The sequence below is a fragment of the Miniopterus natalensis genome, chromosome 7 (assembly GCF_054644295.1).
Source record: "Miniopterus natalensis isolate mMinNat1 chromosome 7, mMinNat1.hap1, whole genome shotgun sequence".
NCBI classification, from domain to species: Eukaryota; Metazoa; Chordata; class Mammalia; order Chiroptera; family Miniopteridae; genus Miniopterus; species Miniopterus natalensis.
Window position 1 is genome coordinate 71,842,209 of NC_142087.1, and position 71,895 is coordinate 71,914,103.

The 71,895-nt window shown below is 43.5% G+C and overlaps 2 protein-coding genes across 3 annotated transcripts in view; both read left to right on the forward strand.

Moving 5' to 3' along the window:
• The first annotated feature begins 4,413 nt into the window (after positions 1-4,413).
• Positions 4,414-25,749, forward strand: SERPINB5 (serpin family B member 5). The gene is made up of 7 exons (XM_016223551.2): positions 4,414-4,556; positions 11,633-11,807; positions 14,383-14,520; positions 16,787-16,904; positions 19,394-19,536; positions 21,504-21,671; positions 24,017-25,749. Exons 2-7 carry the CDS (start codon positions 11,640-11,642, stop codon positions 24,407-24,409), a joined length of 1,128 nt encoding a protein of 375 aa, XP_016079037.1. The 5' UTR covers positions 4,414-4,556; positions 11,633-11,639; the 3' UTR covers positions 24,410-25,749.
• A 35,366-nt stretch (positions 25,750-61,115) lies between these two features.
• The window catches only part of SERPINB12 (serpin family B member 12), an 11,232-nt gene continuing 452 nt past the window's right edge, over positions 61,116-71,895 (forward strand). The window contains exons 1-7 of one of the 2 annotated variants that reach the window (XM_016223505.2): positions 61,116-61,283; positions 63,586-63,720; positions 64,391-64,531; positions 66,044-66,161; positions 69,401-69,543; positions 70,521-70,688; positions 71,656-71,895. The exon at positions 71,656-71,895 is cut by the window's right edge and continues 452 nt beyond it. In XM_016223505.2, the coding sequence (XP_016078991.2) occupies positions 61,116-61,283; positions 63,586-63,720; positions 64,391-64,531; positions 66,044-66,161; positions 69,401-69,543; positions 70,521-70,688; positions 71,656-71,895 (1,113 nt within the window). The remainder of the gene's footprint in view (positions 61,284-63,585; positions 63,721-64,390; positions 64,532-66,043; positions 66,162-69,400; positions 69,544-70,520; positions 70,689-71,655) is intronic. The other variant, XM_016223506.2, reaches the window with a different exon arrangement.

The window sequence follows — 71,895 nt, forward strand, 5'->3', positions numbered from 1 at the left end:
GCATCTTTCTTCCTTAGAAGTGGACACCAGTTGCTTTCATAACAATCATTGCTTGCACCTGCCGTGGCTACAGATCCTGCTTCTGCCACTGGGTACCTTACCTGTTCATGTGTCCTCTTACAGACTTCAGACATGTTTATTTAATGTCTAGTGTGCAAAGCACTGCGTGAGCTCCGCGAGGAGGGTGGGGATGCACAGATAATAAAACGCGGCTCCTGCTCTCCCTGTGGCTTAGGGCCTAGGAGGGACCAGGCGCAGACGGACATGGCAGTGGGTGTGATGATGGGAGCAAGTGCAGATGGGGCTCAGTGAGGAAATGTCGGTCTCACGTGTCTACTTGGGGAGGACTTGGAGCTACAACGAGCAAACCCCAAAGTGCTCCATGTCCGGGGAAAATGAAAGCTCTGGGTAGAAAGCACCCTTTAGATCCCATCTCAGGAGGCAGAGGCCAGAATTCAGAGCTCTCTCCTGGAGAGCCTGGCATGCTGCCTCACATCATAGTGAGCTTGGTCCAGACATTGCTGCTTCTCCTCCCAAATACCTTGGGAGCTTTTGAAAATGTCCTCCCCTCCCAAGTGAAGCCAGTTGACTTCATGCATCTGAGATGTGTACATTCCTACCGTCTCTCTCATAGGTCCTGTCAACAGGTAGAACTGCTGCTTATGAGAGGAAGGAGTCCTTCTGATATTCCACCTGGTAATTCCACCATCCGCGTTACATGGGTACGTTTACTCTCGGATTAAACACAACAGCACGGCCTTTAATACGGAGCACAGGGTACTTGTTATGAGCACTGCCTGGATTTAGACATGGAACCTGCTTTCCCCATTATCGACCTGGGAGAAGTTACCCACTAGCCCTGTGCCTCTGTGGTTATTTCCTTTTTATGTATAAAATGGAATACAAATAGAATGTATGTAAAATGGTTATTGCAAATCAGGTAGTAAAAGGTCTTACATCACTTTTAAAGATGTGCACACAAGGCGCTGGAGGCTCCACTTCCCCTGTTTGGAAACAAGGGGTTTGGACTTGGTGACGGCCAGGTTTCCTTCAGTGCTGAGTGTGGGCTCCTCCTTGACCCGCTGTGGTTGCATGACCGAGCCAGGCGGAGATCAAGGCCTCTGCTGAGTCAGCATGTGGGCGGGTGGTGAGGAGGTGGGGAGGAGGGAGAAAGGGTCCGGCCCGTTCCCGCCTGTACCTCCCTCCTGGGGCGGGGATCCTCCTGGAAGGGCTCCAGCCCACCAGCCAGCACCGCCTCCAGCTCCTGTTCTCCTCGGCTCGTTTCGGGAGGGGTTGGGGCTGGTTGCTGTCTCTGGTGTGACCCCAGCTTCTGCTGGGCTACTTTGAGCTCCTAGACCTCATGGAAGGACGCTCTGGAATTTCTACTTCTAAAGAGACATAACTTTTTTCTTAGAAGTAATTTAATAGCCCTTTATTAGCTACTAAAATAGCAGGTATCTGCTGAACACCACAGGTAGTAATTGACTGCAACTGGAGATTTTTTATGTAAAGGCTCAATTGTAGCAGATGGCTTTTTGAAAGTAATTTGTCAAGAAACAGAACTTTCTAATCATAAGAAATAATATATGGTGACTGTAGAAAATCTGAAGTACACAAGGCACTACAGAAAATAAAATAAAATCACTTTTAATTTCACCAGCCAGAAGTAACCATTGTTAAAATTATTTTATGCGTTTTCCTTAAGTCTTCTAAGTATACAAACACACATGCAATTTTTTAATGCAAAATCAAGAAACCCTTACGTGCAGTACAGCAAGAAACAGAAGTCTCCAAATATATATATATATACATTTATATATTCTTAACCTGCTGGGACACAACTAATCTTGTGAGCATTGCTCTTTCCTTATTGTTTGTTTAGTTGTCTTGTTTTTTATTCTCCCCTTAAGTTTGTTTGTTAGTAGAAAATTACATGTAAGTTATTTTCCATAACAGGTTATCATTTACTATAAAATTTCTTCTAGACAGAATGTTGGGCTTCGTAAACACTAAAAGTTGGTGAGACCAGGAGCATGATGGCATGTTAGGCCGCTGGATTCTTGAAATGGATGTAGTTAGGGTGAAGGGTTATAAATCTGAGGTTTTGAAAACATTGAAGTTAAGGGAAAGTGGCCTTATCTTTCCTGACTCAGTTTCTCCACCTGTGAGAAGGCGATACTAGCTCTCAGCGACCAGATGGGAGCCTCTATTGTATGATTTCTGTGAATTGCTGGACATGTGCAAGGGTCTCGTTATGCGTGGCTGTGTGGGGAGGTGCTCACACTTATCAGTTGGATAAAACACTGGGTTATTTGTAGGTACCTGGGGAGGGTGCTCAAGAATTTGGGGCTGAAATTTATCTTCTTGGAGAAAGAGAGCGAGAGAGTGAGAGAGGATCGGGACGATTCTGAGCGTGCTGTGACAAAGCTCCTCTGAGTCGTGCCTGGGAGGGGCTGGGTGTGTCAAGCCATTCCTCACCCCAATGCTGAATAATTAAGTCACAAGGTTTGCAACGTTTCAACCTATGGGTAAGAAAAAGCCCCAATAGAGCAGTCTCCTAGGTTATTAAATATTTAGGTAGATGATTACTTTTGTTGAACTAGAGGAAATTATTGTTTGATAAATTTGTATGACAAATGAATGGCTAATTCATTCTTTAAGCTATATGTCTTCCCTTCAAAAAAAAATCATCTGCTCTTTTTAATATACATTTAGTAACATGGGTTTTGTGGCAAATAAAAAAGAAGAAAATTACGGATTATTTTTGGAGTTGGAGAGCAAATGCTTCTTCCTACCAACAGATATATATCATTCCCTACTAAATATTTTTAAAGAAATTTATTTCCAACAGTCGGAGTTATGTTTGGGCTTCCTTGGGCATTGCTGACTTCCTGTTGCTGGAGGTGTTTCTGTCCGGGTGAGACAAGCACTGGACAGGAGTGTGACAGAGGGAACTCAGCCATCAAAGGGGAAAATGGACAAAGCTCTCTGAAATAAGTGCAATTCTCTTAAAATCTTTGGCTCACAATAGCAAGCAGGCAGCAGGTGTTCAATAAGTGATTTAGTGACTTAGACGTGAATATCCTGCACCAGCCTTTTGGCTGTTTTGACATTTCCTGAGGCTGTGCCTATCCGAGGCATAGTCAGCATGGCAGTAATCACCCCATTCTCAGGGAACAGAGGCTACATGTCGGGCACTTACATGGACTGTCTCTTCATGCATATGTGTGTTTCATTTTACACACGAGCAAACTGAGGCTTGAAGGGATAAACACTTTGTCTAAGGATTATCAAGCGATGAGTGATAGAGTCGGTTTCCAGGTCTGTGATTTGTCCCCTAAACCCATGTTCCACACTATAGCTGGATGGTGCAGTTTTTGAGAGGAATCCTGCCCACATCACCCTCTTATGACCTTCTTGCCTCCACTTGCTCCACTGATGCCTGAAATTCTACTTTTGGAGTTTAACTCATTTGGTTTATGACTTTGGTCCTGGTTGATAATAAAATACCCAGGGCCTGGGTGGGGAGGGGGAGGGGAAAGCTGCTAGTCAGTCTTAGTTTAGCAAAATGAGTTGCCGTCATTCCTTTAGTCGACAAGCATTTATTTACTGCACACTATCAAGCCCATACCAAGTGCTGGTGTTTCAAAAACGAGTGAGGCTTGGCCTCTGCCTTTAAGATTCTTGTAGTCGGATAGAGGAGATTGTACAATAAGTAGATTGTCATGAAACAATGTGGTAAATGAACAATATTAGGTGAGCACAGCAGAGAGGGAACTGGCCCGGTTTGAGGTCCTTTCCTGAGCAGACTGGGTAGGATTGAAGAAGGAGGTGCCACCGAGCCATGGAGCTTCAGGAAGTCAGGACAACTGGCATCTGAGCAAAGAGCCGGCTCCCCAGGGAGGTTTCAGGGCAGAGCTGTGTAAACCAAATCACCATATTTTATTGGTAACCCCATCAACCAATTTCTCTTATCATTTTGATATTACATATTTTGCTACGTATGATTCAGTTAACTGACATGTTCTCTTTCTTTTGCGACCCCTTTTTTGTTTAATAGGGAGCTAACAGAACGAGCCACCGAAGTTCACGTGGGGAGGGCGGAGGGCGGGGTGCTCTTTGTGGCATGACCATATTTGGGGCATATGAATTATTTGCGGCCATCACATATGCCTTCGGTTTCATAGACTATCGCCTTCTGCGCCCGCGTGGGTTGCTCGGGTTGCCCTATGTGTGTGTGTGTATTAAGCTCAAGGCAGGCTGATTGCAGCCGCTTCCTGCCCGAGCCTGTCCGAGGCCTCTGGAAGCTTGCGGGCAGCCGCAGCTCCAGCCCGAATCATTCCTTCAATCGTGGAGAAGCTGCCAGGAGACATGAGTAAGAGCTGAGCGTGCAGAGTGGGCGGGCTGAGTGCGGCTGGGCGAGGCCGCGGAGGGGCCGGGCCAGGGCCAGGTGAGCAGGGCGGCCCGCTGGCCGGAGTTACTTCTACAGCGAGGTCTTCTGAGCCTCGCTTTCCTTTCCCCTTGCCGAGCGTTCCCCAGGCTAACTGTACCTCCAGGTAAGCAAAGGGGGGGGGGCAGGGCTGGGGAGCTCCATTTTCAGGGCAATTCTTAAAACAAAAGAGGTGCCTGAGCTGATTCGAGATGGTGAACAAAGTTGATATAATGGATTATTTTCAAGGATAGGCTGTGGGCTTCGGGACGGTTGCCCATCACCTCCCACATGGGCAGCATTTCTGGCTCTCGGTCCTTTGGGAACCAGGAGGCCATGTAGGGAGAGAAATCACAGCCACACAAGGTAAGACTATGAAGAAATAACACGCCTGGGAGGCTGTGGTGGTGGTGGTGGGGGGCACAGCAGTGATTGACGGAGGAGAAAGGATTTCTGAGCACACTTTTAGCCCAGTCTTGGAATTAAGAATGCACTTTGCAATGCTTATTTCAGAAAGGGCCTGGTACTCAAGACCTGGAGAAAGTGGAAATGCATTTGAGTGTCTGGGTCACCTTCTTGGCTGGCTTTGTGTGGTTGAGATTCAGACTTCAAAACTGTTCTTCTTTTTGGCATTTTTAAGCAGCTAGTCAGTGTTGATTTACTTGAAACTGCATTCTTCTAGGCAGAAAGTATTCCCTCTCCCTCTTTCTGGGTTCCAGGATACTTAAAACAGGTTACAGGTTTCAAATAGGTGTTCTTGGGCAACTTTTCAAACAGATTGGCTCATGGTTTCTTTTTTATAGTTGCTACTGTTTTTATGGTTTCATTTAAGTGTGTCGTACTGAAGATCTGCTTAACATGCCAGGCTGTTCTGTAGACTCGATTCAGAGCCGAGGCGTGTTAGATGTATTTCATCTCAGCCCTCATTCTGTAGATGAAGAGCAGTGGCTCACAGGGGTGCCGAAGTGGTGTTCTAAGTGCCACAGCTTCTAAGTGGCAAGATCAGTAGAATTTGCACCTTCCAGCTCACAGCTTGTGGACGTTTCCGTGACACCACCATGGGTCACCCCCTTGGTGACCCCCTACAGCCTTAACAGCCTTGTCACCCCCTACATCACTCAAAAGGTTTTGAATAGAATTAGGTGGGCCTCAAGCCTCAGTCCCCACCAGTAGGTGCAAGGATTGGCTAGGCTGCTTGATGGGTGGAGAGAGGGACGCCCGCCTGAAGAAAGGATTCTCCGCAGAAAATGACTCAGCAGGTCCTCATCGCTGCTTCCCAACGCTTTGAATTCTGCCACTTCAATCCCTCGGAGTTGTCGGCTGACTTTGAGGGTTGCAACCTCAGCGGTTTTGGTCACACTGGCGTGCCCATTCTGGCTCTAGCTTGCTGTTGGGCAGCGGGGGGATGGCTCAGGGGTCAAGGTCAGGCTCTGAACAAACAGGAGCAGGTAGGATGTCTCAGGATATTGGAGCAAACAGAGGCTCTCTTGCCATCGAAAATTAGGCACTGGCCTTATTACTGATAGCAGCGTTGTCCTTTGCTGCTAACAGACGTCTCCTCGTGTATGTTTACTCCTTGCGTCTCTTCATTTAATCCTGACATTCTTTCATACTGTACAAGCCGCCAGCTTTCTTATTTTCCTAATGTGTCTGTTTGTTCCCCTCTTGAAGTTAGACGATGGACAGCAGAGGCTGTATTTTCAAGCGTTCTGTTAATTATTCTAATAAGTGAGGCTTCGCAAGGCCATTGCCTAAGGACTGACTACACCAAATACTCAAGATTTTTTCTCCCAGTTTTCTTCATCTGTCGTAGGAGGCAAGTTAGGATGAATGATAACCACAATCCTGACTCTGAACAGGATTTTAAGGAATGAGAAAACTGCACCTGGCCCTGCGTGTGCGTGCATGTACCCGTGTATGGGAGAGCGTGGTGGATGGCCTGGAGGTCGGCCGAACAGATATTGTTCAAAACACAACATGACTGAGAATGAAAGGGGCATGTCAGGACAGCAAACACCCACCAGGACTGTCCCAGGCAAAGCGGGACACGTGGTCAACCTGCCCCTAGGGTGTTATCTCACCCAAATGGTCTACAGACAACACACTTCAGGGCCGTTGGCTTAGATGCATTAAAGACTTTGGAAAGCTTTACGCAGGGACCAGTGGCCAGGGGCAGCTGCAAGTCCAGAGAAGCGAGCACATGGTGCTGCTCACGCCCCGCCATTCATTTGGGCCTGCTCGCAGCCTCTGAGGCACGCCTGGTCTTTTTGGTCCACGTTGTTTGCATAGCTAACTCCTACTTGTCTTTAGGACTCACCTTTAGTGAGACTTACCTAGATGTCACTGTCTCTGAGGAGACCTCGCTGAGATTTCTACTATAAGTGAGCTCTCTCTCCAAAGGGTCCTCATGGCAACTTGTGCCCCCCGTGAAAATGCCCACGGCCCATTACCCTCATTGTGCCCCTAGGCCGGCAGCTCCTTGGAGGCGGGGCTCATGCTGGGTTCACCTTTGATTCCTTGACACTTAGCTCAGTGCCTGACACGCATTCGGTACTCAGTTTCTGCTTCTGAAATGCAAGCAATATAGCTTTAATAATTGGCAACCTAAACGGCAGAAAGAGAACAAGAGGTTCTTCAAGGGGGAAAATTAGAAAAAAGTTTGTGTCGATTAAAAAAACATGCAAAGTATCTTGATATCTCTAGAGAGGTATATTCAGGACACATAGGAGTTTGGGGACTCTAAAGACTTGACAGAGAAAAAATGTCAGCAAAGACACAGTTGCCGAGGACGGGGGTGAGGTGTGGTTGGACACCGCAGGCTGGGCGCCGGGACAGGTGAAGCCGGGGCCGGTTTTACAGCTGGCTCCCGGCGTGGGTGGCCCAGAGAATGACGCCATCTCTGTCTGCTTCACTTTCCTCCTCTGTAAAAATGAAGACATGGAGCCAGACTGTATCCACGCCAAGATCTTGGCCCACTTGAAAGGTTTATGATTTTAGGACATATTGCAAAAAAACAGGCAACTTCGTGATAAATTCTTACAGCTCTTCGTTGTTCATTTGTTGCATCTGCATTACTACTTAAATTCCCATCTCACTCTTCGCTGGTTAAAAGAAGTGCCTTTTAAACTTCTAAGTGACAGAAACATGCAGTGTTGTCTACATTGGAGCTGTAAACAAAATTCTCTTTATTTGTTATCATTGTTTGAAGGTTTTCATGAAGATCAAAGAAGCTATCTTTGTAACAAAGTGCTGATGAAATGAAGAGAATCTATGGTGGTTTTAGCACTCTGAACAGAAGTCATTAGACATGTAAACTTACTCTGCGGGTTTTGCTCATCTCTACCCCTGTACCCATAATTTTTATGGCATTTGTTACTGAAATGGTCCATGTAGAAACCTGATGTTTTTTCCTGTATGTGTTGCTCACATTGTTAAGATCTGTTTAAATGCTTTGACTACCTTACAGCATAGGGAGGTGGCCACTGACTGTGGCCCAAGTCATCCCTTTAACTACCTACCCTAGCCTAGATCAGCTCTGCAATGTTTTGGGGTCACTTGGGACCAATGACTGGACAACTGATCAGATTTATCAGGCAATATCTGATTGATGACTTAGCTGGAGATTGTTTGCTCCTACAGCAATTTCCACATCCAGACCCTTTCTGATACCTTTGCCAAGCATCAAACTATGCAGTTGTTGCTGGGATCTCAGCTATTAAGAGCTGCATGACCTTCCTCAATCTGAAGGAGAATTTTCTGAGAAAGGAGATAGTCAGTATATGGATGGGAGGCAGGCCTGTTGGACTCATGCACTGAGGACTCTTGTGCAAAGGAAGGGGCTCTGGGAGGAGGGTCTGCACCCATGGGAAAGCCCCAGATATCAGGTGTGTGCCGATTGGCATTCTCCAACAGGGGCCTGGTCTAAGCCTTGAACTGCAACACAGTGTTAACTATGTTGTGTAATTAACTGTACTATAAGCCACCAGGAGCTTGTACTCAGAGCTACTTAGACTCAGAGTATCTCCGAATGTTATAATGAATGATAGGATAATGCTTCGGTGGAAAAAAATGCTAACAGGAACATTTCCTTACCTTTGACACACTTTGAGGGGTTTGCTGTCAAAGTCCCTCAGCAGATTACTCTGAGGTCTTAAGCACAGGTTTTCTACACAAAGGAAGGCAAACTTTACAAGTAAAGTTATGGATTTATGGATTATGCAAAATTATTCGAATTGCCCTTCTTGGAGGGTAGTAAATGCATTCTGGGAAGAACTCCTTGTGTTTGTTCAAGCACAGTTGTCATGTTTTCATATTATTATTAATGTGATTAGGCCTCAAGTTCTTGAAGCTTTGAGAAGTTTGCAGGGATCTAGGCTGAGACTTCTCTATTTGGTGAAAAAACAGCTCATTCAGGCTTCTCAACTTGGTGGAGAAATTGAATTTTTGTTGTAGACAGACTCAGCATTATCAGTGTTAAATCTGCTGTTGGAGAAAGGGCTCCCCAAATCTTTTGTGAACTTTCTTTTTATTTCCTTGTGGTGGACACACTGGTCCAAACACTCTGCATGCTCCCATTTTGGTCTCACCTAGTGTTGGTCCCTGCAACTGGGGGTGTGCAGTCATCCCTTGGCCCCTGATCCCTCCCCAGAAGAGAGAATAAGCTTGTGGCCTTAAAAGAGTGTGGGATGCCCTCCCTGCTTTCAGATTACCTTGGAACAGGTTTGTGATGAGAACACTGACCTGAGTTCACTGAGCTGAGTTTGTCAGGGACATAAAGTGAAGAAGGAAGAAGTCATTGGAGGTGACCAGTGAGCATGAACAGGTCGAGAAAACATTTTTGTTAATAAACTTGCTTTTTCAGACTCTAGTATATAATCTTATGAGTCCATCCTACACACAAGTCATATGTCCCTTAAGAGAAAGAATTCTGAAGAAATATTTGAAGACGAGGGGCCCAGTCCTTGATCTTAATCTCATGTCTTTACATCTTGAACTTCTGTTCACGTGTAAGGTGCAAAATTGAGATCCTATCCATGCATTTGATTCTATTGCATCCTTGGGTCCTACTGAAGGAAGCCCTCTGTCCTGAGTGGTGTGGCTTTGTCTGATGCCAGGCAGCATGTTCCACCTGACGACCTTCAGTGTCATGCTCCCTCTCCAATGTCATGTTCACTCTCTGGTCTGTGCACATGACTGCGCAGTGTCTGGCTGCTTTGGGGGAAAGCCGCAAGCCTTCATCTATGCACTAGTCACTCAGGGGTGCTAATGTCAATCTATGTTCCTCAGAAACGTGCTGTCTTGGGGTCAGGCAGAGCCTGGTGAGTCCGTGTAGCTCAGCTCTGCTTCTAGAAAGAGCTGTGCCCTGACTGCTCGGTTTATCCCAGCACCTTCAGACTTGATCAGTACCTACAGCACTAGATAAGTAGAACTTCCACTAGAAAAGCAGTTCTCAAACTTGTAAACCTCAGGACCCTTTTACACTCTTCAAATTATGGAGGATCTATTTTTTCTTTCTTTCTTTTTTTTTTTAAATGTCAGTAATATCTATCAGTATTTACCAAATTAGAAATTAAAACTGGAAAAAAATGTGAAATATTTATTTACTAATTTGTTAAAATGATAATGTTACCATTACATATTAGTAAATATTTATTTACTGGTTCATTACAATAATAATGTCATCGTTACATATAAATACAGATAACATTTTTATGAAAAAATAACTGTTTTCTAAAGTAAAAAGGTGTAGAGACAAGAGTAGCACTTTTTCATTTCTGCACATCTCTTTAACGTTTGGCTTAACAGAAGACACGTTGTATGGCCTCTGGGAAACTCCTCGGTATATCTGTGAGAGATTGAGAGTGAAAAGGCAAATAGTGTGTAAGTATTATTATGAAAATAGTTTTGACCTCATGGATCCACTGAAAGTGTCGCAAGGGGGTCAAGGGCCACCACTTAGAGGCCCTCAGACTTATAATAAGAGAGTTCAGACAAGACCAAAGCCACTCACCGCTCTTTCCACTTAACCGGGTTCCTTTACCTGAAGCTACTCTCTCTTTTAACTCCACAGTACTTGTTACACTGAGCATATGGCATTGGACAGCTGTGCATTTTACTAATATTTTATGTATCTGCCCAAGATATTGCAAACTTGGAGAAGTAGGGACTCGGTGCATTCTTATAATACTATGCACAGGGTCTTCCCAAGTGCATTAACATCAAAAAACAATAACAGCTTCTGTGTATTTAAGTATTGCTATGTGCTGGGTGCCCTACGAAGGCATTACTGACTGTCCTGGCCTCCTAGGGCTGCCCTAACAAAGTAACACAAACCGGGCCACTTAAACAATAGAAATGGGCTCTCCCGCAGCCCTGGAGGCCAGAAGTCTGAAATCGAGGTCCCGCAGGGCCATGCTCCCCCTGCAAGCCCCAGAGGAGACTTGGTTCCTTGCTTCTCTCTTAGCTCCGACATCACCAATGATCCTTGGTGTTCCTTGGCTTGTAGAAGCATCACTCCAATCTCTCGCTGTGTGTCTTCCTGTCATCTTCCCTCTGGTCATGTCTGTCTCTGTCTGTCCTCCTGTTCTTTTTGATGAGGACACCAGACATATTGGGTTAGGGCCACCCTGCTGACCTCAACTTGATTAAATCTACAAAGACTCTATTTTCAAATAAGGGCACATTCACTAGTAGCCAGGGGTGGGACTTCAATATCTTTTTAGGGGACATAAGTTCAACCCATAACACTACTAATTATTAAACTGAAGCACGTAAGATTGCTGTGATTTGACTATTTTTTGATGCACAAAAACTTCAATTTTATATGCTTTAACCTAAATCCTAATGGAAAGAGTGTGGATAAATGAAGCCAACTGATTCTGATCAGTATTGTCAACTGTTCTGACCACTTGCTGAGGAAGAGGTGTGATCACCAGGCTCCTGACAATGGCCACTGTGGCCGAGTAGGCCTGAATCTGAAGATTTTGGGCAGAGTGGCTCGCACAGAGGACCTCCCATGCTGGACCATTCAGACCTTAGGGCATTTGCTTGGAAATTTCTTCCCCACTGGCTTTTTAAATCTCATTTAATGCAAAGTCCCTTCCTCTCTTCTACCCAAGACCATTATTTTGTTTAGGTGGAATTATTGCTGGGTTGGCAGAATGCAGGTAAGAAGACTTTAAAGACCCTTATTCTTTGTTCTAGGCCCACAATGGACGCCCTGCAACTGGCAAACTCAGCTTTTGCAGTTGACCTGTTCAAAAAACTGTGTGAGAAGGAGCCTGCCGGCAATGTGCTCTTCTCTCCAATCTGTCTCTCCACCTCCTTGTCACTTGTTCAAGTAGGAGCCAAAGGTGACACAGCCAATGAAATTGGACAGGTAAGCCCTACACCTTGTTTCTGCTTTGAGTTGCAATAGAGTTATTGGAACCCGTGGGCAGTGCCTACAGAAGAAAGAATGGGGCTCTGTGGTCAGAGCTGCTCAGGATTGAGAGTTGTGACACTTCTAACACTTTCTCAATCTATTTTTAAATGAAAGAAAGGTCATTTACCTGTCTTGCACCCCAGACACCATGTGTGATGGAGAATCTGGGGATCTGCTATTGATCACAGGTTTACCACTAATGAATAACCTTTGGCAAGTCACCTGACATCTTTCTATGTGTTATACTGTAAGAATCAATCAAGGTGGTATCTATGAAATGTTCCACTGCAAATACCCTGACCAGAAAGAATATAAATCTATATTCCTGTCTTATGCACAGAATTTATTATAGCATCAGCTTTATTAATTTTTTTAAAAAAATATATCTTTATTGATTTCAGAGAGAGGAAGAGAGAGGGAGAGAAAGATAGAAACATCAATGATGTGAGCGTCGTCATTGATCGGCTGCCTCCTGCACCCCCCCCCCCGCCACTGGGGATCGAGCCCGCAACCCAGGCATGTGCCCTAACCGGGAATCGAACCGAGATCTCTTGGATCCTAGGTCGATGCTCAACTGCTGAGCCACACCCGGCCAGGTAGCTTTATTAATTTTTATTGAGGTATAATGGATATTCAACAGTATATTAGTTTCAGGTATGCACGTTATGATTTGATGTTTGTATATATTGCAAAGTGACCACCACAATAAGTCTAGTTAACATCCACTATCATACATAGTTATATAGGTTTTTTTTTCTTGTGATGAGAAATTTTAAGATCTACTCTCTTAACTTTCAAATATGCAGTGCAGTATCAACTATAGTAACCATGCCTTATTTTACACATTACATCCCCATGCCTTATTTTATAACTGGGAGTTTATACCTTTTACCCCCTTTACCCCGTTTCTCCCACCTCTGCCCCCCATTTATTTTAGATAGTATGTAAACTCCAATCCATCATTATTCTTATGTTGATCTTCCTAGGTTCAACAGAATCCTTCTTTCCATGAGCTCATAGCACTTAAAAGGGGAACATCTTGAATCTATAACTCCCCAGGTAGTATGACCCAGGAAGTGTTCTTTGGGTCTTGATAAATGAAGAATTTACACTTGAAATTGAGTGCACTTGAAAAAGAGCCTTTAGTTGTGGGAAGAGGAGCTGAATCTTCTCGCCTGCCTTGCTCACTCAACTGCCCCCTTAATCCCTACCTCATCTCCGATTCCTCATTTCTCATCTCCCACTAGAGGAGGGACAGAAGAGATGACTTCCTGGGAGAGGGTTTGTTCCTTAATAATAATAATAATAATAATAATAATAATAATAGTCATGTACAGGCAGTTGTTTCCCCAGCAGTAGTTACCTAGTTTTTAAATCTCTGGTCTTCTTACCTGTCACCAGGCAGGAGAGTTATGCACGGCCTTGGACTAGCCAGTGTGACCCTGCAATACTGAGGCCCTGTGACTCATTGGCGCCACGTGCCCATTTAGTGATGTTACCTGAGGTGTGGCCTCCAGGCACAGTCATCAGGAGTTAGGAGTGAGGAGGGAATCACCTTAGGTTGCCACCAGGTTTTGAGGCACCATGAGGCACGGGAGGGCTGGGCTATTGATGGGAACAAAAGAAAAGTTAGGAACAAACTCAAAGGATTAAGCACTCCAGAAGCGACATCTTAGCTTTAAACGGCTTAGAATGGTACTACAAGAATAATTATTAGCATTTTTGAATCCATATGATATTTCAGGTGTTTTACAAATAAAATCTGTAATCTTCATAACAACTCAGAACAGTGGGTATCCAGTGCAGTTTACAGAAGGAAGAGCGAAGCTCTGCAGAGTTGGGCTAGATTCTATTTTACTAGATACAGACGGGCAAAGGCCAGGCCGTCTGATTCTCGCGCACCCAGGGCAGCCCACCATTGATGGTAGCGGCCCACCATAGATGACACACCAGCCCATTTAGCACTTGTCAGAGGAACTAAAGGGACCAGCTGGACCTTGGCTAGAGATGCCTCTACCCTGGAATCTGATACCTGCCTGCTGACTCTCTTTTGCTACTAACCTCTCTCTTCTTGTGTCTGAATGGGATGGAGCCTGTAACCCAGCTTCACTCCTTTCCAAGTTAGGAAAGCCTCTGTGTGAGCATTGAGGGCATCCTGTTGAAGAAAGGGCAGAATGTCCCTATAGTTAAATCCAGAGAAGAGTATCTTTATGGCAGCGTTTCTCAATGGGGACAATTTTACCCACTCGCCACTCCCCGGGGACATTTGGCAGTGTCCAGAGACATTTTTGGTTGTCACAAATGGTACCTAGTAAGTCAGAGATGCTGCTAAGCATCCTACAGTACCCAGGACACTGCCTCCACCCCCCACCCTCCCCAGCAACAGCAAGCCTTGCTTGCTGAGAAGCCTTGCTTCGCCGGCCGGTGGAGCAGGGAGCTACAGCATCCTCCCGGAGGGGGCAGTCCCCGTGCCCACTGCAGCGGGAGGGCACAATGCTTCATGGGTCACGACTTCTTTCTCTCTTCACAGGTCCTTCATTTTGAAAATGTCAAAGATGTGCCCTTTGGGTTTCAAACAGTGACGTCGGACGTAAACAAACTTAGCTCCTTCTACTCGCTGAAACTAATCAAACGGCTCTATGTGGACAAATCTTTGAATCCATCTACAGTAAGTGGGCCAGTGCCCTTAGCAAGATTTAGCTTTCCTCCAGGTCGGCACCGTCGCATGGTCAGGCTCATAGTTTTGTCTTGTTTTTTCTTTTCCTGGTAAAACTCACCTCTAGGATGCTCATTTATGATTTGAAGCTAATTACAGATAAATCAGTCCTAGCGGAAGGGTGAATGTAGCAGGATTCAGTTGCAGTCACATCTTCTGGCTCCACATATGGAGCAGCTCTCAGGCCTCCCTGTTCCCTCCTGAACACTCGTACATTGTCCCCCCCCCTTAGCTTCCTCTCTCAGAGAGACGGAGAAAGGGGCCGTCAGAAATGCACCTCCACAGATGCAAGGTGGCCTGGGATTCCCACCTTTCTCCTTAAACAGCAGGGCACCCTACCTGGGGCAACTTTTTGGGTTCTCCACCTCATTGTTTGTGAATACATTTTCCTGGTTTTCTCAAAAGCAATAGGAAAAAATAATAGTAACCGTATGAATCAATAGTTTTCATCAGTCACAAATTGTTTTTGTTTTACTAGGCTGGCTGATCATGAGGGTGCCTAAACTGGTAGTTCTGGGTGTTTAGTTTCAGCCATTTCTTGATGGAATCATAAAGAACACGATGGAACCCTTAACTTTGATCCTAGAGTATAACATAATATTTTTTAAAAATATGTTTTTTATTGACTTTAGAAAGAGAGGAAGGAAGAGGGAGAGAGAGACAGAAACATCGATGAGAAACATTGGTCGGCTGCCTCCTGCACGCCCCCTACTGGGGATCGAGCCAACAGCCCCGGGCGTGTACCCTGAGCAGGAATGGGACCTACGACCTCTGGGGAAAATTTCCAACCAACTGAGCCACACTGACTGGGTTAACATAATATTTTAAAAATCTGTATTTGAAACACATAGCCAATATCCTAGACTACAAAGAAGTTCGTTCTCTATGTTAGTAATACAGAGTTGATTCAATTTTTGCTTGGATGGTCAGAATTTTAAGCTTTCCAAATCTAAAAGGTAGACTACCGATTAAATATTTTACCCCAGCTTTATTACTTGCTGCAGTAGCTGTTTGTTTTTCTGGTTGAGATTTCTTGAGAACGTTGGTCACTCACATTGCTGTGAGTTTATTCTTGTTGTTTGAAGACGCATATACACAGCCATTTTTCTTCCAACAATCACTCAAGGAATTGAAATAAAATATTGAGTTGTGACCTAAGTAGAGAAAAAATTTAAAAGCTCCTCAGGTGGTCCTTAAGGAGATGCTTAATCCATTTTGTTGCTGGCAGTAAAGATGGTGGAGGCCATTCATCTTGCTGAGGCTCCAATGTTCTTAGGTGGTCCCCGCTTTCTCAGTGAAGGGTGACACTTAGTCCCAAAGTTGGGTTACAATGAACAGAATCAAATTGGCTAAGGCCATAGCTGCTCTGAAGAAACTGAAGGAGCCCTGTGTTAGGACATTTAATCAGCTATGTTTAATTTGGTTGAACTTCTATTCGACATTTGAAATTATTTCAACCAAACTAGGAATTGCAAGGAATTTTATTTTAAGACTGTTTTCCATGCTCCTGTTGGTTGTATGGCACCTGCAAATGTACTGGGCTTAGTACACACAGGTGTGGTATGAGGAGGGCCGCCTGCAGAACTACCTGACTGTTAAAATGCAAGTTCCTGGCTTCAGATCACTTGAATCAAAATCGATAGGGATGAGATTTAGGGTTTTGCATTTCAACAAGTATTAGGATCACTGCTATGTTCTCTATAGCACTGCTTCAGACTTAATGTGCATCTTGATAAGATGCATGTTCTGGTTCGGTAGGTGTGGCGGCTCTGAGATTCTGCACTGCCAGCAAGATTCCAGATGATGAGGCTTTTGGTCCTTGGACCACACTTTGAGTAGCGAGAGTCTACAGAATATTTATTTCAGTGAGAATAAGAGTTTTCTGCTCATAAAGTTCTCTTTTCTGTACATTTCTTCTATTCTAAGACACATATATGTATATACATTTTAATGTTTCTGAAATCACATTTGATGAATGCATTTAATAATTGATATTGTTTTAGAATTAAAGGAATGAAACATTCAGTACAAAGATAATTCATTGATTTCTCCATGAAGTTTCAATTTCTCCATGAGGTTTACTGAATAGTTCTGATTTTGAAAGTGTGTTCATAGCAATAGACACTTAGAAGTCCTTTTGTTAGCACTGTGTAGCAACGTGGTGGTTTGACTACAGACTGGGTGTACTTTGTGATTTCATGAGTGGGCTCCTTTTCAGGAGTTCATCGGCTCTACGAAGAGACCCTATGCAAAGGAGATGGAAACTGTTGACTTCAAAGATAAATTGGAAGAAACGAAAGGTCAGATCAACAACTCAATTAAGGATCTCACAGACGGCAAGTATCTCTCCTTATCCTGTGCCCATCCTTCTTCTCATGAGTCTTTCTGCCAAGCCAAAAATTGAACACCTGGAGGAGTCCTGAGATGTTTTCAGTACAGAAACTAAATTCTTGCCCATCGAACCATTTCAACAACTTAGATTTCTGGGCCTTTCCGCCATCATATCGTTTGACAGAAATTCCCGGTGTTCCAGTTTTACTTAGTCTACTTGCCTTGCTCTCCACCTAGCTGTCCTGCATCCTCCGGGAACCTCAGCCCTGCCTCTAACAAGTCTCGCTTTGGGCAAGCCCTGAGTCCGGTTTTTCCAATCTGGACACGAAGGGCTTGGATTGTAACTTGATGATTCCTGAGGACACTTTTAGCTCAAACATCTACAAGTTTATTAAGGAGAAAGGGATAGTCTTAGGTAATCAAATATTTGTATAGAAAAAAAATAAAACAAAACAAATCATAGTGGATGGAAACGTGTCCTCAGTCTCACAACTCCTAGAACCAATCAGTCCTCTAATAGTCCCCGGGTCTCCTCTCCAGCATCTACCTGGTCCTGCTCCAGGCTCAGTGCTTCCCTCAGGCCTCTCCTTTCCCTGAATCTTCCCTCCATTAAAATTCTGTGAGTCTTCCTTGGTAGAAAAGAATTGGAAGTAAGATGATTTTTGAGTGCAGATCAGGGTACATGTCTCCGTTCCCAGGAACATATTTATATTTACATAGGGAGGAACCTATTAGACACAGCGCTTTACTGTGAAGGCGTGAATGGTAGTGATAGATTTTTCAGGCACCAGTGTAGTCTGGTGAGGGACACGCTTCTGGGGCAGGGACACACACTTCTTGTATGAATGGCCAGAGCTGCCCTGGCACTAGGAGGACTCAGGAATGATAGAGTCCACACCATAATTGCAGAGTGAGAACATGGAAAAAACATGCCTTGGAGTCTTCAAGACCTTAGATTCAAATTTAGACTGCCACCTATAAACTGAAGTGTTTGGATATAGAACCTCAGTTTACTGAACTGTAAAATGGGAAATATGTTATCTAATCTAATCTTAACATGTTGTTGTGAGGATGAACTTGAATAATGTGTGCTAACTGATAATGTGTGACAGCCAAGATAAAGATGGTAACCAGAGACATGCGTGCACACACGCAAATGTATGCACACATAATATATTTGTTATTGGAGTGAAGTCCCTGTGCCTTCATATGTAGAGAAAAAACTGGTATAACATCAGGTTAAACACAGTTATCAGCAATATGCAGCTCCTGTTTAAGTTGCTGTGTAACAGTTTTGCTTTTAGAATTTTTAAATAATAGTATTTTCCCTTTAAGGGCCTTTGTTTTAAAATCTTCATGAATTTAAGGTTTTTCCTGAGGGATCTAGTTCAGTGAAAAGACCTCTGAGTTTGGAATCAGGAGCTCGAGGTTTCAGCTGAAGCACTGCCACTCCCCCGCTCCCCTCTTCTCTGCCTTCGGGTTTCCTCACTGACGCTGTTACATGTTCACGTGTCCAACGTGTCTCAGCACTGGCAGCACAGTGACACGATTAGCAGGTCCCAGAGCAAAATGCAACTGTAGGGCCCTTTATTTAAATGTGTATTACTTTTAAGATGGTGACAGCTGAGCATTAAACCTGTGAAGGGTCCTTCACACATAGGTCACAGGCCCCTGAAGTGGGCCCTGAGATTAGGTAAATGAAAATCCTTTGCAAAAAACATCAGTGCTATTCAAATACGAGGACTTGATTTTATTAGGGGGCTATCATGGCTGAACTGTTGCGCTGTTGGGGGTTTAAGCTCTGTGATAAGTACAATTGTGATGGAGCCAGCTGACCTTGGTGCGAACCAGCTGCCACTTGGGGAGGGGGTGGAGAGCCAAAGGTGAGGAGGAGAGCGCTGTCCTCGGTCAGACCTGCTTTCCAACTGAGTGAACTGGAAAGCTGCCCGGCCTCTCGGAGCCTCAGTCTCCTCCACTATAAAATGGGGACAAGGATCTTTGCCTTATGGGATCACAGTGAGAGACGCGAGCTGATCCAGGTGAAAATGCCAAGCATGTTCATGCATTTTCACTCCCGAGCACAGGCCTCGGGTCCTGATCCCACCTTCGCTCCAGTGTCATCTTGGGCGCGTGCATTACACCCCGCCTCGGCCTCATCTGTAAAAGGGGAGAGATGCACGATGCCCAGAAGGTGGCTGGCTCAGGGTGAGCCTCTGGTAGCTTGTGTCTTCTCCTCTCCTTTCCTTCCCCTCCGTCCCCCCTCCTCCTTCTCCCTGGGTGTCTTTTAAGTCCAGCTGTAAGCTTGTCTTTTAAGGCAAGATGTAAGGCGGAAAGAAGGCCTGCTGAAATGAGGGGGTCTGGCGCTCAGACCCTCCCTGGTGCAGGGCGTGGCTCTAGCAAGTGTCACACCCGCAGTGAGTGGACCATCCTGTGCGTGGCAGGTGTGGTTGAGAATAACCCCGTGTGATCTGTGCTTTCTTAAAATCGTTTGCAGGCCACTTTGAGAACATTTTATCCAACAACCATGTAAATGACCAGACCAAAATCCTTGTGGTTAATGCTGCCTACTTCATTGGAAAGTGGATGAAGAAATTTCCTGAGTCAGAAACCAAAGAATGCCCTTTCCGGGTCAACAAGGTATGTGGGGCAGCGGGTCGGAGGGTCCCAGCTATAGATCCGAAAATGACAGCAACAGACGGGCGCGTGGGAGTTCACCCAGTGAGGGGAATGAAGGCCGGGGCGGTGTGCCTTCCCTGGGAGGGAAGAACCACGACCCAGAGCCTCTCACTCTTCCCAGAAGGTTCTCAGGGCCTGAGCTGAGCGAGGGCTCGTAGAGCTTGCAGCCCAGTGGGTAAAACTGGAAAACGGCAACAAATCTTCAGGACCGTTAGCAAGAAAGACAAAGAAACAAACCAAATCCTAACCTCAGAGGCCTTTGAATCATCCTGAAGCCTGGGCCCTTTGAGAGTCTTGGTCCAAGTTAATACCCTCCTCTGGTCTGGTCCCCATCTGTTCATAGTGAAGTAAACAGTTCGGATATTTAAGCGTGTACGGTGAGTTGGGGCCCATGTTGGCTGTGAGGGAAAAGCCCCGCTTACTCCCTGGCGCTCTGGGCATCGTCACACGGATGAAAGAGAGACCTGTTTGCAGGGAAGCGTCACACGGGTGAAAGAGAAAACTGTTTGCAGGGAAGCGTTACACAGATGAAAGAGAAACCTGTTTGCAGGGAAGCGTCACACGGGTGAAAGAGAAACCTGTTTGCAGGGAAGCCTCCTTAATGCCCCTGAGTCACTACCGGGGCCGTATGCATGTGAAAAAAATTCTCATGGATAGGCGAAGAGCCTCTTCTAGAAAGGAATCCAGAGACCCGAGACTGGAAAATCGGCCCATGTCATTAGTCTATGACGATGATGCGATTTGTCTCGTTGGACGGGATCTGACTTGCGCTCAGGATGCAGACCGAGTCCCATGCCCCAGGTAGCACAATCCCCGAAGGGAGCGCATTTACCCGGTAGCTCCCTTGACTTTGTTCTAGCTTTCAAGTTTCTCCCAGCACTGTGGGTACCTAGCATTCATCACTTTTGTTTTTGCCAAATATTATAATGGCACCTTCTTAACGCTACCACCCAGGAAGAAAAGGCCTTCCAGATAACGATTTATACCTGGGTTAGCTGGACTGGGGTTTGGTACTTTTTCTTTGTACCCACAGAATTTTGTTTTCATTACCAACAAGTGCACTTTTCATAGTGAAATCTAATTATTTATACTTAGCTAGATCCATCCTGAGTGCATGGGTTTTGTAAAGGCAGGAATAATGCCTGATTCATCTTGGTTTCTATAACTCCTGGCCCAGCCCCTGGTACATTAGCAGGTGCTCAGCAAATGTTTGTTGAATGAATGACTCATTCCTAAGGGTCAGTTTCAATAAACAGCCAAAGGCAGAGCAAGCCTGACTGGCCTTTGGGACCACCACGGGTCTTTATACAAGATCCATTGGGCACTTCCACTGGGAGAGGACAATCATGGCAGAGAGGGCTGCTTACCTCTTCAAAATATCCGAGCGCCCAAGGGAGGGAGCCCAGCCCTTCCTCCACTTCCTCTACAATGCAGGGTCATTACTTTTCCTCTGTTTCCCTTGACTGGCTTTTGTCAGCCCCTGAATTTTTTGAGTGATTTCACTCATGTTCAGTGGTGTCTCCTTTAAGGGCTAGACTAAATTGATGAAGTTATATTATTAAAAGTTTAGTATAGTGCCTATTCTGACAAAGGTGGACACACACACACAGACACACACACACAAATTTATGCATTTCTAACCTAATAAAAAGGCCTACTTTTAATTTCCCCCTCTTACAAAGAAAGAAAACAAATATTTGAGGTGTTTCATGTAATTATAACAAGAACAGTCAATGTATATGTGTGTGCGTGCATATGTGTGCACATGTGTGTGCATGTGTGTATATGTGTGTGTGCATGTGTGTATATGTGTGTGTACATATAAAAGTATAAGCCATCGTGTTTTATGGGGGAAAAGAAAATGTATATGTATATATGTTCTTGCTTGAATTACAAAGCAAGCAGCCAGAGTTGTTTTCCTGTTGCAGACAGACACCAAGCCAGTGCAAATGATGAACCTGGAGGCCACGTTCTGCATGGGCAACATCGACAGTGTGAACTGTAAGGTCATAGAGCTCCCCTTTCAAAACAAGCACCTCAGCATGCTCATCCTGCTACCCAAGGACGTGGAGGACGAGTCCACGGGCCTGGAGAAGGTGAGGAGGGGCTGTGGGCTGCACCAGCGAGCCCCCTACGTGGCATGGACTGCCCTGGGCGGGGCCGGGGAGGGGCCGCAGCCCTGCCTCACGCCCCCCTTGCTCTGTCACCTCCAAGGGTTTGTTCCTCCTTAATGTTCAAAACAGCCAACATTTACCTGGCACTTACAATGCGCCCAGAACTATAAATTCTCTAGGTGCACCATCTCATTAACTCTCACAACAGGCCTAGGAGTTAGAAATGATCACCACAGTCGTTCACCAGCCAGGGAACTGAGGCACAGAAGGGGGGTAGGTAACTGCTCCAGGGTCACATAACTCGTCGGTGGTGTGTAGAATCGAATTTGAGCCCGGGAAGTTGGAATCCGTGTTCTTAACTCTAGACTAGAGTTTCTTATCATTAGCATCTTGCATCAACTCAGAGCATTGGTTAAACAACTGTTGAGCCAGTACTGATATGCGATGATCACTCAAGTCCACAGTTTACACTGCGGTTCACTCTGTGTCGTGCATTCTACGAGTTTTGAAAAGTTCTTTCCATGCACACACATATAGATGAATTTTATTATGCTTCGTAGTTCATACAGGTTATCAGAGGCGCAAGACTGAAACACAGCAGAGGTTTTATTTACTTGTGAAGGACATAGCTTCCTCTCCGCTGGCCAGCCTGGTCCTGCGGCCACTGTCCTCCCTCACCCTCCGGCCTCCCTGCTTCCCTCCCCCGGGCCTCGGCCTGGCCAGGGAGAAGGAGGGTGTCCTTGAGGAACCCAGGGGTCACCCGCTGCATTGCCAGTCACCGCTCAGTGACTCCTCACTCTCTAGGGTTGAGGCAACTTGGCCACAGCTCACCTGCTCCTTCGGCTCTCACTGTGCCTGCTCTGCCATTTGTCCACTGAATTCTCAGTCCGCTCCACTCTTTCACTCACTGTCTTTCTTTTTCACCCTACTTCATGCCTTCATCTCATTTTCTCCATTGGCGAATATTTAGCACTTTACTTACTTAAAACATCCTAATTTTTTTTTTTCCGTATTAAAGTACAGAACGAAAGGAGCAAGTTTAGATTTGCTCGGTGAAGAATTTTATGATGAAACCATTTTATGCTTTATTTCATATCTCTCATTAAAAATGTTCTAACAAAATATTTTGTTGAACCCAATATTTCCAAAACACTATCATTTCAACATGCAATCGATGTAAAAATTATAAACGAGATATTTTACATCCTTTGTCTGTAGTAAGTCCTGGGAATCTGCTGTGTATTTCACAAGGTAGAGCATTTCTCAGTCCTCACGTTCAAGTTTCAGGTGTCCATAGCCATGTAGTGGACATTGTATTGGACGGTACAGGCATAGAGGTTTCCTGTTGGGATGAATGAGTGTTTAGGTTCTATGCAGGTTTAAGAATATAACCTGCTATTTTTTCCAGATTTATTGAAGTATAATTAAATAAAATTGTAAGATACTTAAAGTGTACAATAGGATGATTTGATAAATGTGTATAAATTATAAAAGGGTTCCTCCCATCCAGTTTATTAACACACCTATCACCTCATATACTTATCTTTTTATCTCTCTCTTTTTTTTTTTAAAAACCAACCAACTGAAATGGATGCATTCATTGCCTATACCCGTAAAGAATGACCACAGACAGTTCAGATCCTCATTCTTAAAAGAGCTCACTTTAGCTTCAATTTGAGTTATTCAATTTTTTTTTTTTTAATATATCTTTATTGATTTCAGAGAGAGGAAAGGAGGGGGAGAGAGAGAGATAGAAGCATCAATGATGAGAGAGTCATTGATCAGCTGCCTAGCCCGCAACCTGGGCAAGTGCCCTGACTGGGAATTGAACCCCAATCGCCTGGATCCTAGGTCGATGCTCAACCGCTGAGCCATGCCCGGCCGAGCTGAGTTATGAAGTCTGATGTCATGCCCAGTACATGGAAATTCTGGATTTCCTAGTAGAGAAATCAAAATAAGCATTGGAGAAATATTATGTATGAAAACCCTTCTAATTTTGTATTTATTTCACTATTATTTATGCAACGCCATAATCCACGCATTTGTTTCTATAAAGCTCCTCTGTAGCTTAAAAGAGCTGCCCCCATAAATTTCAGTGCGAAGGGGCCGCAGTTGTAGCGGAGGGTGGAGACCAATGCTAGGCGGGGGGTCTTTTGAAAGAGAAACTGGTCACATACCAAAACTGCAGGGCTGATTTTATTTTTGATGGTCCTTGGGTACTGCTTCGACACTGGGCTCATGTGACACGTGTTTCTCATCATCAGGGCGTTTTGCCATCAGAAATTAAAAAATATATATATCATTTCCTCTCCTTTTTGTTCCTTCAGGTTGAAAAACAGCTCAGCTCAGAGACGCTGCTGCAGTGGACCAATCCCAGCACCATGGCCAATGCCAAAGTCAAACTCTCCATTCCAAAATTTAAGGTGGAAAATACGATTGATCCCAAGGCTAGTCTGGAAAACCTAGGGCTGAAAAGTACCTTTGACGAGAATACATCTGATTTCTCTGGAATGTCAGAGGCCAAGGGAGTGGCGCTCTCAAACGTCATTCACAAAGTGTGCTTAGAAATCAGCGAAGACGGTGGGGATTCCATAGAGGTGCCGGGCTCGCGAATCCTGCAACACAAAGATGAATTCAGGGCCGACCACCCGTTTATTTACATCGTCAGGCACAACAAAACTCGAAACATCATTTTCTTTGGCAAGTTCTGTTCTCCTTAAGTGGCAGAGCCCAGGTTAAGTCCCACCTGACTTTTCTGTACACTGCATCCAGAGAGTCCCTTTCTAAATACGATGCATTAATGCTGCTGGATGAGGAATGCCCTGGTGCTGGCCATATGTAGCCCTCACACTAATAGACCCTTTCTCCCAGTCTTTTCTTTTATGCCCCCTTCCCACCCATCAGAGACAATGCTTTGAATGAAAAGGAAATATATATTCATTATTTGTCATATTATATAGGGTTATGGGCAGAAATGCAATTTTTCACAAAGAAAATTCTTATGAGGAGGATCTGTAGGATTTTATTCCTGGAGCTTTGCCTTTCTTCATTGGGATACAGAATGTTCCAGACTTTCTCACATCCCCGAAAGACTAAAGGAACTGTGGTTCATGGGATATGCCAAACTTTCCTGGCTCCAGGGAACTTGAGCACATGTTCAGGTTACTATAGATCCACAGCTCCTTATGCTAAACCCCACGGGACAAATGTTTTCTTCAAACTCTGATTTTTTTGGGCTTTTAGGAAGATAATATGTTGCACAAACTGTATGTTATGGAAGTCCGTTGAAAGAGTCTGAAACAACACCCTCTATATAAATCGATACCTTGATATTTCTGCCATAAAAATGTAGAATATTGACACAAAGTGGATAAAGACTCTACGCGGCCCATCAGTGACAGGCTTTGCTGACAAGTGGCATATGCCACCACCTCGTGAACAAGCCTCGTTTTCAGAACTTTTTGAGATTTTTGGAATGTTGACTAAGAAATTGCAGGCCTACGGTAGCTGACTTGCAGCCCGTCAAGGGGAAGCTAAGATCTCATGAACAATTCATGTTCACCTTTGATAGGATGACCACCTGGTCATTGGGCTGGGGACAGACCACTGGCTGGGGCTTCTAAGTGACTCAACAAGGTTTTGGATGTTTGGCAACCAGGGTCTTAAAAAACACAGGAACCTTCATGGTAGCCAGTAAGAGAGTTTTATCAGTGTTGAGGGAACTTGTCTCTTTCTAATGTGATTTCTACACCTTTAGAAAATATAACTCAAACTATTGAAGTGCTCATGCTGCTTTGACAGATATTTCTCCCAAGTCTGTGGGTTTGGTTACTATAGATAGCTAGCCAGTCACTTGAATTAACAGTAATTTTTAAAGTTGATCTGATAAGTTACCTATAAGTTCACATGTTAATTCACTATCAAAAGAGCACGTTAACTGAAGATTTTGTGACAATCCATCTTCATTTCTTCCTTGTAAATAGGTTCCACTTTCTTCTTGCTCCAAGGGATCAATATAAAATTTCTTTTATGCTCTCGACAATAAAATATTATTAAACTCCGTGTCTTGTGTTTTTCCCCATAAAGTTAGATTTACTATTTTGAAATAGAACCAAGCCATCTATTTATAAAGGCACTCCTGTACATAAATGCTTTTTTGGGGGGCCGGGGGGTTGATGTGGAATGAGAAGGAATGAGAATAATTACTGCCCCACCACCTTGTCTTCCTCTCTCCCCACCCCCAGCCCTTGCTTCCTCCTCTATCCCCTCTCCTCCTGGGTGTGTGTGTGTGTGTGTGTGTGTGTGTGTGTGTGTGCAGGGGAGCCCAGAAGGACTTTCAGCTACATGCAAGTGTATCATGGAGTGGAGGCCTTTGGGCCCAGCCTCAAAATGTAATTTCATCAGGTAAGCTGTATATACTTGAAATGTTTTCTTGTTAAGTACATTTTCCTCAATGTCATGTGCATTTGTTTTAAATTACTTATGGTGTCCCTGAACTGAATATTGCACATAGCCCTTTCCCTGTCCCCACAGTGAGCCTAAATAGAATGCGTCCCCCCTTGCAATAAATGTTGAGGACCCAAAGTGACAAGAGCCCCACATTCGAGGAAGAAAAGGCCATTTGTGAGCAATGGCTGGGAGTGGCCCAAACCACGATTTCCCACTCTTGGCTCCTTACCGCCTTTCTCTAGGCTGTGAAATAGGAAGTAGGAAGGACCGAAAAAGCTCAGTGAGTCTTTAGGGGAGGGGAGATTAGTGCCTCTTCAAGCCAAGTGTTCATGGAGCCTACAGCCTCTCTCCTGGAGTGTAGAAAGCACTGAGGTTTTGTATTAGCTCTTGCCTAGGATAGCCTAGCCCAGGGGCTTTCAACACGGAGAACAGCCTCGAGAGGGAGCGGAGGGCCCCTGCTTGCTTTCACTGCAGTGAGGTGTGCAGGCAGCCAGGCTTGGTGATTCTGGGACTCTGCTCCAAAGGTCTGCCTGGTGAGGGGGTGGGGTCTCCAAGGGTCCCACAAGAGCACCCCAGGAAGAAGAGGATGTTTGGCACCTCTCCCACGGGATACTGGATTCCAACTGCACCAGTCAAGTAAGGTTCTTAGGGCTCACCTCTCCTTCCTTCCCTGGCCTCACAAGTCGGGTGCTGTGGGAGGAGAGGAAGGGCAAGGGGGTAAATGGTGGGGAGCCACCTCCGCCTCTGTCCCCCTGTTGGGTAGCGAGTCTGAATCAGACCCCAGCTGTGGTGGATGCAGTGTCCCAGTCAAAGGAATGATGTTCTGGGTTAAGAGAATTCTGGGCTTTTTCATTTCTGAAAATGTCTTTGTTGATACATGAAAGTACCTAGAGGGTATTAGTTAGGGGATTTGGTTCAGGGGAGGGGAGGGCACTGGAAACGAAGATTTAGCTGCCTTTTCCCAGCACCCTGCCAGTCCAGTTCACCAACGAACTGGTTACAAGTTCATTATCTCATCACATCAAATATATGAGGAAGAAACAGTGACCTCGTCTTATAAACAAGGATTCTGAAACAAAGGACAGTGATAGAGTCCGCTCAAGGTCACAGAGCTAACGGAAGCTGATGGCTGGGTTTGACCTCAGGCCAACTGAGCCCAGAGCTAGAGCTCTGACCTCTGTACTCGATGCCAGCCTCTTCCAACTGGCACTGACCCTCGACAGGCTGCTACTGAATGCACCTGGAAGAATCCCTCTCTCCTCCATGCCGTCTCCATTTTAGGATTCCCAAAGATCTGCCTCATTCCGGCAGTCCTTTTTTGTCAGCCAAAACATCCCTAGCTGTAACTGGCCCGATTAGGTCCATTTATAAGCATCTTTTATGGGCCAGGTGTTGTGTGTGAAGGTGCTTTATGTATATTACTCCCTTTCTTCATTCTCACAATAGCCCTAGAGTTAGAGGCTGTTTCATCTACTCATCTATTTCAGGAGGAAATGTGGGCTCAAAGGAGTTGATAAAGGATATAAATTGGTAAAGAGCAGGAATTGGCTGCAGCTCTCTCTGACCCCAAAGCCCACGCTCCTTGTACTCTGATTTATGGCCTTTGGACCACGCACTGGGGCAGGCTCCTCTGGATGGTTTTGCTTAAACTCTTGTATCACATGCCCCCTTGGCCACTCAATGTTGCCAAAGCAATCAGTCTGTCCCTGTCCTTCAGGAAAAAACAGAAGACAAAAAGCTTTGGCCCTGTGCTCGTCCCCAGCAGGATACCAGGAGCAGCAGGTTCTCTTTCCTGCCCAGAGGGAGTGCCCAGGATACCTGGTGGTCACTGGCAGATATCAAATTTCTGCCTCAGGCGGCCGGGCCCAGAAAGCACTGAGGAGGAAGCGGGATTTTAGAGGGGCCTCAGCCTCAGTCCGATGTGGATGGGCAGAGAGGGGCCGGGAGCCCACAAGGCAGAGGCATGTGCTTGTTGGTTATGGAAGGAAAACAAGGTGATGCACACACGGCTCAGAGTGGTTTGGGGCCTGAAGGAAAAGCAGGAGCTCAGACTGAAACTGTGGCTGCGTGATGGGCACTGGGTGTCCAGGTGACCTAATGACGACAGTGTGCAAAGCTGTGCTGTTAATGTCAGAGCTGCCTTGCAATGGTCGTATCAAAAATGGAGCTATAAAAATATTACATCAATCTATTATCTATCTATCTATCTATCTATCTATCTATCTATCTATCTATCTATCTATCTATCTATCATCTATCTATCATCTATCTATCTATCTATCTATCTATCTATCTATCTATCTATCTATCATCATCTATCTATCTATCTATCTATCTATCTATCTATCTATCTATCTATCATCTATCTATCTATCTATCTATCTATCTATCTATCTATCTATCTATCTATCATCTATCTATCATCTATCTCTATCTATCTATCTATCTATCTATCTATCTATCTATCTATCTATCTATCTATCTATCTATCTATCATCTATCTATCTATCTATCTATCATCTATCTATCATCTATCTATCTCTATCTATCTATCTATCATCTATCTATCTATCTCTCCCTCTCCCTCTCCCTCCCTCCCTCCCTCCATCCATCCATCCATCCATCCATCCATCTATCTATCTATCTATCTATCTATCTATCTATCTATCTATCTATCTATCTATCATCTATCTATCTATCTATATCTATCTCTCCCTCTCCCTCCCTCTATCTATCTATCTATCTATCTATCTATCTATCTATCTATCTATCTATCTATCTATCTATCTATCTATCTATCTATCTATATCTATCTCTCCCTCTCCCTCTCCATCTATCTATCTATCTATCTATCTATCTATCTATCTATCTATCTATCTATCTATCTATCATCTCTCCCTCTCCCTCTCCCTCCCTCCCTCTCTCCATCCATCTCTCTCTATCTATCTATCTATCTATCTATCTATCTATCTATCTATCTATCTATCTATCATCTATCTACCTATCATCTATATCTATCTATCTATCTATCTATCTATCTATCTATCTATCTATCTATCTATCTATCTATCATCTATCTATCTATCTATCTATCTATCTATCTATCTATCTATATCTATCTATCATCATCATCTATCTATGCACACACACACATACACATGCACACACACGCCTACTTCAGAACGGGATTACTGAGTCACACATGATGCAAATACTCAGCTTTGGTAAATACTGCCAAAGAGTCTTCCAAAGTGGTTTTCCTTAATTATTATTATTAATAATTACTATTACTTGTATTTCTCATTGTTAGTTACTACTTTATCTCTTATTATTAAATAATTATTAATTTTTACAATTAATATTATCTTAAAACAATTATTATTAATAAATTTTTCCAACTCTGAGTCTTATTGACGCCCCTGGCAGCATAAGACGTTGTAAATTCAGCTTCCACAGCAGTCCTACGAGGATTGTTTGTGGTGAAGGGAACTGAGTCGAGAGACATAAAGAAACCTGCTAAGCACACACGGCTGAGTTGTGTAGTTAGGATTTAAGCTCAACTCTGACTCCAGAACTCACACTTTTAATCTCTATGTATTTGATTACATTGCATTTTTTTACTTGGTGAATTAAACCATTTACCTACAAGGGCAGATTTCCTTCTGTTTATGTTAAAAATGAAATAGTATGTTAAATACAAGACAATGAATGTAGATAAAGATAAACCTCAGCTAAATATTTATAGAATAAGTGAACTTTCGAGGAGGGTTTACTTTTCAAACATTTCTGGTTAAGTCTAATATGTTCTTTGCAACTCTGAACTTTTCCCTCAGGGGTCCTATTTAGTCACCTGTATGCCAAGTGCTATTCTCAGCAGATCTGAAAGGCTTCCCTTTTTTAGTGTTAGGTCTTTGACCTGAAATCGCCTCAACAACATTCTTGCCCTCCACTCCACCCCACTGATGGGAAAGATTTAGGAGATGGGCGTTGCCCTGTTCAATGGCTTCCTCCCTGTCACTGTCCTCTGGACAATAACAGCTGCCTCGGCTATTGAGGGCTTTCAAGTGAGGGGATCAAAGCGTCCTACTGACAGTAAACGACTGTTCTTGATCCAAGTCCTAGAACAGAAGAAGTAGATGGCCTCACTCTCCACTGGAGACAATAGATGCAGGGTGTCCCTAGAATGTCTCACTGCCTTCGAGGACACTAGCTAGACCCCTGTAGCCTCCCCAAGGAGACTTCCTTGTCTGTCCCATAAGCCCATAGAGCAGAGAGTGGAGTGGTGGTTGCCAGGGCCTGGGAGGAGGGGAAATGGAGGATTGTTGTTCAATGGATATAAAATTTCAGTTATGCAAGATGAATTCGTTCTAGAAATCTGCTGTACAACATTGTGACTATAGTTAACATGAGGTATTGTAAAAATTTGTTAAGCAGGTAGATCTTATGTTAAGATCTCTTACCACAATTAAAAAAGAAGTAGATGGAATTTAGGAGCAAAGAAGCAGATGAGAAATAGGCCACTCGTATGAAGACATAACCACCCAGGGAGGGGGCTAGTGCACAGGGAAACCTCTACGTGTGCGGAACACCTGCAGCAGCTGGGACTGTTGCAATGAGCATCCTGCTTGCTGTGATGGTGAGCTGAGGCCTAACTTGATTCCTTCTTTTCACCCTTGCCTCCTCCTCAGTCAACCCACAGGCCAAAAGGGGTCATTCCCACACTATCTCTAGTTCCATCACTTCTTAAGGGGGACTCGTGGATGAAGGGAGTTTTATGCCTAAGGACCAAAGCTTGGATATGGTGGGAGCTGGGCACTTTGCACCCTGCGCCTGAATAAACAGGCTTTGTTTACTTTTTCAAGAGGCTGCTGTTGATTGCAAAATTTGATCAAACACTGAAGGCAGGTTGTGGGGTGCTGGGATGAGCTGTTTTCCCTGCCCTTAATTCTCCTTCTCTGCTGACTTAGGGGAAAGCAGGAGCTAAATGGGCAGGGTAATTAGGTCAATGGCTTTCCAGGTGGAGAACAGGTTTTCCCATCCTTGGGGAGGCACCACTGCCAACCTGCTGGCTGGAATCATCCATTCTGAGCTGGCAAATGTGAGCCCATCCTGAGCGTTGTTCGCTTTGCTACAACATTCCTCCAAGTGGAATCACAAGCACCAATAATGGAGTCACAATAGGCAGCAAATGAACTTGACGTTTCTGTTTTCAATAATCTTAAGCACATCAGGCTCCACAATGAATTCTTTCTTCATTAAATAAAATTACATAGGACACCCAATAGGTAAAGCTTTGCCTATCTACCTATGAAACGACCTAACTAGGCTATCATTTCCTATTTTCATCTTGTCCACAAAGTTATCAAGAAAATTTTCATCAACCTAATCTTTCATTTATTCATTAATTCATTGGATAAACATTGTGTTGAACACTGTCCAAAATGTGGGGGATGAAAAACATGAATTAGACATAGAGGCCACGGTCATGCAGCAAATGAGCAGAAATGAGCTACGAGGAGGTAATTAGAGTACACAGAGGGAGGGTCCTTAGCTCCGTCTGAGGGATCCTCCAGGATCTGGACTGAATCTTAAAGGAGAGCAGGCATTCATTAGTGAGGGAACAGGGGAGCACAGCAGAAAAGCTCAGGGTCGGGCCTGGCAGTTGGGTGGAAAGTGTATGAGGGATTCATGGGAAGGGAAGCTGCTAATTTCACTTAGAGCAATGCCTGTAAGGTCCGTCCACGGCACAAAAGGCAGGATTTCCTCCTTTTTATGGCTGAATAATATTCCACTGTATACATAGCTGATATACATACCATATTGAGAAGGGGCTTTTATGCAGCACTCTGGGAAATGTCATTTTTCATTCAGATATTATGTGATTGTTTTTCTAAATTCATTAACTTGTTTTCAATTCCAAATTTTTTGTGCACAGAGGTCAAGCGAAGCAATAGCTATAGATGTGTTGTTTCGTTTGAAGAAGAATGTCCCAAACAGTTAAATGTCAGCTTTATATCATTGTCATGAGCTATTTCAAATGGAAAGACATTTATGTTAATTTCAATAATGGTTCCCTTTTTCTTTTGTCCGGTTCTTAAATCCTTTGGAATTTCAGTCCATCAAATGAAAACCATCTGACATTATTATGAATTCAATAGCAAATTTAGTTGAAAGGTTCAACATTGAAGATAAAATTATTTTTATAGCGATAACATAAATAGGAACTTTGGCAGCTTTCATGTTATAATGAAAATAATTTTCTTTGCTAAATTAAAACCCTCATGAAATTGCAATAGACTTAGAAGAGATTGTGGTGTTCAAAAACTCATAATTGTGTCCAAATATGCTGGTACTCTACCAAAATAGAGTTGCAGTTGTAAAAATATATAAATTTTTAAATGTACAAACAAAGTAACCACAGAATATTAGTGAGGCCATCATCAGTTGAATTTTAGAAATGCTTGGATCCTAGTCTTAAGGTTTTGCTCTTGTTTTGGGTAAACGAATCCTTTACCGTTTAGTTGCATTTTGTTCACTGTCCATTGAAAGTCTCCAATCAAAGCATTTAAGGAACATAGCATTGCAAAACCTCTTTGGTGCTTTTAGCTATTTGCAACTATTGAAAACAAAACTCAGAGACAGGAAGACATTTTGAATTGATTACTGAAAAAGAAAGGGGAAAACTGAACAAATTTAAGAACAAGATTTGCTCAAAGATGCACAAGATTTAAATTTGAAATTCTGTAAGTGTGCTTTAGAATGTCTCAACTTGTGGGAAGAATTTTCTGATAGAACTTTTTTTTAATTGGATGCATTTGTATTTATTACCAGAGTAGAATAAAACTGAGGCCCTCATTTTTGCATAATCTAAATGTGGTGAAATGTTCAAAAGACTCATGGATAGAGAGAACTTATTTGACAAGATGTGGCTTGTTGAAGAAATGCTCTCTGAATAGAGGCAAAGAGACTGTACCTGTGACACAAAATACAGAAACTTCGAATAGAGAATAACCCTCATGCAGCAGAATTTACCCTGAGCTTAGCCAGGTACTTCAACACCTCTAGAGAGACTATTTTCTTAATATTTTCAACTTTATTAAATATAAAATGCAACTTTAAAGACAATTTCTGCAGCTGTGTAGTATTCCATGGTGTAAATGTATCACACTTTTTTACCCGCCCACCTACTGATGGGCACTTGGGCTGTTTCCAGATCTTAGCTATTGTAAACTGCACTGCTATGAACATGGGGTGCATATATTCTTTCTGATTGGTGTTTTGGGTTTCTCAGGATATATTCCTAGAAGTGGGATAGCTGAGTCAAATGGCAGTTCCATATTTAATTTGGGGCAGCGTGGATGGAACTGCAGAGTATTATGTTAAGTGAAATGGCCAGTCAGAGAAAGACAAGTATCACATGATCTCACTCATATGTGGAATCTAATGAACAAAATAAACTGATGAACAAAATAGATCTAGAGACACAGATGCATGGAACAGACTGAGGGATCTCAGAGGGAAGCGGGAGTGGGGTAGTGGGTGGGGAGAGATTAACCAAAGAACTTATATTCATAAATGCGTAACCCAGGGACACAGACAATAGTGTGGAGAAGGTCTGGGGATGGGATGGATACAGCGTGTAGGGGATCAGTGTGTGTGTGTGGGGGGGACATCTGTAATACTTTCAACAAAAAAGATAAATTTAAAAAAATAAAGACAATTTCTGGCAGCTTTAGGAAAGGATTAAAAATAATACATCATATTGTAAAACTACATTCTTCAGAAAAATGCTGGGGACACAGATTTAGAGACCAGTTCTAAAGCCATTTAAATTATCCAACTATTATTGTTCTGCTCATGTCTGGTATGTCTTTAATGCTTAATCAATTCAAGGAAGTCTTTTTTCCTTTTTCACATTTTGCTTAGTGTGCACAGATACATGCTGTGTTTAAGAGAATTTTATTTTTGAAAAAAGTTTTTGTATAGAAATTTTAACGGTTTACCAATAAAATAAAACCAGTTTATCAGTCAAGTAAAGATTTTCTAGACCTATGCCACCCATATCTGTATCTATATCTGTATCTATATCTATATCTGTATCTATACCTACCTATTTCATCTATTTCTGTATCTATATCTTCTATAGCTGGATGTTTAGTTACTTTTGGTGCCTATTTCACTTCCAAAAGTGTCCTGGTTTGGAAATTAATGATATGGTCACATTCTTTGTAAAAGACAATGTGAAAAAATGATTTTCTCCCTGAAAGTGTTAGAGAAGACTGGAAAGAGAAGAGAAACCCACGTGACAGGGTGGAATAGTTAAAACACTGTCAAGAAAAGGGCCTGGTAGTGTCCAGTTCTCCCTCATCTCCATGTTGGCCTCAGAGGAGATGTTGTTGGTGATCTCAGCCCTGGCACCACAGAGGGGGTTTGTTCCATGTTTGGGCCGATGCTCAGGCTCAGATAAAGAAACAGCATTAAAAAGCAGAGCTAGGGATGGAGATTCACTGGAGGAAAATTCGGGAACCAGGTATCTGGGAATTCACAGAGGCCACTGGAAGGCATGGACACTCTGCAGGGCAGCGAACAGGGATTTGACCCAAATCCTGTGCAGGTCCTAAGGGGCAGGGAGAGCCAGGGACACCTCGGCCTAAGTTCCTGCGGGTCCGAGTGCTTTCTATGACCTCAGTGCCCTTGGCGGCCGTGCTGCATAATGAAGATTCGTTGCTGACTAGCCAGGTGCTAGTCCAGCTCCCTCACTGGAGAACTCGCACGGCTTGCAGGGAAGTCACACTTAGTCCCAGTGGCCTGTGCTCCTGTAAAATATTATCGCGGCGGTGCACTGCCCCTCCAGCTCAAGGTGGTTACCAACAATTAAGAAAAATCCGTGTCCTTTTACCTGTTCATCCTACGGTGCACTAGGTGGCGCTGCTCGTTGCGCTATAACAGTGGGCTCCAGTTGTCAACTTTGAGACACAAAATTCAGCAGCGCCTTGGACCTCTTCTTGATCATGCTTTTCTGGGGATGTTCTTAAAGTGCCTTCGTCCCCTGCTGACGACACACAACGCTGCAACTCTCCCTGTGCCTGCCCTGTAGATATTAGCATTCTGTTCCAGGGCCCCTCTTTTTGTGCTTGATGGAGTTCCCGGGCTTCAGTTACTAGCTGCACGTCAACAGCTCTCAAATTTTTATCTCCCACGTCTCCCTTCTGCGTTCCAGCCACGTATCCAACCGCCCAGTGCACACCTCCATGTGACACAGACACCCAAGCGGAACTCTCCTGCTCAATTTCCCCTACCCTTTCTTTGTAGATGGCCACACCATCCGCCCAGAGGCCCAAACTGGACTCGGATCATTTTCCACAATCGTTTCCCTCCTTCACCCCACACAGCATCCTCATATCCCTCGAAGTCTCCCACCTCTCTGCTGCTACTTTCCTGATCCAACCTCCATGGGTCTTCTCTGGATAATAAAGGCAGACTCCCAAACGGCCTCCTGTGTTTTCCTCCACCGTTCTCACGTGGTTGACACACGCACACGACATGCGTACAAATGTGCATATATGTATGCATAAATATTCTTGAATGAAGAGATATTTGTAAGGAAATTATATAAATATATATACTTGTTTAATTATATTTTATCTGCTCCTCACTCCATTGTAAGGTCCATGAGGGCAGAGATCCTGTCCCTTCCGTTGCTGAATCTCCAGTGCCCTCAACTGTGCCTGACATACAGTGCTCAGTGTTTGTGGAATGGATGAGTTCACTGCTGAACTAATCATTGTGGTCAGAGGAATGCTGTCTATTGGTTATCCTAGATATCGGTTGTATATGCTACTTAGAAAGCTGGGGGTTGCTCTGGGGGACACCATCAAATATTCCTTTGTACCCTCCTCACTTTGATAACAAATATGAAGTCTGTTTTCTGGGTTAGGGTTATGTGTGGGTGAGTTAAGCATTCATCTGTCTCAGGAAAGGTGAATTGAGGCCACTCAGAGTCTTTTTAATCTTCCGAATCTTTTTCTGGCACTGGGCCTTGCATTCTAATAATCGTACCACTCCTCCCGGGTCTTCTGTAATATAAAGTTGTTTTAAAGCATTATCTAATGGGAGAGGCAACCTATTAGCTAGAAGATACATAAGCATCGGCTGGTTTATCTGATCATTTCACTATCATTCTCTGATGTCTTGAAGATGCTCATTTGGACGAGGGTGTGTGTATAATGAACTTGAATAAACTGAGGGGAGTGTGGGAAAGCTGGGCATTTGGAAGTTTGTCAGGATCCTTGAAAGTGAGAAAGTCATTTTCAAGAACAGGTAGGGACAAGAAAAAAACCTTCTATTTTGTAATTTTTCTTGGGTCTGGTTCTGCTCCTTAGTGCTTCAGGAACCTGTGGATTCATGTATTTTATCCGTTCTGGGAATTTCTCAGCCACTGTCTTTTATCTCATTCATTTTCTGTACTTTCTGCTTTTCAGACTTAAAATAGACATATAACTTCTTATTTATTTTCCATATCTGTTAGTCTTCTGTTTATACTTTCCACATCCTTATATCTTTACACCTCATTCTCAGTTACTTTTTCATATCTGTCTTTTATCTCACTAATTCTTTCTTCAGCTGTGTCTGATTTGTTTAACTCTCTATTCAGTTTTTAATTTCAATGCTTATATATTTAATCTATAAAATTTCTGCTTGGTTCCTTTTCAGATAGGTGTGGTCATATATGATGGTCTTACTACTTGTTCATATCTGAGGCTCTTAAATTTTTTTAAAGTAACATTTCACACATGGTTATTTTATATCCTGTTTATGATGATTCCAATAGCTGGAAATCTTGGGTTCTAAATCTGTTGTTTTTGTTCATGATGGCTCATTTTCTTGTACTTCCGGTGATATTTTGTAGTTGGTTGATAGTAATCTGGGGGAATACTGGAGGCATTTTTTCTCAGATGATTTGTATTTTCCTTTGCTGAGAGCTAGGGGTGCTACTGATCTGTATTGATCCATAATCCTTTCAGAGCCCAGAGCTTTATGTGGGCCTCTAGGGATCAGATTTTCCATTTTTTGAGTTTGATTAGTCTTTAAAGCTCAGATTTCAGCTCACAAGTCATTTTTAAAAACACAGGTTCTGAAATTGTGCTGTCCAATATGATAGCCACTAGCTGTATATACTTGGTGAAATTAAGCATTTCTAGATATCAATAGCCACATGTAGCTAGTAGCAGCTGCATTAAGCTGCAGAGATATGGAGTGTCATCATCACTGTAGGCATTTCTGTTGGGTGCTGCTGTTCTTGAGCATCACCTTTATGTCACAGGATCCAACCATGCATTAAAAAGTATGCTTCATAGACAGGAGCTGTTTTGTAGATGGAGGGGCCTTCCTGCCAGGGGTGTCAGACAAAGATCTCACGCATCTTCCTCTGACACCAATGCTATAAACAATGGTGAAAACAGTAGAGATTTTTCATAGGAGACAGGGCACGATCACCCTGCTTATTAAGAGTTACTAAGGCAAAGCTATCGGAGGGAAGGAAGGTTAGAAGCAGGGGATACAGCCAAGAGGGTATTGCAGTGTCCCAGGTGAGAAGCGTTGAAGGTTTGAACTAAGTCGGTGGGAGCGGAGGTGGGGAGCAGAAGAGAAACATGAGATTGAAATGAGGGTTCCCATTGACAGAGTGCTTGGAATGGAAGGGGAAGAGGAGAGTGGACTATGAGCTGGGTTTCTGATTGAATCAGTAGCCGGACGGTGATGCCATTAATGGGAGTAGGCGCTGCCAGAGAAGCAAAAAATTTAGGAGAGATGAGCTCAGTTTGGGACATTTTGTGTTCAAGATGCTGAGCCTCACCTGGTGGTGTCTGAGGCACTCTTGGACCACCTAGAAAGACCTATGGGTCGCCCTGTGCTGAGCCAATGGGAACCCAGCCAACAAGTAGTACACACAAGGAGGGGAGTGAACACCTACTCTAACCCCCCCCATGATATTTGAGCCCCTTGGCACCATGGAAAGCTGGGAGAGAGCTCCAGGACCCACCCTGTGATGAACACCATTATCTCTTGCCTTCTGTGCACATTCACCTTGGATTTCACAGGTTCATCTTTTTCAGTCTTTCTGGACCTCACGTTGTTGCATCCTGTGTTACTCTGATTTACCCCCACAATTCAAGGTGGGGAGACCAGAATATTTGGTAGAGTGGTTTGCAATGGCCAGGGCACTGGGCTTTAGTGAGTAGGAGCAACGCTCTGCCCAAGAGCACCCCCCTCTGCATGAGCATCATCTACAGGTGAGACCAATGAACTCAGCCCACTTACCGGACATAGCTCTGCGAGCACCAGACGGTGGGCTGGGATGGTGCCCATCTTGGTGGAGCTTCCTTAGAACCTTCTCCAGGTCAGCAAAATGCACAGGAAAGGAAAACTCAGTGGGAACAATCCTGAGACAGCTGATGCCTTTTGAGAATCTGCTTCATGCCAGGCATGTGTCAGGTGCTTCCTTCTGTGTTTATCTGCAGCACAAAAGCCCTGTTGGGTGGGGACTGGTACCTTGCACCTCACTTCGCTTCTTGGACTTTTGCTAATTGCTCTTTGCTTCCTCTTTAATCCCATCCCTGCCATCCCTTTCAGGTTGTCATAACAAGTGACTTCCTAACTTTGTTCTCCAGATTCCAGCACCATTTGCTGCACCATCTCAATTCACTGATGAAAATCAGTCTTCTATGTCGGCGAACTGCGTTTCCCGGGTGCAATCCCGTGAAAGCCTGTGTGTTGGTGGGCTTGTCTTAATTTTCTGTCACAAGCTGCCTTATTGCTCATTCTAGGAATTCGGAAAGCCTTCTTGTGCATGAGAATCTCTTGCTGAAATCAGATTCTGATGCCCGTCTCTCTAGGTTCCGATTTATTATCTAAGGTGGGGCTCGAGAAGAAGCATCTTGAAACAAGCACCCCAGGTGATTCCGGAGCAGTTTTTGAGGCTCCCACATTGAGAAGCCATGCTAGCCCATGGGGTGGTTCAGCCTCACAGAGGCCTTGTGTAGACACCCAGCTTCCCCGCTCCCTGCCTGTCTCCATGAGAGGCACTCTGCACCACGCCCACCACCAAGGGCTGTCTCTTAGTCCCTGGGGACCTTCTGACATACCGATCAATGTCTTCCCACTTCATCTGCTTTCAAGCTCCAGGCTCTAGCTCCTCCTCAGAGAGCAAGGCCACAATACCCTCATCTCTCAGCGGAGACCCACCCAGGGAGGTGGGAAGGGCTCGGCTCACCCTCAGTGCAAGCTCAGGAGTGGCAGAAGCCTTCACTGTGGAGCAATCACAGCACCGGAGTCACCAGCATGGGACAATAGGGACAGAGGGTGCTCCCTCCCAGCCCTGAAGGGTGCCTAGGGTTTCTCAGGCAGCATCAGGGTGGGGTGGAAGTTATTTCTGGCTCTTAAAGCAAGACCAGTGAAAGGACCAGGTGTGTCTGGGACACAGAGAGGCACTTGTGTGGAAGGGTGTGGAAGGAGGCCACGGACCAGGGGTGGTTCTGGAGGGGAAGGCCCTGGACCGCCGCTCCTGGCGAGGGAGGTGCATGTGCAGATCAGCATGCTGAGGAAAAGGGGGAGACAGACTGAAATGGGGGGACTCAGTAAGGGATAAAAGCCCTGACTGGAGGTGGTTGCAATGGTACAGAAGAAAGGTTAACCAGGCTCAAACCAGGGCGAGACAGAAACATCAATGATGGGAGAGTCATTGATTGAGCCCACAACCGGGGCATATGCCCCGACCGGGAATCGAACCCAGATCGCCTTGATCCTAGGTCGACACTCAACCACTGAGCCACGCCCGGCCGGGCCATATTGGAACATTTTTTTCATAAGAGTATACAACTGGTAAATACGACTGTGTAAACAAGCAAGTGCTATGCATTTCAGGGTCCCGGGCTTGGGGTGGGAGGTGAAGGCTCAGTCAGTGAAAGCACAACTGGGCGATTGAAATGTAGAATAATTTATCATTCAGAAACGTGGGTCTTATTCATCAATCTGGGGCACAAAATTAGGATACCTTTTTCTTTCTCTATTTTAGTTAAATGACTGTTGTTAGTCATCTTACTTATTACATGAATATCTTCCTTCTTAGATGAGTACATTTTCAATCATTGCTGATTACTACAGTATTGGGGGAAACAAAGTGAAAAAGGCATCTAAGTTTGCAGAGGAGCCCCACTCTATCACCATGGCCAGTGGCCCTGTGGAAATACAGGCACCCTGGATGCCTAATGCTCTAGGTGACCTGGGCATGCAGAGCGCGGGCCAGGCTACCCTGCAGGACAGGTTGTCCCTGTCCACTAAAGCTGAGTTCTTTGGTGAACTAGGCCTGCAGCTATCAGATAGTGTTGTGGGGATAGGGTGGCAGGTGTCTTTGCCCCATGATTCTTCCCAGTTGTGTAGACCGCCACAGGTCTTGACTCCCTCCAGTTACACTGCCATTTGGTGGCTGTTGTTGCTTGTTTGTTAATTTATATATACCCACAGACATTTTTCTAAGAATGACACAGGATAGCCAGGTCTGGACCTGCCCTTTTCCCCAGACTTCCATGTGTCAGTCTTTGAAGCAGAGGATGACTGTCCTTCCCTTGGATTTAGGGCTTGGCTTTGTCTCTTGTCCCAGGATGAATGATACTTCTCCGCTCAACTTGTCAGACATCAATCAAAACAACGTTGGTGAAAATCCAGAAATTGTTGGCACACTGCCGCCCTCAAAATTTGCCTTACCTTCAAAGAGTGGCCCTCAGCGCTTGGTGTTACGTTATATCAGTTGACAATCAGTCAGCAAGTACTTCTCAGGCTGCAGGTTACGTAACTCACGGTGCTCATGGACTCAGGCCCACCCGCAAGGATTCACAGGTGGCAGGTGTGTAATTAAGTGAAGAATGCCCTCAGAAGGGCAATAATTAGAAGAACATTTTTAAATGGGAGGGTTAGGGTTAGAGAGAGGACAAGTGAGATAGGAAAGCCTTATGCAGAAGGTAGATACTGGACAGTTCAGAGACTCAGATGATATTTAATAAACATTTATTGCTAAGAGCCTCTCACTCCCCTACACATTATTTTCATTGTAAGAAATATAATTCATACTTAGGTATACCCTGCATGGGAGGCAGAAATAATAATTCTTTAAAATCAATAGGGTTCCCCAAGGCACTATAAACCTAAGTCTTCCATTATAAAATTGTAACTTGAAGAGCATACTCGCTTGCCCTCATGTGCAGAGATCTGCCAGGGTGCCAGCTGGGGTTTGCCAAACCTCAATTCTTGGGAGAGTTCAATCGGCGATTGTTGACCATAAATCCATGCACGCAAAGAGACTGAGTATTTCCTTGAGACCTTTAATTTTCTCCTGGTTTCCTTCTGAATCCTGGGATCTTTAAGCTCCAATTCTGGAAGACTTTCTTAAATTCTAGTCAACATATGGGTTAATAATTTGGGCCAACTTCACAAAGAGGGAGGAAAAACTGCCAGAGATATAAGCCAAGTCTGTGGTTTTCAAACTTGTTCAGGGATGGACCATCATACAGTTTTCACTATGAAATTCAAATAATTTTGGTTTTTTTGGACACAAAACATAGGCATATAGTTTTGGAGGCAGTACAGATTTCAGAGTTAGAAAGAAGCAGGTTTGAATCACATTATTTAGAGTTCAGTGACCTTGGGCCAGTCACTTAACCTCTCCAAGTTCCCATTTCCTAGCCTGTAACATAAATAGAATATTCCCTATCTCCTACTGAGGGTCAAGTGAGATAAACTAATGAAATACCTAGTTTAATGCCTAATTCAACATGTATTTATTACTTCTGCTTTCTTTACTCTCCTAAATGAAATACCATCTTGGACTTATTTCTAATATAAGTAATTTGGAACAAATATCAAAGGTTTAAGAAATTCTTTAAGTTGAAATAATCATTATGAATATTTGATTACTGTGACCTGAAGAAATGTTATTTACTTATAGCTGAGAAACATTTTGATACAAACTGTGGAACCCAGGACATTGAGAGCCTGCAGCTGGTGTGACTTAGGAATGGTGCTGTTCCAGATGACATGGTGCTGATCCAGGTGACATGGTCCTGTTCCAGGTGACGGGTGCTGTCCCAGATGACACAATAGCCGTGTAATCACTTCATTCCTATTGTTTTAAAGGCTATTGTTGAGATCTTGGGAATGGCATCATTGTAATTAGTACAAATCCACCATATAATTCTCAAGGCCAACGGGATTCTAGCTCACACCTTTGTCCTTTTATTTCTCATACTTCGCTGCGCAAGACAGGAGGCACCCTTTGGTGGTAGACGTCCTACCCAGATACAGGTCTCAACCAGACCTTTTAGTTAGAGACTCAGGGGTTGCTCCCTCCAGCCTTTACTTCCAAGTTTGCCAAAGCCCTGACAACCTCTAGTACACGTTTGAAAATACTTCCCGTTGGTATGTTAATATCATCATCATCAAGGTGAGGTTGGGGGTGGGGATAATGTTTGGGGGAGGGGAGGTGGGGATATCTAGAAAAAGCCACCTGCACCGTAGGAAAGATTCCACTTAGCACAACTTTATCAGACCAGCCAGCGGATGTATCCTTCACTTCAAAGGGACTGATGAGAAGGCTCATTTCTGCTCGGGGCCTAAACGCTGGGCGTTTGAGATACAGCCCGAGAATGCTGATTAAGGAAAGGAGTCTTACGAGGTGGAGTCCTGGGCTGAGTGTCCCTGGGAGCAGTGAGGATTTGGGAGGTGGAAATGAAAGTCTTGGATGAAGTTTGCCTACTCCACAGTTTTGTCTTTCACCCCTCCCTGTACTCATCCTGAAGATTAGGGTTGTTTGAGATTACAAAGATTGTCTCCACAATAAATGCAAATGATCTTAAGCGCAGTATGAAAGAATTTGCTAAAGTGTTGCTATTATGAACAACACTCTGCACCTCTAAGGGTGTGTCTGCAAGTCAGAAGGTACAAATGCTGACTTCTGGGTGATGTTTGAAAAATGAGGATTGAAAAATCGGGAAAACAACGGTGGTAACAACAGTGGCAGGGACAGCAAACCCACCGCCGCCGTTCTTGCTTGTCAGGGACCAGCTTATATTCGCAGTGTTTCCGTAAGCCGTCTGGAGCTGACCTTGGGAGTAATAGGACCTCCTTATAACATAAATCCTTGGTAAGCGCTCAGTACATGCTTACTAACTGAATGAATTAAAATCTAAATCCTCGTGGTTGGGGGTGAGTAAGGCTGCATCATGAATATGGCATTTAATGAGCTCTTTCAACCTCGGCATCTTGGTTAAGTTTCTGGGGAACCCAACTGTCCTCCCATCCAATTATCATCTGAACAAAATACGGCAGCCTATTATACCTCACACCAAATCTGACATTACAGGATGTCAGAGCTGAGAGCTCCTTTTGTCCAACCCCTTAATTTTCACAGATAATGAAACAGAGGTATAGTTTTAATCCTTTTGAAAACGTGTTAATCCAGATTCCCTCGAGTCTGTAATGAATGGGTGCTGATCTTCATGGCTGACCCACAGCTGGGGTTTTAGGGATGAGTTTGCACAACTCCTTCTATAATGGTGTGTATGTATGACTTTGGCAGCCTCCCACCACCCCTTTTGATGAACTCTCCCAACTTTTGAATTTCCAGGGCCCAACAAATATACCTACAAGGGTAGAATTCTAGAAATCTATACAGGTCTGTGGGAAAATACACATATTTGGAAGAGGGGTTTCTTGTCTTCCTAATATCTTTCTAGGTCTAAACTTCTATGACCTTTTGAAATGTTGGGGTTATGGACTAGGCTTATATAAGCAGAATACTGCCCGGAGGAGAATGGATTGAATTCCTCGACAGGCTCTCCCCTGGATATCAGCCCCGGGGAAAAAGTTGTGGCTGAGGTGGTGGCGCGATGCGCAGAGACGCTGTTGCGTTCGAGTCTGGAATCACATTGACACGGCCTATGGCTTCTAGTTTTGCTTGTCATGGACTGGATTCCATTTTCTCTCTACTGCATATTTTAAGTTGATTCTTGCCCCCTAAACTCACGTGCCTTCCTGAAAAATTCCTCACCAGTGTTTTCAGATTAATCTGTCTTCACCCACATGCTCAGCATCTAAGTGATGCACCATTGCCAATAAAATGGCCCGCTTGTACTTTACCCTCGCCTTTAGCTCAAAAATCAGGCCCACCTTAGCCGCTAAATCAGTCCTTTAAGTCCTGAGCACGCTAAAATGTGTTCTTTGGTGGAAACACTTTTCCAGTCCCTTTTTGATCCTCAAGTGGATTTGGCCAAATCTGCAGCTCAGGGTGTACCACAGTTTTTTTTTATTACGTGAGTTTCTCTTACCAGTTGATTTTGAAGGAATCTCCAAGCAGTCTTTTACTGTTTATTTGATAGTACTTTTATTAATTTTTTTTTTAAAGTTAAGACTCAGGTTAATTAGAAAAATTCTAAAGATTTTCCTTCAAAATGTGATGGCTAAATTTTTTTTAAAAATATACCTTTATTGATTTCAGAGAGAGGAAAGGAGAGGGAGAGAGATAGAAACATCAATGATGAAAGAGTCATTGATCGCCTGCCTCCTGCACGCCCTCGACTGGGGATCGAGCCCACGACCCGGGCATGTGCCCTGACCGGGAATCGAACCCCGATCGCCTAGATCCTGGGTCGACGCTCAGCCGCTGAGCCACGCCCAGCAGGGCTGTGATGACTAAATTTTAAATGTCCTTGTAAGACTGGTGGTTTGAAGCACATAAGGTACATTTATGCATCTTCCGACACACATTTTTCTCCACAGAAGGAACACCAAGTTTCAGGATTATTTGCATTAATATAACAAAAACTTAATTTTGAAGATAAGCGTCTAAGTACAGTTTCAGGTTTGCCACTCTGCTGGCCTCTCATCTGCTTGTCAAGCAGGGAGCGCAACATGCCAACCACAGCCTCTGATAATTTGTAGATTCTTTGAGTTACTGCGTTTTTACTCATTCAAAGCTCAGGTTTTAAGTCAAGCTTTTGCTTTAAATTTACATTTTAACCATTTTTCTAAATTCTGATTCAAAATTTTAAATACCAAACATTTTGTTTTCAAAAACTATTTGAAAAATGATGCTGAAGTAGCAAAAACTATGTTTTTAAAAAATGTTTTGAGCCCAGTCAGACATGGCTCAGCGGTTGAGTGCCGACCTAGGATCCAGGCGATCGGGGTTCGATTCCGGGTGAGGGCACAGGCCCGGGTTGCGGGCTCGATCCTTAGTCGGGGGCTTGCAGCAGGCAGCCGATCAATGACTCTCATCATTCATGTTTCTGTCTCCCTCTCTCCCCCTCTTCTTTCCTCTCTCTGAAATCAGTAAAGATATATTTTTTAAAAAATTGTTTAAAAAAATGTTTTGATATACCTGAGAAATTCACTGTAGAAGGAAGAGGCACTAAACTGAAGACCCATTTGATTGAGCATAGTTTTGGTAGGAAGATGAGCTGATTTGTAGGAGCTTATGGTTTTTGGTGTCAATAAAAGCAACTTAACATTGATAGAAATTGACACTCTACCTTTGAAGAAGACAGCTCACTAAAAACCCAAAACTATCTGTGGACACCTATAGGGACTTACCAAAGGGAAAGGGCTGTGCATTTTTCATACTATATCCTTCGTGCCACATGGTAGTATCAATTACACAAAAGGACCAGATTTTCCAAATTACTTATCTCTCAGAAAATTCTTTTGTTCTGTGAACTTTCATGAGCAAGCATGTTGTTAGCTAGTATGCAAAAGCTAGAGTTGGCTGATTTTAATTGTACACTTGTGTGCTGAGGGTTAAATCTAATGGATCATGGAAAAACCCTGGAATTAACACAAGTTTTTTTTCTTTCTGTCTCTTCTTCTCAGTGGAAAAAAGTAGATGTTTATAAGAAACTCAGCCAAGAAAAATCCCCAGTAATTTGTACTCATTTGTATTCTAATATAATGTGTCTGTCCATTAGTCATCAGTACCTGCCTTGTGGGTTGCTTTTCTAGTGGTGGGAAGACTTTGCAACAGCACTTTTGTCTTAGTGGTTTCTGGTATGTGGACACTCTTAGATTTGAACAGAGCCAATGTCTCAAAAAATGACAATCTTTCTCCTAAAAAACTTCAGATAAAAGGTGGAAAGGAAAATATAGATAAGTTATGCTCCACCAGGGTTTTTCCCTAATGGTTTACCAATTTCAAGAATGGCTTTCTAGTCAGTATCCTACACTGACTAGAAAATCATTGTTTTGAAACAGTTACTGTAATAGTTGATCCAAGCAAGAATCATGAATGAGTGCTAAATTTGAAAATGTTTGGTGAAGACAAGAATATGTACAGTCTCAAAATATCTTTATAATGGATGAACCCAGAGAACACCACCCAACTGTTAGCAGTGGAAAAATGGCACCAGACGTTAGCAATGAGTTAGATTGGACGTCAATTCAGCAACCTTAGTACTTGAGTTTGACTTGAAAGCAATGTGTCTAATGCTTAAAAAAAAAAAAAAAAAAAAAAGCTTTATTGAGATAAAATTCACCCTTCTAAAGTGTATGATTCAGTGGTTTTTAGTCTAGTCACAGAGTTGTACAACTACCATCCATCATCACGATTAATTTTAGAACATTTTTACCACCCTTAAAAGAAACTGTACATATTAGCAGTCAGTCCCCATTCTCTCTGCCCCCTTATCCTGGCATCCACTAATCTACCTTCTGTCCCTATGGGTTTGCCTGTTCTGGAAATTTCATGTAAATGGACCGATAAAATATGTAGCCCTTTGTGACTTGCTTCTTTCACTTAGCATAATGTTTTCAAGGTTCATACATGTGTAATACGTATGGATGCTTCATTTTTTTTTAAGGTCAAGTAATACTCCACTGTATGGAGAGACCGCATTTAGTTTATGTGTTTATCAGCTGACAATCTGGATTGTTTACGCTTTTTGGCTATTATGAACAATACCGCTATAAACATTCTTGTACAAGGTTTTGTGTGGGCATGTTTTCATTTTTCTTGAGTACATTCCTAGGAGTGGAATTGCCGGGCCATATGGTAATTCTCTGTTTAGCATTTGGGGACCTGCTCGGCTGTTTCCAAAGCCGCTGCATCATTTTACATTTCCACCCACTACGGATGACAGTTCAGTTTTTCCAACACTTGTTATTGCCTCTCATTTAGATTATAACCATCTTCGTGGGTGTGAACTGGTGTGTGTAACTATGTAATCATTGTGATTTTGATTTACATTTCCTTAATGACTAACTATGTTGGACATCTTTGAATATGCTGATTGGCCCACTGCATATCTCTTTTAGAGAAACTTATACTGAAATCATTTGCCCATTTTAAAATTGGGTTATTTGTCTTTTTATGGTTGAAGAGTCATATATATATTCTGAATACGAGCACCTAATCAGATATATGATTTGCAAATATCTTCTCCCATTTTGTGGGTCGTCTTCAATTTCTTGATGGTGTCCTTTGCAGCACAAAAGTTTTTAATTTTGATGAATTCTATTTTTGCTATTTTTTCTTTTGATGCTGTATTTAAGTGTCATATCTATGAAATCATTGCTTAACTCAAGGTCGCATGTTTACTTTTATGTTTTCTTATAAGAATTTTTAAAAAATATATCTTTATTGATTTCAGAGAGGAAAAGAGAGGGAGAGAGAGACAGAAACATCAATGATGAGAGAGTCCCTGATTGACTGCCTCCTGCACGCCCCCGACTGGGGATCGAGCCCGAAACCTGGGCATGTGCCCTGACCAGGAATCGAATCCCGTTCGGATCGCCTGGATCCTAGGTTGATGCTCAACCGCTGAGGCAAGCCCGGCCGGGCAAGAATTTTTTAGTTTTAGCTCTTACATTTAGATCTTTGATCAATTTTGAGTTTATCTTTGTATATGGAGTCAGGCATGTCGAGCTTTATTCTTCTGTTTGTGTAATCAGGACAGTGAGGTGCTGACATCAGAGACCTATAGATCAATGAAGTAGAATTAAGACTCCAAAACTAAACTCATATTTATGGTCAATTGGTTTCTGACAAGTGTCAAGACAATTCAATGGGAAAAGAATAGTTTATCAACAAATAGTGTCGGGACAACTGATGTATTTTTTATTGCCTTTGGGGATACATTAATATTTTAGGTAGATAAACTCTTTAAGGGACAAATCTTACTGTTATCATTGCTGGGATATAGAAATGAGTTAATGTTAATGTAATAAATGGGTAAAAGATGAGAATCGATATTGTGGGTTTAATTTTAACTAAGAAGAAAATATCTAATTGGGACGATGGAAGCCATGGAAGTTTGAGGACAAAAGTTGGAGTTCAAAGGTGAAGACTGCAAGGACTGTTGAAGTCTGTTCCTTACACTTTCTAAGTGCATACATAAAATAGTATTATCCTTTGCTCTGAGACAGTAAGAGGGATTATGGTTCAAGAGGACCAAAAATAAAATTCAGACTCCGTAATAACCAGATCTAGATGAGAGGGGAAGGAACACAATATTGAAAGAAACGTGAACAGCTGCAAAAGAGCCTGCTCAGCAGCTCAGATTTTAAAACACCATGTGCAACAGACAAACGGCTGCTCAAATAACCAAAAGCGAATGTTCTACACGCTCACAAGAAAACCTCCAAGGAGCGTAACATCAGAATGAAGTAGTTCGAAGACATGAGAGGAGAATGAGGCCGACGTGCATTCCCACAAAAAGTACAGGAAATTATAGGGTACTTTGCTGGCCTTTAGGAAAGAAAGCAGGGGGTCATTGAGTCACCAAGAGTTTTCCCAGAACAAGTCAGGCCTAATATACAAAGAGGGTGTGAGGAAACTTGGAGGCAACAGAGATATTGGTGGCATAGATGCGGTAATGGGCTGATGGGTGTACACTTCTCTCCGTGAGATTTATTTCAAGTTACTCACATAAACGTGCATGGCTTGCTGTTTGTGAGCCATACCTCGGCATGCCTGTCACTCCCTTCCATGCGCGTGGCTTTCACCCTCCTCTCCCTAAGCTCCAAGGGCCCCTCCGCTGCCTCTGTGGCTTCTTTCCTGAGCCGATGCGACCCAGCCGGCTCACTTCTACTGCTTCTGTGACTTTCTAAATAAACTTTCTCTAAAAAACCCCCAAAACCATCCCTCAATAAAGTGGCTAGAAAAGAAATAAATAGATAAATAAGGAACAACGATGACAAAAAGAACAAGGCAGTTCAGAAACAATCGCCCGGCCGGTGTGGCTCAGCGGTTGAGCATTGACCCAGGATCCAGCAGATCGAGGTTTGATTCCAGGTCAGGGCACATGCCCGGGTTGTGGGCTTGATCCCCAGTCGGGGGCGTGCAGGAGGCAGCTGATCAATGACTCTCTCATCATTGATGTTTCTATCTCTCTCTCCCTCTCTCTTTCTCTCTCTGAAATCAATAAAAATATATTTAAAAAGAAAAAACAATCTGATTTCTTATCGTGACCAGGTTTTTGATTTGCTGAGCAGAGGACGAGCGCACCTTGGCTTCAGAAAGGCAGTTGGTCAAGGCTCGCATCAGATCGTGGGCAATGGCCTTCTCTGATCCCTTTGCACCAACTCTGACTTGTCGGTTCTCTTCTTTGCCATCCTAAGTTCTGTTAGCTCTCTCATTTTCATGGTGCCAAAATTTGAAGTTGACATATAACTGTGTGCATTTTTTAAAATTACTGTTTGGTTTTGAAGAAACCAGAAGGCTCAGTAAGTTTTGGTGAAGAAACTGAGACTCAATACGTTTTACTGGCTGGGTCGACGTTGCACAGTGAAGGAATCTATCGGAAAATTTCGGCAAAAATCCTGACTCTTCCCTTATGTTTGAGCACAATTCTTATTCTGAGCTGATACATATAGTTTCCCGCTCCTGGGTTTTACTGCACAATCATGAGCCTTTAGATGTATGGGATGTTGCTTGTGGATCTCACACTATCTGAAACAAGGACGTTCACTTGAGACAAATAAAATGAGGCAAAATCCCCCGACTTGGCACACAGTTCTTTATTCTTTCCTGGGTAACTGGATTACATTTCATAAGAACTGCTTCCCCTTGAAAATTTCCCTGTCATTTCTGGCCAGCGTTTAAACTATGGACCCCCACCTGGGATGGCTGGGACTACCAGTTCTCTCTGTGGGGAAAAGAGAGCCAGGGTTCCACACTTACCAGTCGTTTCCTCAATCCTAGCTTTGTTTCGTCTTTAAGAGCATGGCCCTTCTCAAGGGCTCCAGTTGTTGTCATCAGCAGCCATGGCCAAGGCCATTCCAAAGGCCCAGTCGGAGCTGATAAGAAGGGAGAAACAGGAACTCAGGCTCTCTCTACTCCCGCTGCCATTTTTCAATAAATCTAAAAATGCTCTTAAAAGGGGAAAAAAAAGGGCGGGGGGGGATGCACAAAGTGTTTACACTTCTTCCACAAAGCGGAGTAAGCACTAGGAGGCGCTGCGTGTCACAGTGTGTTTAGCACTGTCATCTCCAGAAACAGGGAGACAGGTGGTCTGGGCTTCGGGCGAAGAGAGGGTTGTAGGGAGGGACATGCAAGGACCACAGAGACTCTGCTTTCTTGCCTGGCTGTGTCAAGGAAGGACTCTCTGCCCTCTCCACTTTTCCTGCCCCTCACAAGTTCCCTCTCCCTCCACTTTCAAATGAATCACCAGTCGAATTCCATCGTTCTGTTTGGGAACTCACAGTGACGCCTAGTGTAGGGTTTTTCTGAAGTGTGTTCTGTCCCCCAAGCACACAGGGACACAGATGGCAGTGGGGTGATGGCTGTCCCAGAAACCCTTATGGTGGAAGGGACAACCAGCTGGGCATTAGCCAGGGGAACATGTCACATGGGTAACCTTCGTATGCAATGTTTTACCTTAGTCTAATTTTGTGCACTGCTCTAACAGATAAACGAAGTTTCCGAGGCTTGGCTTCTAAGTTTCGCAACGGCGTATCCTACATAAGTCGTTGCTGGGCGCCACTGGAGAAACTCCATGCCTGGATGTGGAGAATTGCATCAGGATGAGAGAGCCACAGGGAAAAAGACAAGAAAGGTAGGCTGCAACTTGTCTTTGGTGTTCCCTTAAGAAAACTCAGAGAATTAGGGGGTCACACCCTGTCCCCACCCCTCGGTGAGAGACTAGTTGAAGGGTGTCCAAAACCTGACTTGAAAAAAACATAGACAGTCTACGTTGTGCAAAGTGGTGATTTATGTTGGAAGAGTTGTAAAGAATGTTGATCTCTTTCATTCCGCCTCCTTCGGGCTGGTTACCAGGTTTTAGGGGAGGAAACTGTTAGCAAGTAACAGTGGAAAGGCAGCCCCTCTATGCACTGCTGGGGGGATTGCTCTGGAGTGCATCTGACATGATGTAGGCGAGCAGAAAGACATTCAGGCATTTTATCCATTAATTCAGCACCTAGCTAGCTATGCTAAGGAGACCATCTGCGATTCAGAAAAAAAAGCTAAATACAAAGATTTTTAATAGCACTATTTATATACATTGGAAACCACTTAAGTGTTTAATTAATAAGGGAATAGATGAGTAATTTATATTTATATGGCACATTCACAGTCATTAAAAGTAATTCTTATAAATAGAATTTTAAAATACAGGGAAATATTTAGGTTGAAGTATTAAATGGGAAGGGGAAAAAAAGCAGGACACAAAAAATACAAATGTAGTGTGAGCTCCATAATGTAAATAGAGAGTGTGTAGCAAAAGAGAAAATTGTGAATTTTGATGGGCTTATAATTATTTTTATTTATATTACTGAGTAGCTTTAATTTTCTCAAATGACATGACATCATTTAAAATTCATTTATAGACTACTACCCAGAATTTCCAGCCATCTTCCTATTCAAAACTTCTATTGCTTTTACAGTTAATTCTCAGTTATACTATTATTCTGTGGGTTAAATCTGATTTACAGAAAATTAATTTCATTGTTGTAAATTACATGCTACTTTAAGTTCTTTTAGATTCTCTGATTCTCTGGTTTATAGGTTAGGAGCCCACAACTGTAACATTCTGCAGAACTGCAAGGTTTTCTTTTCTAGTGGGTTGCAGTCTTCATTCTTGATATAACTACAGACAATATGTGCGCCTGGAATCATGATCCTCACTCAGCCATGGCCCCGGGATGGGTTCCCGTAGAACATCAAGTGAACTGTCCTGAAATTACATAAAGAGGAAGAGACTTTCTATGGAAATCCAAAAGCATAGTTTTGCCGTAAGGCTGCAAAATGAACTAAATATCTCAAAAATCCTCCATGGATGTGTTATTTTCCTTAACAAAATATTAAGCATGTTTTGAAAGGGAGCCGATGTTGTATGATAAGGAAAATCTTGTGAGTTTTACAGGTGAATTAATTCCTCTGAAATAGCTTTGGGAGAGGAGAGAGAGAGCTGGGAAAATGGGTGGGGTAGAACTATTTGATAGGAAAGAAGGCGATAAGTCAGAGATAAAGATAGGGAGATAGGGGAAGGGGAGAGAATTTGTTCATTTCTTAGGTTTTATCGGAGATGCCAGAAGAAAAACTAGCAAGTGATGAGGACACTGAGGATTCTTGTCACGGAAGCCCTGGAGTTGTGGGCAAGATTGATGAAGCCGATAATGAGGCCTGGAGACAAAAGGTTGCAATACCGGGCTTCTCTCTCAGCTACAGCGAGCTCCACACTTGGCTCAAACCTTAGAACTCTGTCACCACTTAATCCATTCAATGGGAGTGGATTGTGACACACTGAAAACAATTCCTCTTGGGTTTTGTGTGTTTCACTTACAAACTATGACTCATGGGGTTTCACCGTGCTGAAAAGGATCTATAAGTTGTTTAGGGGGAATCAAGAACAGAGAAAGGAAATCTGGGCCCTTCTAGAAGCCCTTTATAAGGCCTCCTCTGTACCTGCTCTACAAGCTGTGGGATAGCCTGTAAACAGAGGCTGCATCCAGTCTAAAAGAGAGATATCACAGACTTAGAGATAGTTAATTTAAAACTTGAGTTAGTGACCATAAATATATGTCTTCCCCCCCCCCCATCTAATAGGTTAATTTTCTGATTCATAGTCATTATTTAAAAAGCCACAGAATTTCTTGCTCAATACCTATCCTTACCAGTTTCCACAGGCTATAAGACTCGGATGTTCCCTCCTCTGCATGATATTGAATTGACTTCATCAGAGCACAGACCTTAGCTGGGGACAGTCCTCATCGGCTTCCAGGTATGTGCTGGGAGGGGTCAGGCTGTTTTGGTCAAGGTGCCTTTGGGGGCCAGCTGTCCCGGTGTGAAGCTCTCTGTGCTGCAGGCCTTGACTCTTGGCAGCTGTGATGTGATGGTCCTGCTGCTCTCTAGCATTGTGACTCTGAGCAACTGAACTGTCTAAGTCCTAGGTTTCTCATTTGTCATGTTGGGATAATAAAGTGTCCCTTCCTGACTTGCTGGAAGGACTGAACCAGATAATGGTTGCAGAAGGGCCTGTTATATATTAGGCCCACCATAAATGTGTATTATATCTGGACGCTGGGTAAGCTCCTACTACAATAGGTGTCATGAATGCAAGGACAATGCCACTCTTGTTCATTGTGCAACCAGTGCCTGGCACATAGTAGGTGCTCAATAGTCACCAAATGAATGAATGGGCTATTATTTTACTGCAATACTCAAGGCACTTAGAGTTTTGTCTGGGGTTAAGATCAAACCAAAATGTATATTTTTAATTTAAGGAACTATTTCTTATAAGCGTATTTTAATATTTGTTTTATGAAAGGAGAAGTTATACGTCAAAGGACGTAAAAACTTCATAGGCTTTAAGTATTATTATATGTCATCATTTAAAGCAAGGGCAAGCAACCTTTTCAGTTAAGGTGAAAGGGGTTGAGAAGTGTAAATTCCAGTTATAGAAACAGTCATGAAATGTAAAGTACAGCATAGGGAATATAGTTAATAATATTGTGATAATTGTGTATGGTGTCAGATGGGTACTAGACTTATGGGGCTGATCACTTGGTAAGCTATATAAATGTCTAATCACTAGGTTGTACACCTGAAACTAATATAATAGGTCAACTCTAATTGAAAAGTAAATTTAAAAAATAAAAACTATTATGTTTTATTATTTAAAGCAAGGATCAGCAAACTTTCAGTAAAGGATCAGACAGTAAATATTTTTGTCTTTGCAGGCCATATGGTCTCTTCACAGCTGCTAAGGCTCTGCCATTGCAGAGTGAAAGCAGCCATAGACAGCCGTAAATGAATGGGCATGGCTGTGCACCAGTAAAACTTCATTTACAAAAACAAGCATTGGTCTAGATTTGGCCCACAGACTATAGTTTACAAACCCCGATTTGAAGGATGAAACCCTGATTACAATTATAGAAGAAATAGATATATGATATGAAAAAAGTTTATGCAGTACTAATTCTATGCAATTACAATAATACTACTAACATTTGTATACCACATTAGAGCATGCAAAGCCATATTACTATTCCTTTTTTTTTTTTTTTATAGGTGAGAAAATTGAAGTTCAAGAAGAACTTGCTCCAGGTCTCAGGTTAGTATGAACCAGGATCTGGGTTCTCTAGTTGCAAATGTACTGCTTTTTCTGCAACGTGTTCTTCGCCACCTCCTGGCTATGCCAGCCTTTAGCCCCGTGTCTCGGTCACATTGGGGTAGGCAGTTGGCCTCATTTCCAAACCTGGAGGCTTCGGTTTTGGATCTGAAAGAACTGAGGGCTTTTTTGGAAAGGGTAATTGCTATCTTAAGGGTGGCTGCAAATTTTAAAACAAGTTGATTGCCGTTTCAGTCTTCATTATTGTTGCTTTTTGTTATTTTAATAGAATTTTTTTCTTTTGGGGGGTTTTAAACGTTGTTACCCAGGCTTCTGAGTTTGAGGATAGAATGGTGAATGTCAGATCAACTGTCTCCTTTAGATAAAAGATACATTTTTCATTAGATCAAAAGTCTCTCTGCTGATATTTTCCCCACAAACACATTTGTTTCCTTACTATTACAACGTAAAACCAGATGAAAAAGAGCCTCTTTACAATATCTCAGAAATATTGCTTTTACCACACAGCACAATTTTAATCACACTGTTTTGCATCACCGGCTAGCAAAGGCTTTGTATCCCATTCTGGCATCCCTGAATCTTGAATTCCAGCCAGGAAAAGACTAGTTGCTAACGGGTTAAATGGTTGGCTCATAACTCACGGTGAGTCGTGACACACCTAGGAGGGGTCATCTAACTCTGCACTTGATGAAACCCTATTTTCACAGCCTGTTGACACGGAAAAACCTTGTAGCGTGCCTGCCAGATTAGTGGCCTCCAGAATTCCTTCCGACCCAGTGTTCTCTCTGAGGCTTTAAGTCCCTGAGTTAGAGGGACCGCTTCCCTCAGCCTCTCAGCTGAGGTTGCGGGGTTATGCACGCACAGTCCCCCGCGGGCCTCGACACGCGGCCGTGTCCCTGGATTCTCACGCCCTCTGCAGTGGTTTATCAAGTTACTGTCATGTCCAGCTACACTTGGATTTCGTCACTGCTGATTGAACAAGCACAGCACGCCAGAGATTTAGGCCTGTGAGACACAGTCACGCGTTGTCATATCCTTGTTGAGTTATTTGAGAAGCTAAACAGATGCGCTCCTAGATTAAAGATATCCAGACAAGCTCTGGATCTGCTCAGGAGCCCAGGTGCCCCAGGCAACGTGAATGTCACCAGCCAACAACAAGCAAACGGGACAGCCAGAAATCCAGGGAGCCAGGCGAATTCACCCTGTTCGGAGTGTGCATCGCACCCTCTCCAAAAGGTGGGGCTGGGCGGCCACCGCGTGACTTAGTTACTGATAAGTGGCACGAAGTGTTGATTGATTCACGTGTTAAAATTTTCCAGCTCCTTGTAAGAACCGTAAGCAATGGCCAGACTCAGCTGAAAAAAGGGTGGCTTTTAGAATTTCGTGGAAATGTTTAGACAAAAAAAAACCACAAGCATTTTCAAATGAAAAAGCGAGGTGAGGAAAATTAACAGCACATTTGTTTTCTGCTCACTATTGAGAATTGAAAGACCGCCTTGATACCCAGCAACTGATTTCCACGGGTTGATATCTTCCCTTAGAAAAATGGTTTTTACTTGTTTCATGTCTACACTAACTGCATAACTAGCTTATATTCTCTGTATAAGTAAACATATATAGACTGTATACAAGGTGCTTATATTCTCCATAAAGGCAACATCCCCACTTTAAAATTTTTTCTTTTGAATTTCCCTGTGTCTAACATAATCATATTTGTAGGGTTGGAGCTGAGCTAATGTTGTCTGACAGGTTAGAAACGGAGATAAAGGGGCCAGGAAGGGAAGCAGGCCAGAGAGGGGTCATCATTTGTCCCTAGGTCATGTCCATTCCCAATGTGTTCACTCCTCCTCGTGCCCTCCCAGGTACAACTCTGTGCCCCATTCACCCACCCCCATATTTTTGGTCATAAACAAATAGGGATTATAGAATATTAGAACTAAAAGGAACAGCAGAAGTTCTTTGATGTTTTAAAAGGTATTTTTTTCGGTGGTGGAATATATTTGTCCCATGAAATCCTTATTAGAAACCGGATAAGAGAGGGAGGGAGGAAGGACAAACAGAAAATGTAGAAAGTGGGGCGTCTGGGGCTCTAAAAACCCTTTGAGGAGATAAACAGGATAATAGATGAGCAGGTCACAGCACAGAAAGCAAACTCGGGCAGACTTTCTGGAGCTATCGGTCCAAGTTTATTGGTTTTCTAGTTTTTAGCAAATTAGTTCTCTTCAAGAAATTCCCTCCCTCCCTCTCTCTGTGTCCCTTGATAATTTCTATCTTCTGGCTGGTATTCGGCTACTCCAGTCAATAAATTAAATAGTAATCTCTACCCTCACACCAAGGCTGCTGCAGGAACAAAGCCCCACAGCTTTGAAAGGAGCTTAGGGTTCATTTTATAAGTCCTATGCAATAAGTTAAAAAAAGTTTAGAATAATATAGAAATTCAAGTATAAGCGAATGTCCAAGACAATGGGCATATGGAGTAGAAGGGTTCTCTGCTTCTCTATCTAGATGGGGATTTGATTTGAAAGGTAGGGCTCAATGTTATTATGTGGACTCCACAGAGAGACTCAATTGGAAAAAGCAAAGAAAATATAAATATGATACATTAAATATTTAATTTAGTTGACAGTATAGAGTGTATTTCTTTAAAAATTTAGATGCCACACATTCTTTTTCTGTTCTTTTTTCCTCCTTAATCAATCAACAATAATTTGACCCTGGCTTCCAAAATGGCAGTTGGAAAGGTGCCACTGTGGGAGGGGCAAAGTTGATATATTTCCATTCTTGACAGGGTGCGGATCGAAACCTACCTGGCCAGCTGTTAGCAGCAACTCTGAAGGCAAGAAGGTAAATGCGAGCATTGCCTAATATCATTTTTAACAATAAACACTGCATTGGAAAATTATTTTAAAGAATAAAAACCCAGAGTAGATTTGAGGAAAACTAAAAGATATGCTGTTTTTAGTTAGTCAAATGTCTTTTGAAAAAGAGCATTTTTGTTTTACAGTGTTTTGAGTGGTTGGTAAATGTGGCAGTGCCTGTTAGGAAATAGTAGGGATAACCTGTCATCTCCCTCAGCCCCCCAGCACTGGTCCCATGTTGGATGTGGCTGATTGATTTCTTAAAAATGTGGATGTTTGAATAATTTTAAAAAATCTTGACAGATTGTATACTATGTTTTTACTAATTTCTGCATTTTAGATAATATGAGCTTACATTTCTCTTTGGCAGCATAAGATGGAAATGCTTTGATTGAATCTTTCACAAGTATTTCTTTGATTTTAGATATTGCTTATCATTTAGTTATAACCAGGTTTGAAAACTGAGTCCAGCAGAATCACATCTGCCTGTGTAAAGTTGAAATTTTATGCTTAGCCAATTAATAGCTTTGTAAAAATGATGGAAATTATGAGACATAAAATATTTTTCGGATACAAATTTTTTTCCATACTATCTAGAAAAAAACAGTACACTTAGAATAGTTTGGATTGTTCAAAAATCTACCTAGTCTAACTTTTTACATTATCACAATAAAGGAAGCCATATTTTAGTAACTAAACTATTTCTAACAGAGTAGAAAGTTAATCCAAAGTTGATTCTGCTATGTAACACCTCTATTGATCATGGCTGCCTGCAGAATGTATAGAGTTCATGCAAAGTATGAATCATCATCTACTATTTCAAATATTAGAATTATTTACAATGGAAAAAAAAAGGCAGATGATAGCAAATAAATCCATAAATACTTATTAAGTGCTGTTACGTGCCACTTTTTATATTTTTTACTAATGGGCTACAAAGATGAATAAAAAACATGGAACCTCCCCTCAAAAAAATTGTGTTTTGGAAGGAAAGATACAAATATCAGAAACAATCACCTTATAGGCAATGATAAAGGAAACAGAAATATGAACATTTGTCTTTCGTATACAGATGAATGAATGTATGTATATATAAATATATATGCTATGATTGCAAGATGAGAAAGCACATAGGAAAATACTTGTCGATATGGTGAGAGCAGAATTCAAATTTGTTGTCAGATGGCAACCTCATTACTGATATTCTGCTGTCTGTTCAATAAATTTGCTTTTGAGAATCAAAATCCTTCTTTTGCTTTACTAGAGATTAAATACTAAATCACTTGGGGAGTATGACAGGCAAAAAATATAGTATTTTGATAGATATCCAAGTGAGATTTCTCTTCTTTTTTCCTGAATGAATTGTTCCTTACCGTCTCCGTATGCAGCACGGGGGAGGTGGCTTTGGGGACTGAGTGCGAGGGCTGGTGGGGGCGCCCTGCCTGCTCCGGAGGGCAGCGGGCCGCAGGAGAGGGGCTGGCTTGGAAAGCAGAGTGACCCGGCAGATTGGCACACCAGTTCCACCACTTCATGGCTGGATGTAAAATGAAGATAATTTCTGACTTATAGGATCGTTCGAGAATTAGAGACAATATTTGTGAAATGCCAGGCACACTGTAGGCTCACATGAAATGGTAACTATTATTACAAAGTCATTTATAATTGGGTTTTAATGATTCTTTGAGTTGAATATATTTTTGAGGGACCTTACTATTTTAAATGGTTCTTTCAAGCCTGGTTGAAAATAATGATTACTGGAGTCCTTGTGTACAAGTTTTTCAAGTTGTAGCTTATTAAGAGACAGCCTCCATCAGCAAACAGCCTTTAAACTTAGCAAAACTGTGACTTCTTTGTTTGGAGGACGTTTTCCAGTGTAGATGTAAAGACACGTGTGGCACATTTTTTTAAAAAGTTACCTAATGTTATGTTTTTGAATTAGGTTTGATAGGCTAAAAAAAATCTATTCAAGTGGGAAGATGTTAAAACCAATGTATACCATTCAATTTAAAGCAATAACTTTTTTTTTTTTGAGAGAGAGAGGAAGAGACAGAGAGACACACATATTTGTTGTTCCACTTATTTATGCATTCATTGGTTGCTTCTTGCATGTGCCCTGATTGGGGATTGAAAATACAAACCTTGTCTTATCAGGACTACACTCAAACCAACTGAGCTGCCTGCCCAGGGCCAAAGCAATAACTATTTCTTAATTCTTGCTGTGTGACATATGCCTGATGATAAAAAACACAAATAAGGGGGTTTACATTTCCATCTTGGAAATATATAATATCCATAGGCAAAAAGACAAAAGACATTTTATTTGAGAGGGATAGGTCCAAAGTGAAATCTACATAAGATTGTCTTGCTGTTTCTGGAATAGATTATAGGGCTGGGGGCTGGGGGCTGGGGCAAGGGCTGTCCTAAGTGAGGACATTCCCTTTCTTTGGTTCCACATTGTCAAGAGAAGGTGTTAAACTTAATGGCTTCTAAACCCTCAGCATCCTTCAAGATCTATGATCTCTTGGACAATATCAAGGACTGACTAAAGTGCTTCAAGCCCTATTGGTTTCATACAAAATGAATTTGGAGGTGAGAATGTCAACAAAGGACAAGACCCATGACAGCTTGCTGGGCATATATTCTGCCATAGAACATTCAGGAACAGTATAGACAAATGTCTTAAGTAGAACCAGGAGAGGAAGAGGGTGGTTTGAGACTTTCTGGGTCGATAACTTGACCATGGGGACATGGTAGCCTTTGACTTTATTTTACCTGAATAAAGGAAGTTCCACCATGAAGGGGGTAGAATTTTGCACCCCGCCCCCCCCCAAAAAAAAAGATGTTTCAGTCCTAATCCCCAGTAACAGTGCATGTGATTTTATTTGGAAATAGGGTCTTTGCAGATGTGATCAAGTGAAGATGGGGTCAAGCTACTGGATTAAGGTGAACCTTAATCCAATGACTAGTGTCCTTATAGGAAAAGGGATGTTTGGACACACACAGAAGACACAGGGAAGGACACATATGAAGATGGGGGCAGAGACGATGCCCCTATGAATCAAGGCATGCCAGGGATTGCTGGCAGCTGCCAAAAGTTAGGAGAGAGGCATGAAACAGATGTGCCCTGAGAGCCTTCAGAATGAACCAGTTCTGCCAACACCTTGATTTTGGACATCTGGCCTCCAAATGACAGAGAATAAATTTTCGTTGTTTAAACCACCTGGTTCCTGGTAATTTGTTATGGCAGCCATAGCAAACTAATTCACATCACTGAATAGAAATAGATCTCTACCTGTATTATTATCAATATCGACATCAATATCTATAGGCCAGGGTGACCATGACCTCGTCCAGTTTTGAATAATACAGAATAACTGTATATGGCTATATCCTGAGTATTTAAAATGAGAACTGTCTATTTATCTCTTTTCCTCTGATTGTCATTTTCTCTCTCTCTTGTTATCTGTTTTTGTTTGTTTGTCTGTTTGTTTTAGACTGTCATCAGTGTCACGATGGATTCTCTCATTGCAGCAAACTCCAAATTTTGCTTTGATCTTTTTCAAGAGATAAGCAAAAATGATGGTGCTAAAAACATCTTCTTCTGTCCTCTGAGCCTCTCAGCTGCCCTTGGCATGGTCCGCCTGGGGGCCAGAAGTGACAGTGCACATCAGATCGACCAGGTGCGGATGCGTGACTCTGGGCCCACTCGAAAAGCCAGACCCTAAGCAGACCCTGACCCTGCTTTTGCAAGCCAAGCTGCTCACTCCCTCTGGGCTTGCCTTGGGGGCTTCATTTATAGCCCCACCATGCTTTCTCTTTAATCCCGGAGAACTCTCACCAGTCTGACAGCTTTTCTCACTCATCTCTGTATCTGTCTGTCCGTATATCTGTTGCTCTTTCTCTCTATAATTATTGATATCAGTATTGTCAGTAATTTTTAATGTGTATGTGTTTTCTCTCTCACTCATTCCATTAGGTAAATATTTAGTAGGCACCAGTTTTGTATCTAGTGCTTAAAGACCCCGGAGTCCTTCTTGACACTCTCTCTCACTTCGCTTCAAATTTGTCAGAAAAGCTTTTTGTCTTTCTTTCTAAATCTATCCAAGAACCTAGGCACTCCCACCACCTCCATGAGGTCCCTTCTAACCTGGATAAAAACTTCCTCATGGGCTTCCTGCTTCCACTGACAGTGTTCTCCAGCCAGCTTCCAAAAAGATCTTTTTCTTTTTTTTTTTAATGTGTTTTTATTGATTTCAGAGAGAGGAAGGGAGAGGGAAAGAAAGGTAGCAATATTAATGATGAGAGAGTCATTGATTGGCTGCCTCCTGCACCCCGCTACTGGGGATCGAGCCACAACCCTGGGCATGTGCCCTGACCAGGAATCAAAGTGTGACCACTGGTTCATAGGCCAACACTCAACCACTGAGCCACACTGGCCTGGCCAGAAAGATCTTTTGAACACCTAAGTCAGATCCTGCTTCTCATCTGCTTAAAACCCCACCTTTCCATTTCACTAATGATAGAAACCAGAGTCCTTACAATGGCCCACGATGGTCTGGGGGTGTGAATTCCAGGTAACCTGGTGACACCATTTCTCCCCATTCCTGTCCTCGCTCACTCCAGCCACAATGGCCTCCCGACTTCCTTGGGAAGCCTGCCCCTGCCTCCTTCGCGCCTGCTGCATCCCCTTTGCCTGATGGCTCTCCCCTCAGGTAACTAACTGATCTATAACTTACTCTCTCCTTCAGGACTTTGAGCAGAGTTTACCTACCTTAACCTCTTAATCTAACGCATCCTGGCCCCAGTCCTGAAAGATCCCCTCTTATCCTAGCTCTGCCAGCTCTGCATGGCATTTTTCACCTTCTAACATACTGTGTACAGTAACTACTTAGGGTATATGTAAGATTTTATATGCTGCTGCTATTTTTTTTAAAGCTGGCTTTTTGTATGCCTTCCCCACTAGAATATAATCTCCTAGAGGGCAGGCATCCTTGTGTTCTAGAACAGTGCTTGGCTTCTAGTAGCCAACGTGTAGAATGAATGACTGAATGAACGAAAGCAACCAGAAGAACTCCCCAAACAAAGCACAGGCTCCTGAGGTTGGTCTTCTACTTCCCCGGCTCTAGCACACAGCACAGGGGCTGTCCGAGCCCGGCTGCTGTCCCCAGTTCAGAGGAGTGAATTCTTGGGTTAAGGCAGAATGCGTTCAGGGTCATTCTACTTTATTCATTTACTTTCATTTGGTACATTATTCCTTTATCAAAACTTAGCTTTAGAATGTGGCTGGTGTCCTCCAGGTCAGGTTTCAGGCATTTTTTTCTCCAGGCACTTGGGTGTCACCTGCCAGCAAACCTACCCCAAGCAGTGCAGGAGGCACCACTGGCCTCCTACCTGCGACGCCCTGGACAATGTGCCTTCTCCTGTCCTCGCTCACTTGATCGCTTTGAAGCTCTAGATCAGCACCGTCTAACATATGCAGAATTTGAGCCACGTATGTAACTTAAAAAATCTGTAGTAGTCATACTAAGAAAGTAAAAAGAAATAGGTGAGCCTAATTTTGGTAACACATTTTATTTAACTCAGTACCCCCAAAATATTATCATACAACATGCAATCAATTAACAATTTAAATGAGACATTTTACCTTCTTTTTTTCATATCAAGTCTTCAGAATCCAGCGTGTATTTTCAAAGTTAACTCAGACTGGTCAATAGCCACACTGTGGCTCGGAGAAACCTGATTCTCTTCGTTGGGTCACATTCATTCTTACATGTCCCAAGGGGGTGTGGGTAGCATTCAGTGGACTTCCCCTCCCTCCCACCTCACCGCCCAAGTCAGAAGAAATACCCACTTCCCTTTAAACTGTTGATTGTTTCGTTGCACTATGTAGTCGTTGCCATTGTCACATGATAAAAACGTTTCTGAAGCTCTCCTGACCCCGAGCTACTCCCGTCGGCTGAGACCCCACGCTGTCATCCGCAGGTACTCCACTTCGACGAGTTATCCCAGGAGAAAAGCGCAGCGCCCGACCCCTGTCTGAAGTACAGAGAGCGCCGGGTGCTGGCCGACAGCTCCCTGGAAGGGCAGAAAGGAGGGACCAAGTCTCCGAGTCCGCAGGTGAGCCACCTGTAGTCTGCCCGTCGCCCCGACTGCTCATGCTGGCCGTCCCGTCGGTGCTGACGGTTGCTGGTCCCCACACACTAGGTCCCGGCTGTCACCCACAGCTCCAACAGCAATAACCCCATGTGACCTGTGCACAGTCCCTTTCTGTTTATGTTCTTGGCTGTAAGCTGCTCTCCTAAAGATCTAGCATCTTCTGTTCATGATAAAGAAACTTAGCTCAAAGCCCTTGACTGACCTCCTTTTACAGGCCCGGGTCCCAGGATGGAGCCTGATTAAGGGGAGGGTCAGCTGTGGGGGTGTCACTCTCTCGCTTCCGCTTCTGCCTGTTTTATTTCCTGCTGAAAGCTGCACCGGCACACACAACTTATTCTGGTTGTCTCTTACCGGGAGCAGGAAGGATATTCTCCAGGTTATAAATCCCTCGGCCGTAAACAGTTTAAGAGGAAAGCGGAGAGGGGTTGTCTCTTTGTTGTAGCTTCTGAGCGCCGACCTGAAATGATGGGCCTCGCAGAGCCGGGGCCTGTACCTTCCGCGGCCCAGCCCTGCGGGCCTCTCCGCTCCTCGTCCCTCCGGCTTCTCATCTCGCTCCCCCGCCTGGTGACAAAGCCGAATGACAACTTGCTTGGAACGGATTAAGATCACATTTTGTTTCTTCCTTTCTCAGGCGGAGTCTTCAAAGGAGCAGAATGAACTTCTCAGCTGCTACTTTGGGCAGCTTCTCTCCAAACTAGATAGGATCAAAGCCGATTACACCCTGAGTATTGCGAACAGGCTTTACGGAGAGCAGGAATTTCCAATCTGTCCGGTGAGTTGGGCAAGAATAGTGTTTACAGCTCTCTGTTGGAAACTATCGAAAACTCACCCGCCAGCTGGCGCGCAGGCCTCTTTGACAGGCTGCGCACTGTGGACTGGTGGGGCGTCCGGGACCCATCCCCTCTCCCGCACCTTCTGTGCCCTCCTGCCACCGTGCAGCTGGAGCAGTTGTGAGTGGGCCAGAGTGGGGGGAAGAGGGTCCCCTGACAGCCTTCGGAGCCTGTGTGGGTTTGGTAATGCTGTTCTCTCTTGTGACCTCTTCCCAATCAAGGTGCCTGGTAGATGCACTTGGTAGTTCCTCTTCCTGTTGACCCCTCCCAACCCCTGCCTTCCAAGGCACTTCTCGAAAATCACCTTTGGTGCCACCATCCAGCCACGCCCCAGAGAAACTGTGCTCACTTAAGGAGCAGAGTAATGCAGCAGATGGAGACTGTATTTGGAGCCAAAAGGCATGTGTCTTGTCTCTGGGGCTACACTGCTTTGTCCCTAGAGCAAGCTTCATCTGAATCTGGGCTCAAGTGTCCTCTGTCACCGCTAGAAGGAGCCATGTACATGGCATTAAACATGAAGGGTGTGACCAGTGGAAAATGTGCCTCACAGCTGGTTAGGGCTGGCCTAGAAGGGAGGGGCCACCTACTTGGACCAAAATAAGTAGCTTTCTCACAATGGAAACGAGATTTTCATATGCTGTTTTTTTAAAAAAAACTGGCTTTATTGAGATATACATTCACAAATCATACAATCCACCTAATAAAATTGTATGAATCAATGGTTTGGGTATATTACATTATTAATTTTTTAAAAACAATTGTATAATATTTTTACCATAAAAGTTTCCACTTTAATCATTTAAAACATACGATTCAATGGCATTAATTACATTCACAGTGTTGTGTAATCATCACCTTATTTCTAAAACCATTTCATCGCCTCAAACAGAAACTCTGTAACTATTCAGCAGTTTTAATTTTTAAAAATAGAAGCATTTTACAGCTAAGTCGCTCAAGTTACTTGACTTCATATTTCTCTTGCGATGTCTCCCTAAATGGAATGTCCAAATACAAAGCTGTCTGGTAGGAGAGCCTTGTGCCATTATAACTATGGGCTGCTCCATAAAACAAGACTTCTATACCTTGTCACTGCAGCAGTTGAAAAGTCTCTGGCTAATTAAGACTTGGGGTAGGTGCATGGAACAGACTAACAAATCTCAGAGGGAAGGGGGTGGGAAGAGATACGTATATGCATATATGCATAGCCCATGACACAGACAATAGTGTGGCAGGCCTGGGGGGTGGGTGCGGGGTAGGAGGGTCAATGGGAGGGAAAAAGAGGGACATCTGTAATACTTCAAACAATAAAGATAAATTTAAAATAAAAGGCTGGGGGTAGATAGAGACTGACAGGCATCCAGTTTGAATGATGAGGCACATGACTGCTTCACTCTTGGCTTTTAGCATAATTATATGATTTTGTCCCACTATTTTTATTTATTTTAATTTAACAGGAGTACTTAGATGGCGTGATTCAATTTTATCACACAACGATCGAAAGTGTTGACTTCCGGAAAGACACTGAAAGGTCTAGACAGAAGATTAACTTCTGGGTTGAGTCTCAATCCCAAGGTAAGAAAGGCCGCACACGGTGTCGCCGGTCGTCCTTCCCATTTGAAAGCAAACAGGTCAGCCTGCTTTTCAGATTGCTTGTCTGTCAGGGACCAGACGCTCACATGTGTGGACTGGGTCCAAAGCTTCTTTTGCGCCTGTGGAACAGTTAAAATGTGTAGGTGCTGCAGTTACTGCCGCTCCTCTGCTCCGCCAATAAGGTGATGTGCCTTTTGGCCAAGCACAATGCCAACAGGGCCTTAACTCTTTCCATTTATTTTAAAGGGTCAGTAAAATGATTGTAAAGAGAATCTAGTTATTCAGAAGGACATGGAAATAATAAAATCCTCATTCTTATCAACCTTTTGCTGGAAATATAGATGTTCTTTTGAGTGAAGGGGGATTTACGGACAGTGATGAATGCTGGAAATTTCAATATGAATGGAATGATTTTTTAATATGAAACTCCCCTTCCAACTTTATCCAGCTCCCAGGAAATGGAAGTCTCTAAACGGACTGCATGAACCCGGAGCTCCCAAAGCAGCCCCCCCCCCCCCCTTCACGTTGAAATGCAGTGGGCCTCATGCCTTGCTCGCTGGCAGCCCAGTTCATCAAACACACTTGCCTGGTTACCAGGTCCCCAGCCATGGCCCCTCTGAGCATCGAGGGGTCATCTACTCTCCACTTTATTGTCCACCTTCTAATATTTTCTTCAATGTAACCCACTTCCGTGGCTGTTCCAAAAAACATATACATTGTGCTACTTCTCAATAGGGTCAATCTTTGTGTATCCTGGGGCTGACTGCAGCCAAATTGCTCAGATGACCTTGGTGTTGATGACCTTTTTGGTTCTCAGTAGCCACATTTGTAAAATCATGGAGTAGGCACGAGAAGATGTCTCACCTCCTTAAAATCCCACAATTCATATTTTCTTTAGTAAATGGTACCCACAACTTCGCATTCTAAATAGTTTCTCCACATAGGTTCTGTTTCTCGTTGCAATATTGCTAATGCTGCGAGTGCTCTCATTATAGTTTAGTGTTTCCTTTTGATAGTGTTGATCACTTATTTTTTGAACCACACCAGTGTTTTCAGCACCCAATGTTCATTTGTCCGTAGAATCAAAACTCATCTTCCCTCTAAAATGTCCACTGATATCGGAGTTTTTCTGTTGTATCAGAAATACTTGGGACCCCATTTCTTGGACTTACAATATCTAGCACACACAAAAAAACAATTTAGCGTACTTAAAATCTATTCTTTAATTCAGCTGTAGGGAGTTTCACATCTGCAATAGCTATTTTAGTGACTTATATTTACTTATAATTAATATATAAAGCCACATTGCCTTTTTAAGAACCCACCCAAGTATAAAAGTTTTCAGATTTGATTTACATTATGAACCAAGGACAAAAGGAAGTTAGAAAAGGCTTAAGACAGGGAGTGTGTCTTTAAAAAGACGTCTCTGATCGTAGACTGAAGAACAGATCGGAGGTGGGCAGGAGCGGAGGGGTGAGGTGCCGGGGGCAGAGCGAGGGCATAGGTACAGACCAAAAGGGAGGTGCTGGCGGCTTGGACCAGGTGTTGGCTGTGGCGGTGGCGAGAGGTGGGTGGATTCGAGAGATATTAAGATGTAGACCAGAAGGATTTTACCAAACACTTGGGTAGATGATGGGTTGTTTAATGAGAGTCAGAGTCATCAGGAATGACCCATAACACTTTAACACGAAATCCTAATTCTTCGAAATGAAAAGCAGAGTCTATGAGCTCAAATAAAGAAGTCACCTTTCAGACATGCCATTTATGCCTCCTTATAACAGATGTCAACTATTTTAATGTACTTTTTCAAGCAAAGATTTTCCTACATGGGAATATGCCCTAACCCCTCCCTGTCTCCTGTCCTCCTCACATTGGCTTAGGGCTGGGGTACCCCTGCCTGGCCTTTCCTTGGGGGAAACACCCAAACTCCAAAATTATTTCTCCTCACTTCTTCCACATTCCACCAAAAAAACCCAAGTGCTATATCTTCAAGGTTCCACTCAGTTGCCAAGAGGAAAAACTTTATCCTAAGGTATGAGTATCTAATTTCTCCTTAGTTAGTTAACTGTCCCAGAGTATTTTAGTGCAGACGGTGACAATATAACACGTTATGATGAGATTTAAGTGGGGATATTCTTGAGGTGGAAGGGTTTCTCCGCCAAGGCTTAGGCAGGCATTCCAGGAACGGCACTGCTGCTTTGGTATTTTGAGGCAGGAAAGGATGCGGACTGAAAATGAACTATTGCCCGAGAGCGTGGGGTTTGCAGCCCGCTGCAGGGCTGGGTCGTGGTGGAGCAGCCCCAGAGCTGAGCCAAGAGTGGGGAGGTGCCAGGACTCATCCCAGCCGGCTTTCCTGCCTTGTGGCTGTGTGGCCTCAGCTCTCGTGGGCTGTGGTTTATTCCGCTAGAGAGAAAGGACGACAATATCTCCTTCTCATGGCTGGTGTGGGACGGAATGAGGGAGGGCATGTGAAAGTCCCTAGAAGACAGGTCTTACTCATTGCTGTTTACATTTCTAAGCATTTTTGTTTATACGTAAGCATGTGCACGCTGCTGTGATGAGCGCTTCAGACAGAAAGTTTACACAAGAGCCTTTCTTCTCAGGGGCATGATAGTGTAATCAGGCTGCAGGATCTCTGCTTGGAAGGGTAAGTCAGGGCGTAGATGTCTGATGCCGAGTTCCCACCGCCGTGATGTGGAGAACCAGAGGAAATGCCGCAGTTATAGGGCTCTGAATTGGACTCTCCCCGCACCACACTCCACCTGACCCCCCAGGACTCAGGGTGGTTTCGTTTTCTTGGGTTAGTTCTTGAATGAGACACTCTCTAATCCTGGGCATGTTAAGCTGAATTTTTTTTTTTTAAATCTGTCTACATGAATACTCTTGATACAATTCATATTCAAGATATTCTCTGGGCTCTAACCAGTTTTGCTCAGTGGTTAGAGCATCAGCTCCTCATTCTGAAGGGTCCCGGGTTTGATTCCAGCCAAGGGCATGTGCCTCGGTTGCAGGCTCAATCCGCAGCTCCGGTCAAGGCCCATATGGGAGGCAACCAATCGATGTGTCTCTCTCACATCAATGTTTCCCTCTCTCTCTCTCTCGCTCTCTTTCTCTCCCTTCCACTCTCTCTGAAAAGCAATGGAAAAAAGATCCTCTGGTGAAGATTAAAAAAATAATAATAATTAAAATATATATATATTCTCTGGAACTTTTCTTTTTAGGTAAAATCAAAGAACTCTTCAGCAAGGACACCATTAACAACGGGACGGTGCTCGTGCTGGTGAATGCTGTTTACTTCAAGGCCAAGTGGGAAAATTACTTTGACGTTAAAAACACGGTGGACGCACCTTTCTCTCTAAGTGAGGTACTACATTAGAGCGCGTGGTTTTCTAAATATTCCACCACAGTTTCCACGAAGAATGGTTTGCGGCATGTATACTCAAATTTAAAATTCAGGCCTCTGGTTACACCTTACATTTATAAGAACACATTTGCTATTAACGAAAATCAGTGTCTGAAGTGTATTGAGCATGTTTTGTGCCAGGCACTGCACCGAGCATTTTCCATTTGTTATTTCATTTCTCTCCTAAAGTCACCTTATGAAAATGGGTGTTATTATCATTTCCACTTAGGAGCAGAGGGGGAAAAATGCAAAGGTTAAGCTATGTAGCCAAATCCATGCGCTGGGATTCACATCTGTGTTTGCCGGAAAAACCCATGTTCTAGGCCACCAGGCTATGGGGGGGGGGGGGAAGGGGAGAGTCAGGCCTCAGCCCAGCACTTGTTAGCTGCGTCACCCTCAAGGGCTTTGCATCCTTACCTGTAAATTGCTGGTCCCCCACATACTGTGAGGTTATCATGAGGTTTGAGGTGTCTGGGGCCTTGCCCTTGCCTCTGATGGAAGCCTACAGAACAGAGGATGTTATTTACTATGTAGATGATTGTCATTTAACCAAGGCTTCCACTGGCCCTGCGGTGGGGTCATTCAGTCCAGCTCAAACAGTGGGTTGGGTGAGGCCATGAGGCTGGGGTGGCTGAGGCATAAAAGATAGAGAGAGCTGCAGGGCTTGTTTCTGCTGGTTAGGCTGTGGGTAGGTGCCTTGGATAGACAATCTACCAATAAATGGTCTTGGGAGTTGAATAACCCATTGCAACCACAGGAAGAGTAAATATTGACAAAGTAAGGGCCAGTGGGCAGATGACTCTTAGGTTGGGTCACTGGTGTGGCTCAGAACTTCTGGTGAAGATCCCGCTCATGTTCCCAGGGAAGTTGGGGACCATGTGAGTTTGTGAGCTTATCATGGCAGTCCTGTGACTTTCTGCTTTGCTCGCTTTGTACAGAATGAAAAGAAGACTGTGAAGATGATGTATCAGGTGGGTATGTTCAGAATAGGCTTCATCGAGGAGGTGAAGGCACAGATCCTTGAGATGCCGTACACCAAGGGCAAGCTCAGCATGTTTGTCCTGCTGCCGCCTGACTCTGCTGATAATCTAAAGTGCCTGCAGGAGGTAAAGCTTCACTTTCCTGTCTCTCCAAAATGTTTCATTATAGATCCGTGAGGAACAGCACCATCTCCATCTATCTACCTTCTAAGGCAGGGTGGTACCCGAGCTGTCAGAGATAAGCAAAGAGTATGTAAGAATCTGAATTCAATGGGCTATTTACTCCTCATTTCTTTAGAAAAGAACAAATGCCAAACATGTAGGCTAGGGCTTTCCTCTCTAAGCTCATTGCTCTCTGTCATCATATTTTTCCAGACCACCAAATCTGGATGGGGAGTCACTTGAGAAATGCTACAGATAAAATAGCTTTTCCTTTGCCCTGAATATCCTGACTGCTGGCCTCTTACTCAGGCTATTTTGCTATAGCTCAGTTGAAGACTCTTTAGCTGACTCCTGCTTCGAGGTGCCTGTGCTTTGACAGCAGTGGGGATGCTGATACTGGAATAGATTGCTAGTGAGGTGGGAATTAATAGAGGCCGAGGAAGCTCAGCTACACATCCTGTGGTCGTAAAGAGATAGAGATGTAGGGAGGGAGAAAGCAAGAGAAACACAATAACAACCATTATTCAAAATTTATTATGTGCCTGGACTACGTTAAGTACTTTAAATACATTCTTTCGTTTAATCCTTGAAGAGCTTAATGGTATTATCTCTGTTTTATAGAAGAGATTGAACTTCCAATGTCAAGTCTTGGCCATGCTTACCCAACTTAATCAGCTGAGCTTTGCTGGGCTCTGAACACTAGGCTGTCAGACCCCAAAGAACACTGGAACTTAATTTGTCCTACAACTTCGAAAGAGAAAAGAGATTTGCTTGGAGGAGTTTTAAATGAAAGTGGAGTATTTTGAGGTGTAGGAAAAGAACCTAAAGATTGTTACCGACTGTTGAAGTAGACCTGGGCCCTGAGAAAGAATTGGGACATTCTTTGCAGGCTCATAATCTGACCCTCAATATTATTTTCTTCATCTTGCAGCTTGAAAGGAATATCACCTATGAAAAAATAGTGGCCTGGAGCAGTTCAGAAAATATGCCAGAAAAAGAAGTAGCTGTCTCCTTTCCCCAGTTCACCCTGGAAGATAGCTACGATCTCAATTCTATCCTCCAAGACATGGGCATCACGGATGTCTTTGATGAAAAGAAGGCTGATCTTACTGGAATCTCTCCAAATCCCAGTTTGTACCTATCAAAAGTTGTCCATAAAACCTTTGTGGAA

Bases quoted from the DNA above. Each gene is read 5' to 3' on its own strand.
- SERPINB5 (XM_016223551.2), top strand. From the start codon at position 11,640: ATGGACGCCCTGCAACTGGCAAACTCAGCTTTTGCAGTTGACCTGTTC. The intron at 11,808-14,382 runs GTAAGCCCTACA...CTCTCTTCACAG, and splicing joins CAGCCAATGAAATTGGACAG to GTCCTTCATTTTGAAAATGT. The intron at 19,537-21,503 runs GTATGTGGGGCA...TTCCTGTTGCAG, and splicing joins GCCCTTTCCGGGTCAACAAG to ACAGACACCAAGCCAGTGCA.